This window comes from Oryza brachyantha, chromosome 10 (assembly GCF_000231095.2).
Source record: "Oryza brachyantha chromosome 10, ObraRS2, whole genome shotgun sequence".
Lineage (NCBI taxonomy): Eukaryota > Viridiplantae > Streptophyta > Magnoliopsida > Poales > Poaceae > Oryza > Oryza brachyantha.
In genome coordinates this window covers 9,991,457-10,057,661 of record NC_023172.2, presented here as the reverse complement: position 1 = coordinate 10,057,661, position 66,205 = coordinate 9,991,457, and the positions used below count along the sequence as shown (strand labels likewise).

The 66,205-nt window shown below is 39.4% G+C and overlaps 6 protein-coding genes across 6 annotated transcripts; 4 read left to right on the top strand and 2 right to left on the bottom strand.

Annotated features, from left to right (window-relative positions):
* Window positions 1–6,126: 6,126 nt before the first annotated feature.
* Window positions 6,127–9,337, top strand: LOC102718955 (calcium-transporting ATPase 7, plasma membrane-type). Its single transcript, XM_006661716.1, has one exon. It carries the CDS (start codon window positions 6,127–6,129, stop codon window positions 9,274–9,276), a length of 3,150 nt encoding a protein of 1,049 aa, XP_006661779.1. The 3' UTR covers window positions 9,277–9,337.
* A 3,179-nt stretch (window positions 9,338–12,516) lies between these two features.
* LOC102713123 (probable histone H2A variant 2) lies at window positions 12,517–13,458 on the bottom strand. The gene is made up of 2 exons (XM_006662295.3): window positions 13,325–13,458; window positions 12,517–13,070 (listed from the first exon to the last, which is right to left on the bottom strand). Exons 1-2 carry the CDS (start codon window positions 13,445–13,447, stop codon window positions 12,774–12,776), a joined length of 420 nt encoding a protein of 139 aa, XP_006662358.2. The 5' UTR covers window positions 13,448–13,458; the 3' UTR covers window positions 12,517–12,773.
* A 9,450-nt stretch (window positions 13,459–22,908) lies between these two features.
* Window positions 22,909–24,531, top strand: LOC121055474. The gene is made up of 2 exons (XM_040527946.1): window positions 22,909–23,428; window positions 23,533–24,531. Exons 1-2 carry the CDS (start codon window positions 23,081–23,083, stop codon window positions 24,091–24,093), a joined length of 909 nt encoding a protein of 302 aa, XP_040383880.1. The 5' UTR covers window positions 22,909–23,080; the 3' UTR covers window positions 24,094–24,531.
* A 13,051-nt stretch (window positions 24,532–37,582) lies between these two features.
* On the bottom strand, window positions 37,583–40,972 carry LOC102718679 (GDP-mannose 3,5-epimerase 1). Its single transcript, XM_006661715.3, has 7 exons — window positions 40,820–40,972; window positions 39,175–39,591; window positions 38,980–39,073; window positions 38,776–38,905; window positions 38,564–38,696; window positions 38,260–38,467; window positions 37,583–38,032 (listed from the first exon to the last, which is right to left on the bottom strand). Exons 2-7 carry the CDS (start codon window positions 39,588–39,590, stop codon window positions 37,877–37,879), a joined length of 1,137 nt encoding a protein of 378 aa, XP_006661778.1. The 5' UTR covers window position 39,591; window positions 40,820–40,972; the 3' UTR covers window positions 37,583–37,876.
* A 14,651-nt stretch (window positions 40,973–55,623) lies between these two features.
* Window positions 55,624–56,889, top strand: LOC102712851 (chitinase 1-like). Its single transcript, XM_006662294.1, has 2 exons — window positions 55,624–55,925; window positions 56,547–56,889. Exons 1-2 carry the CDS (start codon window positions 55,624–55,626, stop codon window positions 56,887–56,889), a joined length of 645 nt encoding a protein of 214 aa, XP_006662357.1.
* A 4,297-nt stretch (window positions 56,890–61,186) lies between these two features.
* Window positions 61,187–62,204, top strand: LOC102718393 (chitinase 2-like). The gene has a single exon (XM_015841621.2). The coding sequence runs from the start codon at window positions 61,231–61,233 to the stop codon at window positions 62,101–62,103; it is 873 nt and encodes a 290-aa protein (XP_015697107.2). The 5' UTR covers window positions 61,187–61,230; the 3' UTR covers window positions 62,104–62,204.
* The last annotated feature ends 4,001 nt before the right edge of the window (window positions 62,205–66,205 follow it).

Sequence of the window (66,205 nt, the reverse complement as noted above, 5' to 3'; positions counted from 1 at the left end):
ACCGACGTTAAGACCCCAAAGCGACAAAGCGTCATAATCTTTATTTACGCAGGCGACTTTTCACCACTTCGTATATTCAAAAAAAAATATTTAATATGTCAAAATGTAACACATTTAGGTGCAGTAATGAATTCGATCATGTTAAAATAAATAATAATTACATTAAGTCCTTTTTAAAATCGTTAAGAAACGAATTATAACCATATGGCTAGAAAAATATCAACATTATTATTTATTTATTAAAGCACTGAGATACTACCATTGTTTATATATAGATCTCCACGATGACGGGGGCCTTGCGTACGGCTACGGCCGACGACCGAAAGGTCAAATGCTTAACGGAACGGCTACGCGTCATGGCGGTGACACGTGACAGGTTGCGGGCCGTACGGACGCGGCACGCCGCACGTACAGTACGTTGCAGCAGACGCGGCGAGCAAAAGCTGCTGCTTCTACTCCACGATTTTAATGGTTTCTTTCATACCAATATCAAGAAAACAAGATAATCCATCTGCTATTTTTTTTAAAAAAAAGAATTTTTTTTATTTTAGTTTTATTCCAGTTCCTCTCTTCGGCGGTAGGAACATGAAGAAGAAGAACAGTCGTGTGCTTAGCTAACACGTAGGGCCACGTGTATATATTACTCTCAAAGTCTTTCTAGCCTGGTCTAAATTTATATGGATGCTAATAAATCTATATATATATATATATTATATGCATTGATCAATCAATAAATATAGTCAAGACTAAAAAATATTATAATATGAAATGGAGACAGTACAGTCAGAACAAACCAGCGGCATTTTGGCTTTAGGCTCGTTTGCTGCCCTCTTCTTAACATTAGGTTTCCTCATTTTCCACACGTACGTTTACTGTACTGTTAAACGTTGTATTTTTTATAAAAATTCTATTAGAAAGTTGCTTTAAAAATCATATTAACATATTATATATTTTTATAATTAATAATTAATTAATTATGTATTAATCTATTACTACGTTTTCTGCGTCAGATAACTAACACCACCTCACTCCTCAAACGAATGTGGCCTTAATGTGTTAGTTTTAGAGTAAAAACATCTCCATATTTTCACTTTTATTTATATTTATAAACCTAAATCTAAAGTTTTAATGTTAAATTTGAAATTAGTTTTAAGATTTTTTTCACCGAAGTTTATTTTTCAACTTATGCTTTAGGTCGCTAAGAATACATATATAAACATTTTATTCATAAATTATTTTCTATTTGTAAATAATCTCATTTGGATTTTTCAATCCCAAAAGATCATCCCAAAAGACGTGTTGTTTGAGCTTGATGTATTAATTAATCAAGTTTTTACTTCAGAAGAGAGGAACATTTTTCTAGCCCCCACAACACACACACAAAAAACATGGTTCGTGCAGGAATTTCGGATGAAACGAATCTACTATGGCCGCGTTCATCGCCCGCCCCCCACTAGTTAACTTATCTCCTCTCGTTTTCCACACGCATGCTTCCCAAATTACTAAATGGTGTATTTTTTGCAAAAAAATCTATAGAAAAAGTTGTTTAAAAAAGTATATTAATCTATTTTATATTTTTTTAATAATTAATAATTAATTAATCATGTACTAATCTATTACAATGTTTTCCGTGCCAGGGCATAAGGCATGTACAATGTATGTCTTTAAGCCGTCTGTATGTTATGAAATTTGTAAATAAACCCCTCTCCATCTAACAGACGACCACAGCGTCTCTTCGCGAAGAGACGGCAGAGGTGCGTGTTCCAATGCCAAACCAACACCACTAGCACTGTTGTACGCTGCATCTCGTCTACTCACTTGTACTATTGATTACCATGATTTATATGTCAAAGGATAAATTAAATATTTTACAGACAAATAAATAGACTAGTCATTGTAAAAGTTGTCTATTTAGCTGTCCGTATGTGTCAAATAGACAACAACCATCTACACTGTTGTACTTGCCCTAAGTTAACTTAGGCCCACCAGCCCAACGCAGCCTATATCTGTATCTTGCAGGTTTCCTGCGTGCAAACTCAGGGGAACAAAAAAAAAACCCGAAATTGACCGTGTGACCCTTCTCCAGAATATGTTACAGACAGAAAAAATAATCCATTTTACCCCCCCCCCCCCCACAAACTATTTTATTAGATTATTTAGCCAACAAATTATTTTTTCTCATTTTAGAACTATTAAAATCAGTTCACTTTAATCTCTTAAAGCTACTTCTATTTTCCGTTTCTCTCCGCTTATTTAGTCGTAGCTTACACCATCAATTTTTTTAGAGCTTTTCAAACTACTTTTATTGGTTGGAAATATCTTAGATTTTTTTAACATAAATATTGTAAAGTTCAACACAATAAAAATGAAATTATATTTAAACTTTAATAATGGTATCAGTATGTGTCCAAAAAAATCACCTTCAAATACAACTTATATTAACAATAAAATAAAAGAGGATTTTTTTATTAATTACTCCATTCATCCACTATAAGGCATTTCTACCACTATAGAAACAAATTAGATGCAAAAGAATACTTAAATATCCATTGTTAAATAAGTAGATTATATCGAGTGAGAGGTAGAATGGTAGATATGTGTAAAGGATAGACACTCGAATATGATGTTATTGATGTGATAATTAGTACTCTATAAACACACTCTTTACGAGAAAAAATTGACTTCTAAGAATATAATTATTATATGATAAAGGTCTTGTTCTTTATTCTCTCTTCTCAACCTATATTCTCTCTTTTTCCACATACATTTTTTTCTAAACTTCTAAACATATAGAATAGTTGGTTTACAAAATCATATCAATCTATTTTTCAAGTTTTAACTAATAATTAACTAATTATATCCTAATCTACCCGATGTGTTCTTCACGCTGGTTCCTAATCTATACAAAGAACATGAAGTGTTGGTGATGTATCATTTGCATCCCTCTCGTAACAGGGGAATCGCAGATCAATGATGAAAAAACTTCTTAGGAGTTAAGATGTACGATAAATCTTAGCGAGTCATTGCATAAACGGTAATTTCAGTATAGTCTCGGTGTCGAAGAAGTTCTAGTTAAAATATTTTTTTATTTACCGTAAAAATAGACCTATCTTACAATAGTACGCTCCTTCAGCAGCTCTATCTTTTTCTTATGTTTATGCTTATAAATTAAAATTTAAATTTTGAACTGTAAATTAAGAGAAATAAGATCGGTTTAAGTATTAACCGTGGAGTTTATGGTTATTTTTAATAAGCTTGTAGCTTGATCTATTTGTATAGGAGGTTATTTTCTTGCCGTAAAAAGCCCAATCGTAAATCTTTCGGGGGGGGGGAGGAGGAACAGTACCGTGACTTTAGCACTATAGTCCCTCGGGTATAGTTGATGTACTTCTGAGCGATGACATGTTCTCAAAAGCCTACCTTTAACTACTATTACTATTATAATATATGCACAAAAATAAAAGTATATTAATTCTTATTAAAATTACTTTATAAAATTTAGCTACACAGTCGTCTTTCTTAAATAATTTATGAGATTTTAATAGTAGTTGAAGTTTAAAAAGTTTATAAGGGCTTATTCAGTTGAAAGGATAGGAAAACGTAGAAATAAGAAAAACATAGGAATATCATGGGTTTGCATATGCAAAACATAGGAAAAAACGGAGAAATGTGATGTTATGGAGCATTCGGAATACAGGAATATAAACCACATTAATTAGCATGAATTATATGCTAACCAAAACAAATGATGTAGGAGTGGATGTTTTAAGGCCTCCTTTGATTCAAAGGAAATTCATAGGAATTTTAGAGTATTTCATTTCTATAGAAATTTTTCCTAGGAAGCCCTTTGAATCAAAGGAATAAACCCTATGAAATTTCTATAGAATGTTTCATATACAAGTTTCGGAGGAAATTTAACGAGAGGTTGAACCTCATGGAAAAAATCCTTTGAGGGCATCTTCGGTTTGAAGGATTTTAAGAGAAAAAATGGAGGAATTGAACAGTTTCATGTAAAATTCGTGTGATCCGAAGAAGCCCTGAGTCTATATCTTTCCTTAAATTCCTGTGTTTTTCCTGCGGTCCAATCAAATGGTCATTCGTATGTTTTTCCTATGTTTTTTAATACTCTTTTTTACACTTTTATTCCCATCAGAATCCTATATTTTTTCCTACTCCTCTGTTTTTTTATTCCTTTGATTTAAAGGAGCCCTAATCCTATGAATCACAGGAATGAAAAAACAGAGAAATAGGAAAAACATAAGATTTTGATAGTAATGTAGGTGTAAAACAGAGGATTGCAAAACACATGAAAAAACATAGGAATGACCGATTGATTGGACCACAGGAAAAACACAGGAATTTAAGGAGAGATATAGACTCAAAAGATTTTTTTTCCATGAGGTTCAACCTCTTGCTAAATTTCCTCCAAAACTTGCATAGAAATATGCATTCATAGGAATTTCATAGGATTCATTCCTTTGATTCAAAGGGCTTTATAGAAAAGAATTTCTATAGGAATGAAATCCTCTAAAATTTCTATGAAAATCCTTTGAATCAAAGGGAGCCAAAATTTCTACGTTTTCATAGGATTGGTAGAGTATTCCTATAAAAATCCTACATGTCATTCCTATGAAACGAATGCAAAAATAGTTCTAAATAAATAATCATACAAATATCAAATAAAAATCCTTCCGAACGAACGAGCCCTTAAGCTCAATCCTACCCAGAAAGGCTGGAACCGTGAAACTGGATGGACGGAACGGAGTCCTGGAATAGTACGGCATCGTCCAGCACGCAACAGAACTAAAAGGAAAAAAAGGAAACAGAGCCGTGTGCGCCGTACGCGTCACTGCACACCACACACACGCGCGACGTGACGGCGCGGCAACCCAGCAAAGGCTCGGGCCGCGTTCGGCTGCCACCGTTATTAGGCTAGTTTTTCTCGTTGCTTCCGAACCAGGGAACGGTTTATTTTGTATGAAAATTTTCTATAAGAAAATTATTTTTTAAAGTCATGTTATTTTATTTTTAATTTTTCAATAATTACACTGGCCGTGCCGAACGCGGCCTAAGAGATCGGTATTAGTTAGTATTTTTTTCTCAGTTGCTCAAAATATATTTTTTTCTATAATTTAAACTTGATATCGAAACGTAAGTATTTTCTGACATTAGTCATATTATTATCTACGCCATTAATTATTTTCCGTTTTACGTGCAACCTATACCCTCTCACTCTCGTATATAGGTTTATCGTTCACGAACCAATATCGTGATCTCTTTTTCCGTATAAAACTTAATCCATGCTAACTAAGTCTTGTTTAGTTTGCAAAAAATTTTTGCAAAAACATCACATCAAAACTTTAAACACACATTTGAAATATTAAACGTAGTCTAATTATAAAACAAATTTCAGATTCCGCCTGGAAACCGCGAGACGAATCTTTTGAGTCTAATTAATCTATCATTACCATATCTTGGTTACTGTAGCATTTATGGCTAATTAAGTCTTAATTAGGCTCAAAAAATTCATCTTACTATCACCTCCATAACTATATAATTAGTTTTAATGTTTATATATATTTAATACTTTATTTAGATGTCTAAAAATTTAATACGGTGTTTTTAAGAAAAATTTTTGGGAACTAAACACCCCCTAACTAACTGGAAAACTGTTCGGCAATCCCAACGCTCCTACAATGCTACAACCGCAAACAGCTAGTATCATCTATTCCAAGCTGCCATGCTGTGAACTTTCGTCCCATTTCCTTGCCTGCACGGATGCATTGGTTGCTTGCTGTTGGCGATTTCCATGCAACTTCGTTGAGTTCGTTGAGTTCGTTCCCTCCCAGCCCCTGTCCCAGTGTATATAAACTACACACGCTATTGGGCTTATGCATGTTCATCATCGATTTCATCAGCAAGGTTTGAGAGTACACAAATCGATCGATCAATCTCCCATTTTAATTGTGTTCGTCGGCACAGCAATCTTTTCGCCTCCATCGATCCCCAAATCCATCTCGCTCTCGCAAATTTGTCATCTTTCTTTGGTTTTTGGAAGAAAGTTGATACCTTTGGGGGTTCTTGGTTTCATTCGTGTGCTGAATTTGACTGACCGATCGGATTCGGATGGAGTGCGCCGACTACCTGATCGGCTCCGGGCGGAGGTGCCCGTCGTCGTCGTCGCCGCCGTCGACGTCGAGGGAGGCGGCGTGGTGCCCGGAGAAACAGTGGCGGAAGGCGGCCAACGTCATCACCACGTGCCACAGGCTGGTGCGGCTCAGGTTGGCTCGCCTCGGCTTCCTCTCCGCCGCCATCGTGCGACGAGCCAATTCGTACGTGGAGATTCACGTCGACGACGACGACGACGCGCTGGGCGTCTCCTGCGGCGGCGATGGCGAGGCCGTCGTGGCGTTCACGGTCGCGGCGGACGACGAATCGTTCAAGGGACTCGTCAAGGACAGGCGCGAGGGCCGCTTGCGAAGCCTGGGTGGCGGCGGAGGTGTCGCGGCGGCGCTGGCGTCCGGCGCGGAACGTGGCATCCGCGGCGACGGCGCCGACGTGGCGCGACGCAAGGCGGCGTTCGGTGAGAACACGTACCCGAAGCCCAAGCCCAAGAACTTCTTCCGCCACGTCTGGGACGCGCTCGCCGACGTCTTCCTCATCGTGCTCCTCGTCTGCGCCGTCGTCTCCCTCGCCTTCGGCATCAAGGAGCACGGCCTCAAGGACGGCTGGTACGACGGCGTCAGCATCTTCCTCGCCGTGTTCCTCGTCGCCGCGGTGTCCGCGGTCAGCAACCACAGCCAGGCCAAGAGGTTCGACAAGCTGGCCCGGGAGTCCGAGAACATCACGGTGAGTGTCGTCCGCGCCGGGCGGAGGCAGGAGGTCTCCATATTCGACGTCGTCGTCGGCGACGTGGTGGTGCTCAAGATCGGCGACGTCGTCCCCGCCGACGGCGTGTTCCTGGAGGGCCACGCTCTGCAGGTCGACGAGTCGAGCATGACCGGAGAGCCGCACCCCGTTGAGATTGACGCCAGAAGGAGCCCCTTCCTCGCCTCCGGCGTCAAGGTCGTCGATGGCTACGGCAAGATGGTCGTCACCGCCGTCGGCACGGACACGGCGTGGGGCGAGATGATGACCAGCATCACCAGGGAGAACACCGACCCGACGCCGCTGCAGGAACGCCTCGAGAGGCTCACCTCCAGCATCGGCAAGATCGGCGTCGCCGTCGCGCTGCTCGTCTTCACCGTCCTCACGGCGAGGCACTTCACCGGCAGCACCAAGGACGATCAGGGCAGCCCGCTGTTCGACAAGCGCAACGTCACGTTCAACGCCGTGTTCAGCGGCCTCGTCGGCATCTTCCAGCAGGCGGTCACCATCATCGTCGTCGCCATCCCCGAGGGACTCCCTCTCGCCGTGACACTCACGCTCGCGTTCTCCATGAAGAGGATGGTGAAGGAGAACGCCCTGGTGCGCCGGCTGTCGGCGTGCGAGACGATGGGATCGGTCACCGCCATCTGCACCGACAAGACCGGCACGCTCACCCTCAACCAGATGAAGGTGACGGAGTTCTGGGTCGGCCCCGACCGGGCACACTCCGTCGCGGCGGTTGCCGGCGGCGTGGTCAGCTCGCTCTGCCAGGGCGCCGGGCTCAACACCACCGGGAGCGTGTACAGGCCGGACAATGTGTCGCTGCCAGAGATCACCGGCAGCCCGACCGAGAAGGCGCTGCTGTCATGGGCGGTGGAGGAGCTCGGCATGGACGCCGGCGCGCTCAAGAGGAAATGCAAGGTGGTGCACGTCGAGGCATTCAACTCCGACAAGAAGCGAAGCGGCGTGATGGTCAAGGACGCCGCCACCGGCGAGGTGACCGCACACTGGAAAGGCGCCGCAGAGATGGTGCTCGCGAGCTGCTCGACGTACGTCGGCGCAGACGGCGTGGCGCGTGAGCTTGGCGTGGAGCAGAGGAGGAAGCTTGAGCAGGTGATCAATGACATGGCGGCGGCGAGCCTCCGGTGTATCGCCTTCGCCTATAAGCAAGTCGTCGACGGCGACGGCCACTCAACGATCGATGACGAGGGACTCACATTACTGGGCTTCGTCGGTTTGAAAGACCCCTGCAGACCGGAGGTGAGGTCCGCCATTGAAGCGTGCACCAAAGCCGGCATCGCTGTCAAGATGGTCACCGGCGACAACCTCCTCACGGCGCGTGCCATTGCCAAGGAATGCGGCATCATCTCCGACGAAGACACCACCGGCGTCGTGATCGAGGGGCACGTGTTCCGCGCCATGTCGCCGGACGAGCAGCTCGGGATCGTCGACAAAATCCGCGTGATGGCGCGGTCGCTGCCCCTGGACAAGCTGGTGCTCGTCCAGCGCCTGAAGCAGAAGGGCCACGTGGTGGCCGTCACCGGCGACGGCACCAACGACGCGCCGGCTCTGAAGGAGGCCGACGTCGGGCTGTCCATGGGTGTCCAGGGCACCGAGGTCGCCAAGGAGAGCTCCGACATCGTCATCCTCAACGACAACTTCGACACGGTGGTGACGGCGACGCGCTGGGGACGCTGCGTCTACAACAACATCCAGAAGTTCATCCAGTTCCAGCTCACCGTCAACGTCGCCGCGCTCGTCATCAACTTCGTGTCGGCGGTGACCACCGGCAAGATGCCGCTGACGACGGTGCAGCTCCTGTGGGTGAACCTGATAATGGACACCATGGGCGCGCTGGCGCTCGCCACGGACACGCCGACGGATGGCCTCATGCGGCGGCCACCCATCGGCCGCACGGCGCCGCTGATCAGCAACGCCATGTGGCGCAACCTCGCGGCGCAGGCGGCGTTCCAGGTGGCCGTGCTGCTGGCGCTCCAGCACCGCGGGCGCGACGTGTTCGGCGCCGGCGAGAGGGCGAACGGCACCATGATCTTCAACGCGTTCGTGCTGTGCCAGGTGTTCAACGAGTTCAACGCGCGGGAGATCGAGAGGAGGAACGTGTTCGCCGGCGTGGTCCGCAACCGGATGTTCCTCGGCATCGTCGCCGTGACGGTGGCGCTGCAGGTGGTGATGGTGGAGGTGCTGACGAGGTTCGCCGGCACGGAGAGGCTCGGGTGGGTGCAGTGGGGCGCCTGCGTCGGCATCGCCGCCATGTCGTGGCCGATCGGGTGGGCCGTCAAGTGCATTCCGGTGCCGGAGCGGCCGTTCCACGAGATCATCGCGGCGAGGTGGAGGTCGTCTGTTCGTCATAATAAGCATCAGCGCTCCGTTGTTCATGTCTCCCATTAGCTTAGTTGATTCTTTAATTATGCTACTGTGTATTATTTACAAACTTGTGATAGAATATAATATATGAATTAATATATCTTTTTCATATATATGTCCAGATTTATTAGTAATCATATAAAGAGATAAAAAACAAACTTATAATATAGAATAAAGATAATACATCTAGCCTAGCTTAATTAGTAGGGATTTTTTAACATTATTAAAAAATATCTCAAGTTACCAAGAATTTTAATATAAATTTTTGGTATCTCAAGGTATCACATCTTTTACACTATAAAGTCTGGTATCTTAAGATACTTTTTCAAGAACGGTAAAAAAAACCCAATGGTAAAAAAACTTTAATTAGTAAGTTTTTTACCATCCTTGAAAAGTAATTTAAGATACCAAGAATTTTAGTACTAAAGTTACCATACTTTTTATATTATATAAAAAGAGTGATAACTTGAGTTACTTTTTTTAAAAGATCCTAATTAGTACGTGGTATAGAAAGTAGGTTGGCAGAAGTTTTAGGCCGGACACCTAAATTCAGATGGACAACCAAATCGCATTACATCTGGCCTAGTTAATTACATGGTACTACATTCGCCCCCATCATCTTTGTCCTATAATTTAAACTACATATCTGTATTTATTATGGTACGGGAGCAATATATCAAGTCTGTTACCAGAAGTTTTAGGTCGGACACCTAAATTAAGGACAACAGAATCTCAACCTGAATTTCAGTACGGGATGGCATGCATCATGCATTTGTTCGACGCCTGAAGGCCCCTATCAGAAGCAAGAAACTGTGCTTGCCAAATGCAATTCTTGCCGTCAAACAGAAATAACGTTTCTTGCCAAGATAATTTTATATCCTTGAGAGTGTGATGGGAGTATTGTATTTTGAGAAATTTCGTAGTACTAGAGAAAAAAAAAACTAGGTCTACCAAATATTTAGTGCTAAACTCGTATGAAAGTTTCTTCTTCTGAATGTTCGGCACGAGAATTAGAATCGGATCCTTAGGTATTGTAATAAGTTACTAAGGTGTGACTCACAAAACAGTTCTTTCGGTCACTCCATATGCTCAGCAGCTCAGTTAGTCAGCTCAGAGCTGGGATCAGGTTATTTTTAGACCTGAACACCGAAAGAACTTCAGTGTGCTTCCAGGATGTTTCTTTCAAAGAACTCGATCTCCTTTTCCTGTCGGAATGGGTTTCGCCTTTGCTTAGGCCTAGTTTCCAAATTTTTTTTGCAAAAATATCACATCAAATCTTTAGACACCTAAATAAAACATTAAACATAGATAAACCAAAATACTAATTACACAGTTACGAAAGAAATCTTAAGACAAATCTTTTGAGCCTAATTAGAAAGTGAATAGCCTACTCTACAATGCAGAGACAAATGGTCTTTGAGTGTACTTAGGCCTTGTTTAGTTAGCAAAATATTTTGGCAAAAGAGTCACGTCGAACATTTGACCGAATGTCAGAAGAGGTTATAAAAAACAAATTTCAGATTCCGCCTGAAAATCGTGAAACGAATCTTTTGAGTCTAATTAATCCATTATTAACACGTGTTGGTTATTGTAGCACTTATGGCTAATCATATCCTCATTAAGCTCAAAAGATCCGTCTCACGATTTTCTTCATAACTGTGTAATTAGTGTTAATGTTCATATATATTTAATGCTTTATTTAGATGTTTAAATATTTGATGTGATGTTTTTGGAAAAAAAAATGAGAACTAGACACGGCCTTACAGGTTAATATGGAATAAAGTATTTGCAGCGTGGCAGATGCTCCTTTGCAAGTTTCCAGTGCCAGTTCTTTCTCTGTTGCTAGTCGCTACGCGGTAAAAAGATCAGTTGAATAATTTAGTTTACACGTCTTCAGATTTAACCACTCCTGACACCGTAAAAAAAATCACTTGTGATTTATTTTAAACGTCGTCTCATATTTACCAAGCAGGTTCTTGATGAAGAGATCTCAACTGCTACCTCATGTTTCATAATACTAAGTTTTATCTAAATTCATTTATTAATAAAAGTATATAATTTATATATGTATCTACGAAACGGAAGGAGTAATAAACATGCAGTCGAAGCAAATCACATAGGTTGTGCACTGAGTAGTGAACACAAAAGAGATGTGAAATACTCTATGTTGAATTTTACTCTAAACAGAAGCATCTAAATCTTACAGCCAGGTTACAGATTATGCCCCTATTTGGGGAGCCTCTGAAAACGACAGCTAGAATGTAGAAAATAAACTAAAACCAGAAGCTGAGAAACACAGTTTTTCTATATTATCACCACTGTTTCTTTGAATCTTTATCTGCCCCCAAACAGGTCCTGTGAGAAGTTTCAAAGAGCCTAACTTCAGAACTTTTTGTTGAACCAATTCAACCAAGTCCATTTTTACTAACGACCTATAGGAATGTAAATTCGTCGGAAATAACAAAATCCACATCCACATACATCAACTTTTTAAACATGAAGGGTTGTACTGAGGACAAAAGAAGTGTGTATTTCCAGCCCATGTTGATCAACTGAAGAAACATCTAAATCTTTCATGTAGATGAGTAGTTTCAGAGATACTTTGCAACTTCAGAAAAATTCCGACAGCAACCTATACGAATGTAAAATTACATGCAACAGAGACGGTTATCAACCATACATCACGTTTCACATTGACCATTGCTGATCACACCTGCTAATCAGTTGTAAATGCAAGTTCAAAGATTCACAGGTATTAGATGGACAATTTACTTGGCATTGACAGGTGTAACAACTGTCTGCAAATAACATCAATTCATCAATCAGAGTGAAACAAATGAAAAGTTGAGGCAATGACATTCACTATCACCGATATGAAAATTTGAAGATGGCCAAGTCACTTTGGAATAAAAAAAGAACATTTCACATTTGCACAAAACTATGCTTCACAAGACGTTGCAAACATTCTATAAAAAATACTGTGTTCCAAACAGGGCGTAAACACACTAGTAAATCCATAAAACCACAAGCTCTGATTTCTGATGCATTCTGGATTGAGCGCCTGAGCCCTTGAATGAATCATATTACTACCCCCATCAACAAAAGACAGCATTAGCAAGCCTAAGACCACTGTAAACATGAACATATCCAGCTTCCCAGAATGAGCCTAAACAACAGAGGCAGCCTCAGCCTCAGCCTCAGTCAGATTGCAAACCATCACAAATTCACAAGCAAGCATGGTCATCAACAGGAATAACCAAAGCATTAGCTAGCCACCAACAGAGAGAGAATATAAGCAGTTTCACATCACAAACTACACCTGCTGCTGCTGCTGCAAGTCAAAGTCTTCTTCCCTACCAATTACCAAAGGTTTACCAAGGCATTACACAGATACAGGAGCACCTAAATTCAAGGTAATCACCACAACAAGCAGTCCTAAGTGATTTAAGCACAACTAGTAAAAAAGATAACTGGGGATTTTTTTTCTTTCAGTAATCCCCTTGCAGAGAGGAGCCATTGCTTCACTCCTTGGCGGTCTTGTTGATGAGGGACTTGTGGATGTGCGGGATGACGCCGCCGCCGGCGATGGTGCCCTTGATGAGGGTGTCGAGCTCCTCGTCCCCGCGAATGGCGAGCTGCAGGTGGCGCGGGGTGATGCGCTTCACCTTGAGGTCCTTGCTGGCGTTGCCGGCGAGCTCCAGCACCTCGGCCGTCAGGTACTCGAGGATCGCCGCGGTGTACACCGCCGCCGTGGCCCCGACGCGGCCGTTCGCCGACACCCTCCCCTTCAGCTGCCTGTGGATACGCCCCACCGGGAACTGCCGCGACATTGCCAACCAACAAGAGGCATATCATCAGACGACGACATGAACAGTAAATCTGGCCAGAAACTAAAAGGCGTGCTGCTAACGAAGCTAAGAACGGAATCGCCCGCCGAGCTACCCAGATCCAAGAAATTTGCAGCCAAGAAACCGCCCAAGAATCCTCTACATTCCTGCGCTCCTAGCCGAGAGCAACCCGAGACATGGAGGATTGGAGGGGGCGGGAGGGAGAAGGGGCCGGTAAGAAGAACCTGGATCCCGGCGCGGGAGGAGCGGGACACGGGCGCCTTCTTGCGGTCCTTGTCCTTGTCGGCGGCGGCCTTCGCCGCCGTCGTCTTCGCCGCGAGCAGCCCCTTCCCTCCCTTCCCCGCCATCTCCCTCCTCCTCCTTCCTCCGCGAGCAAGCAGCACCGAAACTCTCTCTCTCTCTCTCTCTCTCTCTCTCTCTCTCTCTCTCTCTCTCTCTCTTCCTCTCCTTGTGGTCTCGCCGAAGAATTTATGCCGGTTTGGGGAGGAGCGGGGGGGGGGGGGGCGGAGGTTTTGGAGGGAAACGTGGGGAATTTTTTGGCGGGCGACGCGAGTTTTTCGCGAACTTTCGAATTTTCCGCGCGGCTCGAAAATTTTGGGCGGCGGCGTCGGGAGAGGAAGAAGGCGTAAAGGAGACAGTACTAGAAGAGTTTGGGCCGCGTTTGGGCCGCAGAAATGGCGGGCCGGGCTTCCCCTTCCCAACTTTGCAGGGTCGGTCCATGGGCCGGCTACTGTTTCCGGCCCATTAGGATGGGACTCGTGTTGATGGCCCACCACAGTAGGACGGGTTACGTGAAGCCCATGTTCCGGACAAGTTTAATGGGCCTGTAGGTTAGTGGGCTGCCTCGGCCCATTCTCCATTTACGTCCAGGAGTTGTGGGCTTGCCAGACAAGGCCTATGGATCACAATTGGTTTAATTTGTTGGGCCATGCTGGTGGATTTGGTAGGTCAGCTAGGATGTCTATTTGCTATCCTTCCAAACGGCAGTAATCCTCTGTTAGTACGAGGAGTTTGGAAAACTTTCCCCGGCGCATAAAACGCAGGGGAAATTAGTGCAGGATAAATTAAGTATTATTTAAAAAATTAAAAATATATTAATATGATTTTAAAGTAATTTTATAAAATGCATCGAGTAGTCGTTCGAAAAATTGTACGCATAAGAAACAAATAGAAGTTAGGAAAAGGAGTCAAACAAACCCTGAGTCAAAATGCCACTCTCCCATATTTTCGAAGGGCTAACATTTCCTCTCTTTTCTTTTTTCATTCATCGTATCTCAATTCTATTTCTCTTATAGATTTTCTTTTCCTTGTACTAGAGATGTGATAGCATTTTCTATTGCGATAGCTTCCATCCTAATGTTATTATCAAATTACTCCATCCGTCCCAAAATAATTTTATTTTTCATACATCCCACATATATGAATACAAAATGAAAAAAGTTTATCAAATCATAATGCAATTATCTCTCACTTTATCTAGTTTCAATGGATTTGTTCTCTAATTTCACTTACTCTAATGTAACGATTGCTCCTGTTTTTGGACAACCAAGATGATTTTATTTTGAATATATTAAGTGTACATAGAATTTGTGATGTTAGTAGGAAAAGGCCTAATGTAATGAAAGGTGTCATAGGAAAAATTAATATGTTAAGTACATATGGATTCCCTATATGGTGGTTTACATCTTTGTGTCATGGTCGGCCCTTCTTCATCATCTCGGATGCCCTCTCCAACCACATCCCTTGCACCACTTACATGACTTTAAGACAGCATCATAATCCTTGATTAGTTCCAACTTTCAGCTACAAGCCACAGCTTTCAACAGCATACATCCACAGCTTCCAACAAAGACGGTTTCACCTTTTAGGTAGGAAGAAACTACAAGCAACTCCAAATTTTGGGTATCGATGAAATGGACGCTACAATAATTTTAGGTTACTAGTAAAATACCTATGCTTTGCTATGGAAATATATTACAAAATATTGTAACATTTTTTTAGCTATACTAATATCACTTGTTTGAACCAAAATGAAATATTCCATAATATCAGAAAATACCATGGGCTAATTTGCAAAAGACCTGTAGAAAGCAATGGGGTGGCAGATTCACTACCACCACCATTAAAAACATTTAAAGTAATATAGATGATACAAACTTCACGGTTTCATTGAAATCCGACTTCCAAGTCAGGTTCTCGGATGCATCCAATTGAAACGCATGAATTTTTCAAGTGGACTTTGAGGAACCTTTCAACCAAAACTAACACAAAATTGATCTGCGTCTAGCGCTCCAGCCATGTACACCTAGCAAGCACCGTCGAATTGAGGGTTGTTTGGATTGTTGCCAACATAAACCTACCAAAATACTGACAAGTTAAATTTTGGGTTGAAAATGTTGACATAAGTAGGATCATGTGGTCGTTTTGCCAAATTTTCAATATCATGGCCTTTTTAGCAATCTAAAAACCAATGCTGGAAAATAAATTTTATTAAAAAAACTTAAAATTAATTCCTTAAGATTAAAATTTTAAATTTTGTCTTACAAGCATAAGTGAAAAGATGGGATGCAAAACTAATCACCTCGCCAAGGACATGGATAGATCTGCCTCTATCTAGATCCACACATTTGCAATAATCACCTCACCAGTGCTTATGCTTATAAGCCCTAAACCCTAAACCCTGTGTGGGCCGAGAAAGTAGGAGGGAGGAGAGAAAAGTGTTGAGGACATGCCATGTGGCCATCATGGTTCGAGCTCCACCCAAATCCGTCGAGCTCCGCTACTATATCCACCCACCACCTAGTTCCGTGCAAATACACCCACCTCCGAGCTATGCCTAGATCCACACAACCCCTAAGGAGAGGTCGGATCAACGCAAGGAGAGAAGGGGCAACGAGCTCGTCGGTCCAGAACGCCTTGAATCACTCATCTATGTCATTGAGCTAGGGAGAGGAGGAGCGTCTCTATCACCGTTGAGTTGGGGAGAGAAAGTGCACCTCCATCGTCCATCGTCCACACTATCGGGTCGGAGAGAGGACAACAGAGAAAGAGGATTGATGGGTGGCGACAGAGAGAGAAGAGTGGGGAGAGGGGATTAGTGGGCAGCGACAAAGAGGAACCGATGAGGGCCCTGGTAAATGGGTGCCAACTGGATAGATGCAGCATATAGTGGGAGATAAATATATAGGTGTATTAGTAACAAATATGTTAGTTCTAGGGTCTTTAATATGATGTTTTTAGTTTCTAGCATGATTAGGGACTAAAATAGAAAACATCATTGGTCTCGCTCAAAACCATGTGTGCATTATAGGTATCATTTTCTTTGAGCAGCTTCGTCCTAGTTAGAAGACGATAATACTTATCGAGGCTATATATATCATTTATGCCCTCATCCAAAATTGCAGGAAGAAGAGTAAAAAAAAAAATCTGCTCTCCTTGATTCGCCTCCTGCCTCTAAATTTCTGAAACCATCTCTGTGGTCGTCGTGGGTCCCACCCGTCAGAGTTGAGTGGGCCCGGCTGTGACGCCGACCTGACACCTACCGGTCACGTCCCATCAGGCCTTGCATGATCGTCTTCAGTCTTGAGGTCGTCAAATATGTCTCTCAAATGGTGATTTGTTGTTGGATTAGCCACAGATGTTGCCATCTCCTACCTCCGTACATAATAATTTTATTTTTCGTTTTTCTGTGTCTAATGTTTTACCATTCGTCTTATTTAACTTTACCGCGGTTCAGTTTTATGAAGAAACACTGTTTTCGTAAACAGTTTTAGTAGTCCGCTTCCGAGTAACAGTAATATAGATATGTTTATATAATTAATAATTGACTACATAACTCAAAAGAGAAGAGAAATGTTTTTTTTAATCAGTTTTTTTCTAATTTTTATGAATACGGTGATTTTTAATGTGATGGGAGGTGAAAAAAAACATACGACGCCGTTTTTAAGTAGTACGCATAATAACATCTCACGATTAATATTTTCTCATAATATAGCAAATTATCTAACTACTCCTTTATCTCAACCAATTATAATCATTCCTTATTAACTTTCTTCGTATATTTTCTCATCTCATCTCTCTTTAATTAAAAAAATCTAGAAATACGTATATATTATGAGAGATGAAGTATTATCACTATTATTGAATATTAGTAAATCATTTTCCTCTGAGCATTAGTGGATGACTAGGATGGCACTAAAAGTATACGGAAGAGGTCACTGCCAGTACCACCACTGTAAAAGATAAGATTGGTTAGATGATGTGGCACATCTAACCAAACAAATTCCAACTGATTAATTACATGAATAGCAATTCAACTACACAATTTTTTTAAAAAAAAGTTGCATATCAGTACATGATCTGCTCCCCTTTCTCTAATAAAACGATAAGGTGGTGATGTCTCTGTCATGCCATATCAGTATTGCTCCTCTCCTATGCTCACTGCAACAGCAGCATCTTTTTATTTTTCTCTTCAGCATCACCAGGCAGCATATCTCCCTATCCTATTCCCCTTTTAATAAATTGGTTTTGTTTACCAATCACATCCGTTTCTGTGACCACTCCCTTCTCTGTCAACACCATAACAGATAGGTACTCAAGCCCGTTCGTTCCCCCTCTTGCTAAACTCACTTGGATTCTCTTATTTTCACGCGCACGCTTTCTGTTAAACCGTGTATTTTTTATAAAATTTTTATAGAAAAGTTGTTTAAAATCATTTTAATCTATTTTTAAATTTTTATAACTATTAATTAATTAATTATATACTAATATATTATTACATCTTCCACGCCAGTTAACTAACAACTGAATGCGGCCTCACTCCTTTCTAGAATAATTTTATTTTTCATGCAGAAAATATTGATAACAAGCAAAAAAAAATATAAGACCCACTTTATTAACCCTCAATAGAATTGTCCTCCAGTTTATCTAGATCCAATACAATAATTGTTATATTCTTTTGCAAACTTCAATGCAATGGTTACTTAAAAAGAAGGGTAAAATAATCTTATTTTAAAACGGAGGAATTTGTCGAGAATATTAAGAGAGAAGTACTCAATAATTTTGTGGATTATTGGATAGGTTCTATTCTGCTATTGGTACTAGTACTGTCCTACAGCTTTGTTGATAGGGTTAACCTGATCAGGGCATGGCAGAAATGATTGGCTTGGGGAAAGAAGAACAAGAAGAAAAAGAAAAGGCAAAGGTTAGGTTTGATGGTCACATGAACTATGTTGCCCCTGGACCATGGCCATAAAGTTGTTACACTGTGTACAGCTACTGTTCACAAGTTTTTTGCTTTGACTTTTATGACTCCAACATCTTTTGACAGGTATTGTTGGAAAGACTAATCACCAGGGCTGACTGTATAAATCAGAGTGGAAAATGGTTAATCCTGAAAAGAGTAGGCACTTACCACTTCGCAGGCACCAGTAGGATAAATAGATGAATTATCTTTTCCCATTACATGAAAGATATAATTACACCATCTTAACAGACGTCTAGTAAATGGATGGCATGAGCGAAATTACATCATCTTAACAGACGTCTAGTAAATGGATGGCATGAGCGAATCCATGACCTTCCAAAATTTATACTAAAAATTACTCAGGTTTGTAGACGTAAAAGTTAACCAAAGAAACTTCTCGACCGATTATTCCATATGATCAAAACATATATCACAATCTAATAAATTACAATATACTTAATATAAGAAGAGAGAATTGCCACTTGCAAGCTTACAAACCAAACCAATGAAATGTGGTCCAAGCTACCAAGGGTTTTGATTAGCTGGGTTTGTGAAGCATCAAGCAACCCCATCGTAGTAGACAATTGTTGGACAAGCCAGCAAGGTACTAGAAGCAATGTGCTGCAACAAGTTTTATGTGTTTTGGTCAGGGATAAGGTGACAGAGCAAGGCAGGCACTCACCAGGTGTGCCTTGGTCCTGACTCCTGAGGTGACTTGCAGAAAGAGGTGTTCAGCTCTGCCTAGCTACACTCCTATCTGGTCTCATCGTCCATGTTTTGTGGCAAGCAATCGCTTGAGTGAAAGCTTTCATCACTGATTGGGCTTGCATTAGAAGTGGAGTATTTTTCTGTGGCTAGTTGGGTATTTCACATTTCTGTAGACTGAGGTTAGTGTTTAGGTTTTCATTAAAAAAATATCAAACGGCATATTTACAAATAAAAAATAATATATAGATAAAATTTTTACATATGTATTCTTAATGATCTGAAAGTCAAAATTGAAAAATAAACTTTGGTAAAAAACCCCAAAATTCAACTCTAAATTTAAGGTTAAAAATTTAATTTTAGCTTATATATAATTATGTTCTTTGTAATGCATGGTTTTATATGAGGCCATTTTTAGTTCCCAAAAATCTTCGCGTTTACCCGTCACATGTATATAGCAAATATAGTTACAAAACAACTAATTGTATAATTCTAAAAGGACTTTGCTAAACGAACCTTTTGAGTCTAATTAGTCCATACAAAAAAATTTGAAAGAGATAGTCCACTGCAACAAAGGTAAACATAGGATTGTAAGTGACAAAGGAGTAACCACATGAGCTACCTCTTGGTTATTTCATCCAATAACCTACCAAGATTATCCATTTCATAGGAATTTCAACGAAAATGATAGGATTTACACCTTTGTTTCAAAGGTTTAGGACTTTTTCTTATATGATTAGAATCATCCAAATTTCTAAGTTTTTCCTACAAATCAAAGGGTTCTTAGTTTAATTTTCGTAAAAGTCTGATAAAGTCCACTATTTTAATATAGTACTATTGTCGTCCTAAAATAAAAATGATTTTGGCTACATGTTTATATTATGGGATAGAGGTGTAGCGGTGAATTGTAAAAACCTCTAAAGCAGTCTCCAAACTAATATAAATGGCAAGTACACGAAGCCCATAAAATTATGCTAGTTATATGGTTGTAGATATATTTATGATTGGTGCAATCTTCAGTTATTGGACTATCGAAAAAGGACATAAGCAGGGGAGATGTTGTCAATTATTTCAATTCTTGCCATTTTTTGTTGTAACCTTAATTTGTTAATTTTTATGACCAACTAAAACCGAATCGTCGCCTCTTTTTGGGTCCTCATTTTGTGATAACCGAATCTCCCATGCAACCGACTTAACCGAACCGAATAAACGAAGTAATGTCCACCTAGATTAGGTGGGGTTTCCCCCCTTATTATTCTCTATTTTCTATGGTATTACACGTACCTATTCGGAACTCCTAAATTAGGTTGGGTTTTTTAAAAAAATATAACATATCATATTTTTAAAATAAACTTCTAACTTCATACTAATCAACTCTATCATTTACGTTATTAAATAGCTATATCAAAAAACAATACTACATCCGTTTCATATTAAGTTAATTTTTCAGTTTCTAGATACAATATTTTAACTCTTCGTCTTATTTAAAATTTTTCTTGATTAATATTTTTATTATTACTGGATGATAAAACATAAATAATATTTTATGCGTGACTAATTTTTTTAAGTTTTTATATAATTTTTTAAATAAGAGGAATGATTAAACGATTAGACACAGAAATAAAAAAATAAAATTATTATAACTTCCATCTTATTTTAAGAATAGTACGGCCATAGGGTGGAGTACATCGGCAGGTGTCCACAAGATCTTACTGACCACGGTTTTCGCTGGGGATGAGTAGTACGTAGTAGCAGAGCAAGTTCAATAGTATAGCCAACCGTAACTAATTTAATAGTCAATGCATACAATAGTTAGCTACAAAACATCTCACATGTCATATACATATTTTATTTTAGAACCCGTGTACAGCTTGCTATAAATTAATAACCCACATTTCTTCTCTCTCCCCTTTTATCTTATTAAAATATACTTATATCTGGCTTATAGCCTACTCCCTGCTGCTCGTAGTACACCTCCAGTACAAAAGTTTATGTCGATTTCCGGTGCGTCAGCGGCCTCATAATTCCGGTACTTGCCGCACTGAAGTTTTTCTCGAAGTCACGTCAAATCTTTCGGGGGTACCACAGCGCTGACCATAAAATCTTCACCGCACAGCACACGAGGCTCTTCACTGAACGCATTTGTGTTTCGCCAGGGTGGGGGTTTCGAATTCGGATCAGGTTTCAGTTCGTCCTACAGGATTGAATTGGAACATGATGAATCGCATTGCAGCCCCTGCAAACGCATGAATTTTGTAGTTTTGTTTACGAAAACGATTCATTCCTTCTTGAATTGCTCCTAACCGAAAAGTCCCTCGACCAGCAAAAGATTCATGCAGAAGTGTAAATGGCTTGCAATTCAATTTTTCCTTTCGGTTAACAGACGAATGTGCCCTCATTTGGCTTTTTTTTGGGTGGTGAGGGGGGGGGGGGGTATATTTACAAATAGAAAATATTTGAGAATAAAATTTTCATATCTGTACTCTTGTCGATCTAAAACAAATGACGTAAAATAAAATATAATGAAAAACTCCAAATTTAATGTTGAAAATTTAAATTTTGGATAATGAGTATAAACAACAGCGAAAAGATGATGCCAAAAAATTATAGGAATGGAAATTAGAGTAAAGTTTGTTTAATTTATAGTTGATTTTGGGGTTTGAGATTGAGAAAATTTTAGGTTTGCTACTGTTTTATTCTGTTACTTTCATGTATACAAGCAATGTGTAATAAAGGTTAAGGGCTTCTTGGAACAAAACACGGGAATAAGAAAAAGGATTGGAGCGTTCTATCAACCTAAATCTTATAGATTGGAGAAACATATGAAAAGTAATGGAATAACCGTTAGGATCGAGCGTATAAAAATACAAGAATTAGAGAAGAGATAGATAAAGATTTCTTTTATAAAAAAAGTTGGACCTCAGGTTGAAAATGGTCCAATATTCCTATGTTGTGAGGCATTTTTAAGGAATTTAAAAGAAATTTGGAAAATGCATTCTTTTTTTTCTAATGAGTCATATATGATTTTCTTCGTACAAATCTAACTCTTGAAACTCGCACCAAAATTCATTTGATCCAAATGAGCCCTAAACTCGTCTTAAGATGTTGAAATCACTTCACAAATTATGCTATCCACCATCATCTTGTACATGTAAGATCATAACTAATACGTGTCTGAAATTCATCGCTAAAACTGAATTTTTGGAAGTATGTTAGGAAACATATCTTTACCAGGTTCCCAACTCTATTATCAATATTTATGCATGCATAAAATTAGCTCTTATATCCTAGATTAGATTTGAGGCATATATATGTATTTTCATTATAAATTATTTAGTTTTGGACTTCTTTTAGAGAAGGATGTAATTTTTATACCCAATACTTTTTTGGATAAAACCAATAAAACAATTTTGAGTAATAAAATATTAGCATTCTCTTTGACATGCCTAACAAGCTGCTGGAATACCAAATCTAATAACCCCGTCTTTTTGCTTTTACTTTTGATTATAAACTAAAATTTAAATTTTTAACCTTAAATTCGAAATAGATTTTGAGGTTTTATCATAGTTTATTTTTCAGAAAATAAGAACGTTAAAGACATGTATACAAACGTTTTATTTATAAATTATTTGTTATTTATAAATATATCATTGGCTTCTTTCTTAAAAAAGCAAAACAATCACCCCAAAATACAACTCATTCCCCTGGGAAAAAATTACACGCCACCTGTCAGGTGCCATGTCAGACCACATGCGGATAAGAACGGACACGTCGGATGCCACGCCACGAATGGTGCCACGTCAGCTCCCCTCCCACTCCTTTAAAACCCGGTCCCCTCTCCTCGTCTTCTTCCCCAAAAAATTCACAACAAAAAAAACGTCCCCAAAAAAGATCAAAAAACCCTAACCTCTCCGATCGAATCATCGAGCAGTCGCCGCCGCCGCCGCACCACGGCCATGTCTCCGGCCATCGCCGCGGCCTCTCAGGATCGGTGATCCCCTACTCTGTTGTTCCATTTCTTTGGCGTAATATGAGGGTTGCCGCCTCCGATCCGTCCCCGGCGCCGGCGAGGTCGATGCTGAAGCGGCTGTTCGATCGCCAGCTGCTGAGGGTGTCCCCCGCCGAGCGGATTCCAGCGGCGGCGGCTGGTGTTGGGGGTGAGAAGGATGAGGTGGAGCCGAGCTCGGTGTGCCTGGACGGCATGGTGCGCAGCTTCTTGGAGGACGGGAGCGGCGGCTTCGCGGGCGCGGGCGTGGGCGCCGAGAAGGCGGGGCATGGCGCGCGGCGCTGCAACTGCTTCCACGGCGGCGGTAGCTCAGACGACGATGACGATGAGGACGACACCGCCGCGAACTCCGACGTCGCGGAGACGATCAAGGTAGGCGGCGACCTGGTCTTGGTTTACTTTTCGCTTCTCTCTGGGCGGTGGCCGCGCCGCCCATGGCGTGCAAGGACTGACCTTTCGTCGCGCCGCGGTCGCAGGGGCTCGTGCACTGCGCCACGCTCCGGGAGCGCAACCTCCTCGCCGACGTCTGCGCCCACGCGGAGCGCCACCGCGCGGCGGGGGCGAGGAGGCGGGAGCTGCTTGGCCTGGTCGCCGCATCGCTCCGCGCCGCCGGGCACGACGCCGCCGTCTGCGTTTCGCGCTGGGACAAAGCCCCCTCCCACCCCGCCGGCGAGCACGCGTACGTCGACGTGCTCCTCCCCGCCGCCTCCGACCGCGGCGCCCGCGAGCGCGTCCTGGTCGACGTCGACTTCCGGTCCGCCTTCGAGGTCGCCCGCCCTACCAAGGCCTACCGCGCGCTGCTGCAGCGGCTGCCGCCGGTGTTCGTCGGCAAGGACGACCGCCTCCGCCTCCTCGTCGCCGCCGCCGCCGACGCCGCGCGCGCCAGCCTCAAGAAACGTGGCCTCCACCTCCCGCCCTGGCGCAAGCTCGAGTACATGCGCGCCAAGTGGCTGTCCCCTTACGACCGCGAGCCGCCGCCGCCGCCCGACGAGCCCGCCGCCGACGAGGTCGCCGGAGAGGAAACCGCCGCCGCGTAACAAAGAGGTGCCGCTTGGAATTTTCCACCTCCAGGAGGACCTAAACGCAAACTTAATTTTCTTCGATTTTACCAAATTTTCTTTTGGGAATCTCAAGTATTTTGGGGAGTGAGAAGAGTATGTATTACGCGAAATGGTGTAGTGTAGTGTTAGTATTAGGCAAAAAAAAAAAGAAGTGAAAAAAAATATTTTGGTTAGGATCGGATTAGCACCCTCTTTTGATCCAAATTATAAAAGCATATATTTTTGATTAGGTAGTAGCTTGATCTTGAATCTTGATACTACTACATGTTGAGAATTTGGCCACTAGGCTCCTGTTTGTTTTGAAATTTTGTAATAGTAACCAACAGGTTGCCCAGCAGAGACAAAGTTGAGGCAAGAGATGAACATCACACACGAAGCTGTTGATTTCTATGTTTGAGTTTTGATCCCTACAAATTTGAATCGTGCAATCACTTGTACCTGTCAATTATACATGTCTTATGAACGGTTTGGAATGTAGGTGTTGCATATAAAAAAATGGGATTTTTATTGTACAAAAATTTGTACTCTGTATAATCCAAATTGGAGTGTATGCTTCCAGGACCTTATGCAGAGAAATTTAGGGCCTTCTTTGAAAAAAAAACTGATAAGCTGTTTTTAGTCTTTTTCCGAGTTTCTAGAACAGTCTTTAGCCATGGTTTTAAATTAAATTAAAATAGTTAAAAGAACGGTTTTAGATAACGACGAAAGAAATACTCTTCCGCAAGATAAACTCAATAATATTATTTTTCATTGGGTCAATTCAATGCTAGGAGGGATGGTTTCAAACTGTTGACCGTTTATTTCCATCTTATTCAGAAAACGATAGAGTAGAAGTCCGTGAAGTGAAAATAAACAAAACCTTCAACTCTCTTATGAAAAAAAAGGCAAAATAGTCCAGTATTTTGACCCATTTTTCATCCAGTAATTTCAAGGTAAGGTGGCTATCTTGTCACCTAAAAGGAATATGCTCTCAATGGTGATAAAAAAAAAAGGATATTCTCCATCTTCTCGTATAAAAAACTAACTAAATTATTTTAAAAAAAAATCGGAGGTCGTTGTACTGTTGAAGCAACCAGGTGCCGGTTTTTACGAGGGAGACAAGGGTAAGTGGGAAATATATATTTTTTCCTTTAGTTCTTCCTGTTTCGATTTGAGTGCCTAAAAACCAAAATCTGGATCAAATGATTATCTTGGTGGTCTGCACAGGTTGGTGGGGCTGGATTAGGGATGGACGTGTAGATTTATTTAATTCTCATTTACTTACCCTGTAGGAGGACAATCTTGTTCTACCGGATTCTCTGTGGAGTTTGGATTTATTTTTTATTTGATATGTGGACTTTTATAGCTATGTTATTATTTGTGATATTTGAAATTTTTATGCAAATATATAAAATGATAAGTCATGTTTAAAATGTTTTTAGTAATAAATTAAATCATAATAGAATAATTAATAATTACATGTAAATCAAACATAACATATTTTTTAAATAAAATAAATGATTAAACATAACCACGTCAAATAAAAAGAGAATATTATAAGAGTAACAAGACAGATGGGTAACTAAAGCGAGAGTGGATCTCCGAGTAGGCCATTTTTTTGTGTTTGGTCCGTGGGCTTAAACCATGCACACTGAACATATGAATTGATGGCGTGTTTAGTTGGAAAAAAATTAGTTTGGTTGTCACATCGAAGATACAAATATTAAACGCAGTCTAATAAACAATTTATAGATTCCATCCAAAACCACGAGATAAATTTATTAAGCATAATTAATCTATTATTAGCAAATGTTTACTGTAGCATTATATTATCAAATCATGACACAATTAGGCTTAAAAGATTTATCTCGTAATTTACTCATAATCTGTGTAATACACTTAATATTTAATACATGTGTCCAAACATTCCATGCAATAACGTGAAAATTTTTGTTTGGTCAACTAAACATGACCCGAATTCAGCGAGATCATGAGCAGAGGGTGGATAGGTTGTTTTCGAGAGATTTGGGCTGCTACGGAGCATCATGCTCTACTCCTATGTTCTAATTATTTTTGGCTATGGTGGTAACCATTGGCCATGCAAAATAAATACTACATCTGTCTCTAAACATTTGACGTCGTTAACTTTAATATAAACATTTGACTATTCGTCTTATTCAATTTTTTTTATCAAATATATAAAGCTATTATATGCATAAAAGTATATTTAACAATAAATGAAATAATTATAAAAATAATTAATAATTATGTAAATTTTTTAAGTAAGATGAATAGTCAAACGTGTATAAAAAATTAATGATGTTAAATATTTAAGGAAGAAGTGAGTACTATGTTTCAAAAGGCTATATAATATAAAAAGAGGGCCACGTGGGCTCTGCTAAACAGTGTTAGGTTGCATTATGTTTTTAGCTAAAAGTGGTAATAACCCCTTATATTTGTGGATAGCGGGTAAGTTAGCAAGGGAGGTGTAATGATCATGTATGTGTACAGCAATCGTTCCATCTTAAAATATAACAATTTATTACGTGATTAGACATGGTGTAGTACTATAATTCATGTTTAGATCGTAATAATAGATAAAATATTACAATTTTACTCTCTCTTTCACGGGACTTTTAACTTTTTGCCACTATTTGACACATCCTCTTAATCCTCCTCACAGCTACGATAAAAGAGGCTTGGCAAATCTATTGCCACTCGCCATGTAAAAGTGGCAAATAGTTAAATTTCCCCTCTTCCACAAGTAATGTACGTATTTGTTTTTTTATACAAATGCTACGTATACAATGTGTCTCTTCGGTTTTGTTGGTGTATTAAATTAATATTTCACGCTCCTAGCATACAAACTTAATACATAATGCCTTGGTTTTTTAATGTAAGATGTTTGACTTTTTTAGTTACAACATTTGACCATTCGTCTTATTTAAAAAATTAGTATAAATATAAAAAATAATAAGTCGTGCTGAAAGTTGTTTTGATAATAAAGTAACTCACAAGCAAAAAATAATAATATTTTTATAATTTTTTAAATAAGATAAATGGTTAAACATTGCAAGTAAAAAAGTCAAACATTACGTTGTGAAAGGGAGAGAGTATTTGTTTGTATGCATATGACTTACCTTAAAATTAAAGACGCGAGGGACAATAATTCAATGCGAGACTATGCACGCAAATTCAAGCTCTCATCGTTTCGTTTTTTTGGAGGAATAAGCGAAAACATATTTTTGCAAACGAAAAATATTTTGCAGACAAAACTTTTATATACGTGTCCATAGCGACTCAAAAGCGAAATGTGTAAAACAAACTATAATAAAAAAAGCCATAAAATCAAGTTCAAAATTAAATTCTAAAAATTCAAATTTTGACTTATAAGCAGTTGAAACTGGCGAACGATGGAGATCTAAGTGTTTGTCTCTGCAAATTCAAACATGCAGGAGCACATCATCTATGATAGGAGGAGGGAGTATTATACAATTTTGGAAAATAGATACCACTGGAGATGGAGTGTATCTGTTTTGTTCAAGGGGTCAAAAAAAAAACGAAAGAAAGAAAATAAAACAGTGGTGGTAGAAATTAAAAAAAAAAGGAAATCAGACGATCATCTTGCCCCTTCCAGAAACCCCGGGTGTGTTGTAAATCAGGGCCGTACGGGGCTGATCGCGGGGCAGCCGTGCGGCGGCGGGCGGGCGGGCGGGCCGGTGACCGCTCGAGCTGTTTTTACTCCCCACGGGATGTTTAGTCGGGGAAACAAAGTTTTAAATGTCATATCAGACGTTTCGTTCGAAGAGGTTTTGAATGGGGATGAAAAACGAATTTCACAATTTGTATAGAAACCGTGAGACGAATCTTTTGAGCCTAATTAATCTGTTATTAGCACACGTAGATTATTATAGCACTTATGTGTAAGCATAGATTAATTAGAATTAAAAAATTTGTCTCGCGACCGGCCTTTTTCACTGCACCCCGTGTACGTACTGCTGCTGCCAATTTCTGTTGCGTTGCTCCGTGTTTATTGCAACTCCAGGGCTCGCGTTTCGAATAAGTGAAATAAATAAAAACGTATTTTTTAAACGAAAAATAATTTACAGATAAATATTTTATATACATATCTTAGCGACTCAAAAGCGAAATGTGTAAAAAAACCATAATGAAAAAATCACAAAATCAAGTTCTAAATTTAAATTTTGGCTTATAAGCAGTTGCAACTACGAAACCATAGAGCCACGGCTGCTCCATCCATGCAGTACCATTTCTCTGCTTTGAAATTAAGATATACTCCTCCGTCTTGTAAAAATCTAGTACTGAATTTGATATATTTTAGTAATATAATATAAACATTACCTTTGTCCAGATTTACTGTAGAATATGTCGTATCTAATACTAGATTTATGCATTATCAGTGACGCTAATTGCACATGCGGTGCACCAGGGGATCTCACTCTCTTTGTTTTCGGTTTATGAGCGGTTAGCTTTGTAGCATGGATTTTCATCGTTCATTTCAGCTTCAAAAATACTCCTTAGGTTTTAAATAAGATTGTTCTTGTCTTCTCTCGCTTATCCATATATAAGTTAATCTTAAGCGATCATTGAATTGAAGTTTATGAAAATAGAAAACAAATGCATCGGAAATAGACAAAACGGCGGCAGCCGCATTATGATTTTATAAACGAAAATGTATTCTACTTTCTTATGTACCGGTATGTGCGGGGTGAGTAAAAAATAGAGTTTCTTTTTGCGACGGATGAAGTATCTAACTATAATTTATTTTATTCTGATTTACGTTATTACTAAAGAACTTTAAACATAACTTATTCCATATTATTCAACGATTTTAAATTAAATAAATAATTAAATATTATGGAAAAATCAGCGGTGTCATATTAACTGTATCTAAAAGCGAGGTCGCTTTCCTGCGCACCTTGTGCAAAGAACGCGACAAATGCCAAAAGAATCAAAAGAATAAAAAACTAGCCGTTAAAAAACCAATTAGGTACAATTAATCTTCATCTTATACTTCCTCCGTCGCAAAATAAATCAATCTTTCATTTTTTATCTATAATGTTTGACTCTTCATCTTATTAAAAAATTTATGATTAACATTTGTTTTTATTAGATGATAAATCATGAATAGTAATTTACGTGTAACTATTTTTTTTAATTTCTCAAAAAAATTTCAAATAAAATGGATGGTGATGATCAAAAGTTTTTCTTATTATGGGACGGAGGGAGTATATTCCATCGGCACAGATAATTCCTTCGCCCTATTAACCTAGGCCGTTACAATATACAAAATGCTATTATCTATTATTATAAAAATAGAGTGAGTAGTCTTCAGTTAATTACTCCATTCAGAGTGAGTAGGCATGAATTTTGAGAGTACTCAGTAATATATCAACCAACTGCAACATATTTATAGAGAAAAGAAACAGTTCATTTTCACTAACCATTTTTTTTGTTTTTATTGAAGTGATGATTTTTTTTCATGGTGTGAGATGAGGAGAAGGACATAGGATTATGCTTTTAAGGCCAGTGTCAATGCATATTTTTATGGCATAGTTACCAAGACCGTAAACTAGGTAACCGAGTCAAATAAGTTTCATGAGGATGAAACTCCTCTCTCATCTTATAAAATTCCCTCATTTAATGACCTTGCAAAAGTCAATAATTTTACTGATGTGGTTTTCTATTTAATGTGTATGACACTTCATAAAACATGTATTAAGATTGAACTTTGTCCATCCATCCCATGGGCATGGGTCCTTTTCTAACTACGCATTAATCACTGGATTGATCAAGGACAACACGGCAGTTAAGAGTGCGACATCTGATGATGGATAACATCAATAATTCCCTTTGGAGTTTTTGCTCCAATGGAAACGGGGTCCTCCCAACTCTCACATATACACAGTTTAATCGCGAGAAAATTTCTTATTTGCCATTAAAAGGTTGCTTTTTTTCTATGTTTATTTCTCTCTTGTGATGAAATAATTGTGCAATATTTGGATTTTCAAAGACAGCCGTTCAAAAAGGTATATTCAAAACAATTTGCCGGCATATATTAATTGGACGCTATCCAGAGACTCCATTTTCACGAAAGATATATATATATATATATATATATATATATATATATATATATATATATATATATATATATATATATATATATATATATATATATGAAAATTAGATTCTACTACTAGTGTAGCTACTCCCTGCACGTCCATGATAAAAAATATTTTCATAACTGTTTCTGCTCCCACCCCACAGAAAGTATGGACACTATTAAATCTCATGTGAATAATATAACTATATGTATAGAGTTTGTACTTTCTGTTGGAAGAGAGAAGAAATATGTATAGAGGTGTTTCTGCATCTTAGACGTGAAGGGAGTAGCTACACCTGATAGTAGGATAGAGGCTTCCTTCCTCATAAGGCCCAAACCCACCTCCCACCACCTTCTAAGGGTCCAAAACCTCTCTCCTAGTCTGGTCAAAACTCTCCCACGTCGATCAAACATATCTTTTGACCTTCTTCCACACCTCACATTTGTCCAGTCCCGTTTGTCTAAAAAGTGCAGTAACACGAAGACAAAAATACAGTAACTATAGAATTCCTGGGAGACGAGGGGTGGGCTTAGATAGACAAGAGGGGAAGCCCATAAGGGTTGACCCACGTGGAAAACTCTTTGACTAACCTTTAAATGTGTTGGGGATGATTTTTTGGCCTAGGAAAGAGGGGTAGGAGGTGGGATGGGCCTTGAGAGGCCTTGGAAAGGAAGTGGTGTAGAATATCTTATACTAAGGGGTGCGCGTATTAGTTTTGCAAATTTCTACTGGAAGTCTATATAAATCCTATAAATTCCTATGTTCCAATTAAGTGCTTACAACAAAATAATAAGTAGAGATAAGCAAATTAAGGGCGTTTCCCCTTAGTGGTTGGATTGTAGATCGATCACTGAGAGATTGAGTTATCGTCTAATCGCTACAGTTAATTTGGGGGAAAGGAATTTTTCACCCAAGCTATACCAGATGGATTACTCTAGTAAAGCCACACTTCAAATCAAGAACTAATATACAATACCTCGATTTTTTGGCTTTTGCTTATATTTATAAACCAAAATTTAAATTTTTAACCTTAAATTTAGAGTTGATTTTGATGTTTTTTCATCCTAGTTTGTTTTCCAGTTTTGGCTTTTAGATCTCTATACATGTACATAAAAGATTTATTTACAAATTATTTTCTATTTGTAAATATGTCTTTGGCTTTTTATTTTTAAGTAGCCGAATTAAGGCAGAAATTAAAGAGTGTGTATGATCTCATGATATTTTTTTTATTATAGTTTATTTTTATGTCTTGACTTTTAGATCTGTATGAACATATATATAAAAAATTTATTTGTAAATTATTTTCATTGGCAAATATACTGTTTGTTTTTTACTTCAAAAGCAAAAAAAAAGAAGATAATTTTACTTCAAATATGTCATTTGTTTTTTTACTTCGAAGTGGCCGAATTAAGGCAGGATTTAAAGGACGAGTTGTAAGGCCAAAGAAGGGTATTTTGCAGAATTTTCAGCAACCTTGAGGAGGATCACAAAAATCATCCAAACAAGATGGGGGGGGGGGGGGGGGCATCCACAGAACCGGAGGCAGAGAGATCAGGATAATGACATCCTCTTAATTGGATCCATCCTCCAGTTCATGCACATGGACAGAATTTTCCTAGAGATCACTAAACAAACAAACCTGCCATGATTACAACTAATTAAACAAGTCATTGGGGGATGGTTAGCCAGAGGCATCATCAGTTCAGAGTAAACAACAGTCCACTGGCGTTTCATCAGTTTGGTTGCAGTGGATGAGCTATCACATGATTTTGCTGATGAGCCTACAAAAATCTATGGCCTATGGGTTCAGGTATGATTAATCAGCAATTAGGAGTAGCACCCTAGGAGGAATCATCACATAGTTTAGTCTTAATTATGTTGCTTTGGTTGAGACCTCCAATCAAACCAACTTGCTCAGTGAGCAGAGGAGTTAGGGGACACACAACACAACACACAAGGAAATATCTTAGGTTTGTCCAAACCAATAACGAGACAGGTATGACAACCCATTGATAAACACACACTTACAAATTACAATTAATTTGAACAGAACTATTGTGTTGATTAATTTATAGATTTTTATGAGAAGTTGGTTTGATCCAATCTTACCCACTTTCTCAAAATTATATACTAGGAGTATTGGACTTTGTGAATTTCAGTATCTTGCCAATTATTCAAAAAATTATTTGTTAAACTGTCATTTTTTTTCTCGCCCCACTATGAGTTCGAGCATGATTTGTTAATTACCATGCAAAGCAAGGCAACCATGTGCATCTAACAATTAAAACTTATCACATCCTTGTCGATCTGAAGGTCCAATTCTTATATAGGCATATTACCTGCTAAGTCCAAATGCTCAATCATTTGGCACAAAGAAGAGATCAAATTGTTGGGGGTTGCAAATTGCAATCAAGCAGAAATAGTAGATAGATATCCAGTTAAGTCCCTTCAGATTAGTTAAACTGAAAGTTACACTTGATAGGAGAGAATCTTAGGGGTGGTCCTTCATTTGATGTTGCACTAGCACCAAAAGTTGCCAAAGCTTCTTTCTTTTTCCAACCTTTTCTTTTTGTTGTTGCTGTTCTTTTTTCTCTCCTTTTGCCATGCTCAATTTCTTGAGACTAGTCAGACTACCATACATTTTTAGGGGTATAGGACTTCAGTTGTTGTTGCTGTTGCCGCCTTTTTTCGCGCTTGACGATTTATCAATGCGATCCGATTACGACTGCAAAAATAATGAAGGAAAAGTATAAGGGGAAAAGGATATGTCGAAAAAAAAGAACACTTGTCATTCGATGTTGGGAACTGACAATTCAGTTCATGGCTCCTTCTGTTCAGTAATGGAAGGATGGATTCCTCACAGATGAAAATCTGCAGCACTACAGAGCAGTCTACAAGTTCTGTCCTGGATGATAATGGATTGGGGAAACTTTCATTAGTACCAGAATTAATTAGCATTTATTTAACTGTTTGATGGAAAATAACACTCCACCCGTTTTACTAGGTAAGACATTTTAGTCTTACCCAAATTCATATGGATGCTAATAAATCTAGATACATATACGAACCATATACATGGATTAGTTGATCCTAGACAAAGCTATAAAGTCTAAATAGAGAGATTGTAAAATGGAGAGACTACGTGTCTAATTAGAGTGAACCTCAGATGAAAGGGCTTGAAATCCAAATTTGGAATCGGAGACTGATTTCAAACGCTGTTGTGGCAGCACATGAGACCAAAATATACTATGGGCCTTTTTCTGTGCCCAGGTTTTTGTGAGAGTCAAGTGAGGCCAGCCCATATGTGATTGTTTTGGAAAAGTTCTGGGCCGTTTGATATGTCACACGATTTATTTTTGTTTGGAAAAAAATGTATTTTGACTATCTCAACTATGTGTCAAGTTTGGTTTGCATCCCTTAATCATAATTAAAATATGTAGTTTGTGTTTAAAAAGAAATAAAAATTTCTGAGGCATACATTTCATTAAATGAAAAAAATATAAAGAATATTATTTTTTCATGTATTTTTTATTGGGGGGCATTGTATTTTATTTTTCATGTGCCTGTTATATGGGGCCCATAATCTTTTATTTACTTAAGTCAAAAAAATAAATCAAAATTTATGGGACCCACATATTAGTCACACTAAAAATATAGCATTTTCATGTGTGTTTTCTAGGGCCCACTATTTTATTTTTCATGTGACGGCTCCATTTTTTTTTTTTTGAGATTCAAATGCCATGTATGTCAAATTGCCACGTAGACATCATGTATGAGAGAACTACCATTAAAACCGTTCAATGGGTCAATTTGCACCCTTATTAGTTGTTGCGGAACACCCTAATTCCGATTTCCGGTTTTGTGGTCGAGGGATACCAATCAAACTCTTATATATTATCTCCGTCTCTAAATATTTAACGCCGTTGAGTTTTTTACGTATGTTTGACCGTTTATTTTATTCAATTTTTTTAAAATATGTAAAACTATATATATGCATAAAAGTATATTTAGCAATAAATAAAATAATATTAAAATAGTTAATAATTATGTAAATTTTTTTGAATAAGACGAGTAGTCAAACGTGTATAAAAAAGTCAATGACGCCAAAGGACGGAGTGAGTATATAACTGAGGAAGTCAAAATGCACATTTTTCCTTTTCCTTTTCTTTTTTCCTCCCTTTTATGTTGGGCCCTTAACGGGCAACGTACTGCAGTGCTCCCTCGTCATGGGCCCTAATCACATTGCCCTACGGATCTTACCCATCAGGCCAATCACCCATTCATGTGGTCTTTTCATTTTAGCTTCTTTTAAATATTTGCCCCGTTCCTTGCAATTGTCCCAATTGATCAGTAATATAAGTGCAATTGTGATCACTAATAATTTTTAAATAATTAGATTGCTATGGATGAAAGCTTCACACTTAGTTATGTTTAAGGATGTAGCACACATTGATAATATGACATCTATTTCTATTCAAGTATTTAGAGTTTTTCTCTTAAAAGAAGAATGGTCATGTTCAAAGCTTAAATATGAATAGTGCATGGTGACAATTATGAGAAGCAGAGAGTGTATTTCTTGGCTAGAACTACGAGGAGAGTGGGGGAATTAGTTTCATGGCCATAAAACCTTTGGGCATCGTTACTAAGTTATAAAACTTGCACTGAGGGGTTTGAGGCGTTTCATACAATTAAACACTCTCTGCATGCAATTAAATTTTCAGCAGTAATTAAATGTTTTATTTAGCTTTGAAAATGGTACAATAAAACGTTATACTATGAGTATAACTGTTTTATTTATCGTTTTATCGAGTTAGCTGTTTTAAAAACTGTGTAGTGAAACTGAGCATTGAGAAGCCTTAGTCATGGAGTAGGTGATGGAGATATGGGATCATTATGATTTCAGTCACCTGAAAACTAGCATTTCCCTTCATTTATTAGTGGACCATTACCATGGTGCTCGATCGACTAAAGAAGAACCTAATTTGTTACTACTAGATAAATACATGTCCTTTTTGAGTTGGACAAAGAAAATATGGATTAATACCTCGCTAGCATTGTTTGTTCCTATATATGTCTTTGCATGATACGCTTCTATTTATAGATTAAATAAAACTGAATGAACATGCTTGATTATTTGTAATATTAAAGCATATGAAGAGTAGTCGGTAATAGCATATAAACATATAAAGTAGATGGGGGTGACACCATTGCCTTTATTTTAAATAGTATAAAAAATACAGTGTTATTATCAAATTCTTTATCATCATTCAAATTTAAATTACAGAAGAATTATAGATCAGTACCCAGAATAATGCAATTATCCGCCATTGCTTTTCAATGCTTCATTCCATATAGGGAGTCATCGTTTTGTGGTTATTTTATTTAAAAAATAAAACAATATAAGCAAAGTGCAAGGTTACCATATTGGGGATCATCCTATTTGCAAACAATAAACAATTTACCAATATAATTTTTACATATATGTTCTTGCCAATCTAAAAGTAAAGACAGAAAAATAAACTATCATGAAAACACTTTAAAATCATCTTTAAATTTAAAATTTAAATTTATAAGTATAAAAAGAAGTAAAACTACGAGGATGCTACTAAGTTTTACGTGCACAATAAATTTCACGGTGACAACAGCCATCATCAGTTCCTTGAGAGCAAGGCTAATAATATAACCAGCAATCCAACTGTAAGACTATTTATAGCATTCCCTTAACCCATATATATATATATATATATATATATATATATATATATATATATATATATATATATTAGTCAACTCTTTATTATTAATACATGACTCACTTGTCTCTCTCATAGAGTTTCTTAGGGCACGTACAAATATGCCTATTAATTGACTATCTCAATCGTCACATAAGCAAATTTGGTGACGTGGAGGAAAGAGAGGGAATGAGAGAGAAAAGCTGTTCTCATGCATGGCAACGGCTTAGAGTCGACTCTTAGTATTTATTACAGAAAACTTTTTTGCATGGGAATGTATAAAAAGAAAACTAGCTTAATAAAAATACTTTATTGCATTAATGAAGAGACCATACCTGATTCTACCTTTGTACGTATTATTTTAAAATAGACTCTTGTTACTGACGTGGCTTGAGATAGAGCCCACAATGGGCTCTACTGTTGAACATGTCCTTAGGGGCTGTTTGTTTAGAGGAGCTAATCCATAAGTCCCTCCGCTTTAGTCCCTTTTAGCTCCTAAAATACCAAACAGGAGGGACTAATAGAGGCTAAAACTATGTACCTAGGTCCACAAGTTTCTGGGGGTGTTAAAAGGGACTAAAGCCCTATAGTACACCTACTCTACCACTTTAAGCCTATAGCTATGTGTATGGTTGTGTGCTATTGAATAAGTCATTTAACGAGGTTTTAGTCCCTTTTAGACCCTCCAAATAAACAGAATATAAGACTTATGTTTTAGCCCTAGAACTTATGAAAATAAACACCTTAGTTCTTATACCCAAGCTACATGTAAACTTATAACCCGCTTCTACTCTCTCCTCCCATATCTCGTTCATCTCAGTATTTAGCCGGTTTACAGTCTACTATTATACTTGTTCTGAGTGGCTGTTTGGATTTATAGACTTTTTTTTAGTCCCTTATCACATCGGATGTTTGGACGTTAATTAAGAGTATTAAATATAGACCGATAACAAAACTAATCACATAAATAAAGGCTATTTTATTAGACAAATTTTTTAAGCCTAATTAATCCACGATTAGCAAATGTCTTAGCATCACATTCGCTAATCATGGACTAATTAGGTTGAATAGATTCATCTTACGAAATAGTCCAGTGTATGAGGTGAGTTTTATTAATGGTCTATATTTAATACCTCTAATTAGTGTATGTGACAGGAACTTAAAAAATTGATGGGAAACCAACACCCCGTGAGACCGTTCCAGCTGGATTTTTACACGCGCCAGTCCTATCCACGTCACCATCCCTACCAATCGTTTTTCTCGAGCTCTCAGAACGCGATCTTTATGACGTGTAAGTGCGTAACCCCCATGCCGTGTATATCCACAACCGGTGGCCGGCGTTCACCGGAGCCGGAGGCCGCACAACAGCGACGCTCGATGGCCGGAGCAGCCGCTCGTCTTTTCTTTGGACGAGACGAAGACACGCCGGCCGCACGCGGCACGCACCGCGGGGAGGAGGAGAATATCCGTTGCACGCACCGACGGTGGGGCCCACCGGGTGGTCCCCGCACTGTCAGCCACCCCACCCTGCACTATCTTGATGTGTGTATGTAGGACAAGCACAGCACACCCTCCGAATCTCTGATATCTTGGATGATGCAGAGCAGCATTTCATAAGAGAGTATGAAGAAAGAAACACAGCATCTATTCATAAGAGAAATGCGCAGCATTCCCATTGTATCATCATTGTTCATCTCATCAAATGTAATTCGTATGAAGAATTTCCAGCAAGACGGCGCGGCACAAGGGGAAAAAAATGAAAAGAAGAAAAACCTCGAGTAACACTTTTGAAAGATATCCCATGTACTACATATAAGTTATTGGTTCCAAGATTCCCCAAGAATTCTGTGAGCTATCTGAGAATTCTGAAGCGAAGTGAAGCTCTCTGTCACTCACTCTCCTTTTGTGTAGAAGCTCTGCTTACTCCTTGCCATCGGCAGCACGGAGGGAGCCCAGCTGAACTGGGGCCTGGGTGGACACAACCTTGGATGAGCCGTAACCCGCGATGTCGACGCCCTGGGTCTTCTCCTTCTCAATTTGCTCCTTGATCCAGAAGTAGGTGATCCTCAGGCCGTCCTGCGCGTCATCATTTGTCGATATTACGCATTGACAATTGTCGCTATGAAAGTTAAAGCATGACAAAGCTGGGACAAGTTGCTAGTCTTTTGTCTAATATGAAGAACTGAGGGTGTACTGTCTCAATGTGAAGATAAAGAGTAGTGGTGCTTCATTAATCCCAATATGAACATATGTGCATTGCGCGATTGATGTATGTGAGAAGATTTAGCAAGACAGTGAGATACCTTGAGCTTCATTGTGGGTGCCCAGCCAAGCTTCTCCTTGATGAGGGTGTTGTCGGAGTTACGACCACGGACACCCTCAGGGCCAGGGATGTGGTGGATGGGCAGCTTCTTGTCCTCAAAGCTGAGAACAATTTCAGCCATCTCGTTCATGCTCACCATTTCATCGCTTCCAATGTTCACCGGTTCACGGAAGTCCGACTTCGTCAGCCTTGAGAGATTTTGTAACATATTAGACCAATTCCTCGTTTGTAATCAGGAAGTGATTTAATGTTCTATCTTGAAAATGTCATAAGTAGCTGCATACCTCAGAACACCCTCAACACACTCATCTATGAATGTGAAGGATCGGGTCTGGAGACCATCACCCCACATCTCAAACCTGTCGACAGAAGTCTGAGTCTTCCTGCAGAATGCAGCTGGTGCCTTCTCACGGCCACCTATGCGTTGCAAATTGAGTTAAGGATTGCCTTGGTACAAATATAGAACAATAACCTCGACAGTTGGTTAAGTTTCTACCTTTCCATGTTCCAAAAGGGCCATATATGTTGTGGAAACGACCGACGCGGCACTCAATGCCAAAGTCCTTGGTGTAGTGCTTGCACAGCTCCTCAGTTGCAAGCTTCTCCAAGCCATAGGCATCTTGAGGCTGGATGGTAGTAAAAACAACAGTGAATCAATTTGTTGTTTTACAAACAAATAAGTCTAAAGAGAGCTACAAACCTCAGCAGGCCAGGCATCAGATTCCTTCAAGCTCACATTAGTTTCAAGCTGCTTGAATTCAGGGTAAATACATGCACTTGAGGCATAGAAGAACCTGTAGGACCATTAGTTGCAACAGATGAATTGATATTGATAAAACATGCGCAAGCAAAGCTGAGATATAACAGTAAGAAGTATGGTAAAAAAATAACGGACCTCTTCACACCATTGATGCGTGCTGCCTCAAGCATGTTGAAACTGATCATGGTGTTGTTGTACATGATCACAGAGTGGTTGGACTGAATGAAACCCATACCACCCATATCAGCAGCAAGATTGAACACATGGTCGACACCGCTGGTGACCTTCAGGCAGTTGTCCATGACCCTAAGGTCAACAAGGTGGAACTCATGGCAGAACATGTCCTCAGTCATGTGCTCGTTCTTCTTCCAATCGGAGGCGATGATGTAATGCCCCTCGCTCTTCAAGCGGCGAGCAATGTGGGATCCAATGAAGCCACCAGCTCCGGTTATCGATATTCTCAACTTCTCAGATGGCCAGTACTGCTCCCTCTCAAGCTCCGCATAGGTGTACTCGCCATAAGCAGTTCCGTTCTTCTCCGAGCTCCCCATTCTGTTATAGAAGGCATTTCAATCAACAATGGCTACATCTAAAGGTGGATAGATTGCACAAAATATACTGAGTTTGCCAAAAAAAATTGATAGCTGAATTTAACACCACAATAAAATTTCCTGGACCACATGATAAAAAAAATGTACTGACAAAGATACATCAATTGAAAGAGAAAGGGTGCATTTTTTTTTTGGAAGGGTGCATGACAAGCCGCAATATTGATTTTGCAGATCCATCAAATTTATCAAAGGGTGGATCACTGATTCTTCTCACATGTCACATATAATTGATGGCAAGAGAGAACAAAAGAATAACCAACAACTACTTGGGGGAAAGGAATCTTTGAACCTAATGATGAACAAAAAAAGAACTACTATCCAGCACGTCAGCGAGCAATAATGGTCACATGCACTCAGTTCTAACTTCTAAACTTCATAATTAACTTAATGTTGCAGATCCAGTTCATTCAAACAGTAAGTACATAGAAAAGATCATGAAGCCTCACTACTGAAAAATAAGACAGCAGGATGCTGCTAACTGAACAGTAAGACACTCTTCTCTATGTAATAAAACCCAAAGCACATTCATGGGAGAAATTTTAACCCCATTTCTAATCTTTCCCTACATCAGAGTACCCGTTCTGATTGAACTATTTGACTATTTGATAAACCCCCCAAAACAGAGCGAAAGAACTATAACAGCACGTTCAAGTTCAGAGCAATAATCTTGCCCAAACCATCTCTGATGAAAAAAAAAACAAGAAACACAGTGGAACAACCAACTAGATATTGGCGAGTTAGGCCACAACAGCAAGCATTCAAGGCTCATCCGAAAGCACCATCCCAAGTTCCCAACTAACATCACACAAAGGCCAAAAAGCAGAAAAAAAAAAGAAGAAAAAGGCCATATCTTTCCTATATTCAGAGTTTCAGACAACACCAGAACCAAGCAGGCATGCATGCATGCGTCTCAGCACTTGAGCTCGAACCCTCCCAGAGAAAATTTCCCCGGAAACGAACCTCCACTCGCACCGGATGAACCAAAAGTAAAAAAGGCGCGATTTTTGGATTGGATTTCCGGTTCCCCAAACAACAGCAGCAGCAGCGGCAGCAAACAGAGGGGCAAACAACATAACCCAATCCTCCTAAAATAGAACAATCTAAAGAACATCACCCAGACCTCCTAAAACTATACTCCAATCCAAGCAAGAAGGAGAAGGAGAGGATACCTTGGAGGGCGGGCGCCGCGAGAGACAGAGGGAGGAAGGTGGAGGAGGGATGGAGGGGAGGATGCTGATGAAGAAGAAGAAGATGATGGGATCTTCTTGTGCTTGTGGCGGTGTTTATTTATACTCGGTGTTTGAGGGTTTCCTTTGGGACTTGGCCCCCCCAAAATCTGAGGATTTTGAGCTACCCTCGTTGCTTAAAAAGGCAAAAGGCTGGCACTGCTTTTACTACTACCATCTTTTTTCATGGGCTGCGTGTGATTTTTTGGAAGGGATTTAAGTGCTCCCATCTTCGTTTAGGCGTTTCAGTTTCATAGACTTACATTTTTAGATTATATTTGTTTCATATCTAATTTTGATATTAGTCGCATGTTATGTTTACGAAGTGGCCGGTTGACATAGATTTTTATAAGGTACGGAATTTTGGACATGTTATATGTAGTAATATTGGAGTTATGTTTTACTACGTAGTTATTCTATCTGGGGTATAACTCTACGTGGAGAGAATAATTATTGTCTAATTTATTTTGACGGGAATATTATTGATAAGTGAATTTAAAAGCGACATACGAAGCTCTTTAAAAATCGCTAACATGAGTCCTGAATAATAGAAAATCACTCCAGGTATACTCGTATTGCCCACAAGGCTCAAAACACTTTTGCATAGCATCGGGTGCACGTTCCAATGACATATCAATAAAATAGATACATATATAATTGATAAAAAATATAAAAAAATATCTTACTTTCATAAATTTCAAATGAAAAATACTAAAATAAATCAACAAGTGGAGTTTGAACTTTCCCGTACACTAAACGAATTCCTATGTTTCTATCTACACTGGTTAAAAAATGGAGAAATTTTATCTCCTCAATGCCCTTGACCTACTTCCCTCCAATTAACATTTTCATTAATAGATAGCAATTTGATCTTTCATTCTTGTCCTTAATTGTTTATTGTTTTTTATGGGACAGAAAGGAGTAGCCAGCTAGGCTCCTCCAATGAGTCGTGGAAATATGTTATCCGTTCAATATTCGTTCATCGAGCAAAAAACAATAAAAAAAAGGGAAAATCATCCGTCACGCTACCAAACCATCGATCCAATTCAGTGGAAGTAAAGTGCAACAGTACACTCGTTTTATAACGAAAGATATTTTTTTCATGCAATGTTTAACCATTTGTCTTATTTAAAAAATTATAAAAATATCATTTATTTTGCTCGTGACTTACTTTATTAACAAAGGAATTTTAAGCGTGACTTATCATTTTTTATATTTATATTAAAATTTTAAATAAAATGAATGGTCAAATGTTTATAACATAAAAATCAACCAAACAATTATGAAACTGAGGTAGTAACCAACAATCCGTGAGTCTAAAAAAACAAAAGGAAACAGAGGAAAATAGACACGTTTGATGAGCAACTTTTCCCCAAAACTAAAGGTTTAAGTTCCAAAATCTTTTCCCAAACGGCGGTGTTTAGTTCCTAAAAACTTTTTCCAAAAACATCACATCGAATTTTTGGACATCTAAATAAAGCATTAAATATATATAAACATTAAAACTAATTACACAGTTATGCAGGAAATAGTGAGACGAATCTTTTGCGCCTAATTAGGACGTGATTAGCCATAAGTGCTACAGTAACCAACATATGCTAATGATAGATTAATTAGACTCAAAATATTCGTCTCGCGGTTTTCAGGCGGAATCTGAAATTTATTTTATAATTAGACTACGTTTAAAATTTCAAATGTGTGTTTAAAGTTTTGATGTGATGGTTTTGTAAAAAAAATTTACAAACTTGGCCTAACTATGGTGGTTGACTTTTCCCGGAGTGGTGGAGACGTACTGGAGGAGAAAACGTGGCACGAGGTGGGGCTCACGTCGGCGGCGGTCCAACGGCGGCAGTGGGTAGATGAGGTGAGTGCTCGCGCTGATTGGAGGAGGATCCAGCCGACCCAATGCCCCGTAGGCACCCTCCCTTAGTCCTGTTCAAAACCCGGGTCGGGCTTTGGACCGGGCCTGAAAAAAGACCAAGCCCGGGCCTGACAATCTTAAGAAAATTAGAGCCTAGGCCCAGCCCAGATCCGTGCTTTCTCGGATTGGGTCAGACTTTTTTCTAGTTTTGGGACTTTAACATTTAGGCTCGGTCTATCCCGGTGCATGAGGTCGGGGTCGGATTTTTTCAGGCTAGGCTAAAGTTAAATAGGCCTACCTTTCTCTCTCTCACTCTCTCTCAGAGTAAATAATCTATGTTACTCTCTCAGTTTTATAATATAAGCATCGTTTCGCTTTTAGATAATAAAGTTTATTCATTTGATCAATCTTTGATTTGTAAAATCTGCATTCAACTATTACAGAGGCTACAAAACAAATGGCCACGAAATAAAAATTAAATGGCTTAAGTAAAAACAAGAAAACCACATAAATAAATAGGTTTATTAAAGACAAAAAACTACATAAAAAGATACCATCTTAAAGGCATATTTATCTCACCTGGTGGTTTATAAGTTGTGATAGTCATTATATTTCTAATTTCTCAACTGAAAATATACCATCTTAAAGGCATATTTATCTCTCCCGATGGCTTATAAGTTGTGGATAGTCATTATATTTCTCAACTAGTGGAATAGAACTCCAAAATCAACGGTCGATTCTAAGTTGATCGAATTCTGGTCTCTTTACCACTATCAACTAGTGTTGAACTAAAACAGAAGATAGTAGTCGAGAATAGTTGAGCTATAGATTAGTCGTGTATCAAGATTTTGTCACTGATATTACCACTGAATCTAATCTATGGGAAAAACGACAGAAAATACCTCCAACACGATGTCTCCAAGAAGCTTGTAACATTTATAATGTCACCATCCCTAGGTATTCCCCTAGAGATAGGAAGTTTCGCGATTCGTTTTTAATAAGATGTGTGGTATACATAGATAGATTTGTTTTCTATTTAATACCTACAAGTTATCTATTGGGTCAAAACCACTCCCCAATAGATAACGGGCACGGGCATGGGTAGACACTACCCATACCTGCATCACTCGTATACCCATTAATAGACTAATAGGTACGACCAACTAACAACATATAAAATACATATTTTGGGTTTTCTCCATCCACCCAGATCAATCTTACCTCCACACCCATTGTCGCTGCCTCCATCCTCTCCCCCACCCAATGGCGGCATGCTGCCGCGCCCCTCCCCCACCCTCGGAGCCGGCGTAGCCACCATCCAACCCCACCTGACGCTACGCAACCTCCATCCACCACCCTCTTCTGCGCCCTTCCCTGTCCACCGCCCTCCAACACCAGTGCCACTATCAAAGGCAAAGCTAGAGCGAAATAGAGGGGTGCCATGGGTATCTAAATTTAGATTAGAGGAATTAATATATGGTGAAAATTCATAAACTTTAGTTAAATTTTTTTCTGAATAGGGGTTCTTGGGAATCCCCCTTTGTACATGCAGCTTCGCCAGTGGCCACTATCCATAGCAGCTCAACATCGGTGTCCCTATCCCCGTGCCCGACCACAGTGTCCCTAGCTGTCGCCGCCCGACGCCGTCACTGATACCGACCCCCATCCGCCACCCCCGACGCCAACGCCCTTGTCCTCGTCCCCGACGCCGACCGTGCCCGACCTTTCTCCTCTTCGGTTAGCCCTAGTCCCCATCATCTCCTCTATGTGTTTATTGTTGGCTAGTAAACGGGTATACTTGTGGGTATACGATGCCCAAGGATAGTGGCCGGGTTTGGCATTTTTTTGCCCATCACGAAGTAACTGGTTTACCCGCAGACATAAATTTCTCTAACGGATTCGGGTATGGGTAGGTAGTACTCATGCCCGCCGTGCCCTGTTGCCATCCATAGACGTTACCAATGTTCATCCTAAAATAGTGACGTTGTCTCCAAAACCATCTTCATAGGCACTAGCGGTGATCAAGAACAGAAATAGACTCTTAACACCACCGCACCGGGAGCAACACGCTAGCAGATTGTAGAGGGTACACAAGGTTATCGGTGCTAAGGCAAGAGGAAAGATGGTGGTGTTAAAGAGTGAAGGGGAGCAAAGAAACCAGGAAGTATATAAGGCTGAAGGTGTATAGTTCATACTACCTCTATCCCTAAATGTTTGACGCCAATGATTTTTTTTATACATGTTTGACTATTCGTCTTATTTAATTTTTTTGTCAAATATGTAAAGCTACATATGTGCATAAAAGTATATTTAACAATAAATATAATGATATAAAAATAATTAATAATTATGTAAATTTTTTGAATAAAACGAAGAGTCAAACATGTATAAAAAAGTCAACGGTGTCAAATATCTAGGGATGGGGGAGTATTATTTTCCGTATAAACCACAACAAATCGAAATCATTATATATCCAACTCAAGGGCATATTTTTTTTTTGTCTCAAGAGTTTGGGAGTGTAAAATGTTATGATTTAGGGTTAGTGGAGTAAGGATAAATAGGAAGGACAATAGTTTACGGATAAATTGGACTGACAGAATGGTTTAGACGCTAGATAAAAATAAACGGGCCCATCTCTCTTTTGGGTTTCTAGTGAAAAAAAGAACGAAACACGAAAAATAATTTGTTAATAAAAGTTTTATATGTGTCCTTAAGGATCTAAAATTCAAGGCTGAAAAATAAACTTCGATGAAAAAAACTCAAAAATAACTCCAAAATAAAGTAAAAAAAAATCAAATTTTGGTTTATAAACATAAACATGAGTGAAAAGATGATGATTTTAGTCTTTTCGTATGTAATAATGCATAGCATAAACAACCCCTAAAATGTTGTCAGTCATTCTTTGCCAGAATATGTTTTTTCCAAAACGTCAAACGACTCAAACCTCAGGTAGATTTATAATCATTTATGAATTCGTAAGTTATAATTCGTAAGAATGTGCTTGCAGTTGAGACATCCTAAGCGCTAGCTGGTTAACCATTTTGGTTATTTTTATGCCCATCTAATTTTCAGTTACTTCACTAGATTGTTGCAGCGGATTATTTGTTCAACTCCTTTAAACATAGTGCTATTTTTTTAAAAAAAAACTTCTGTTGCATACTTGCATTGGTTTGATAATTTGCTTGAAGCTATTTGCCATGCTTATTTCTAAAAAATATTGAATTTTATGTTTATAATCAAGTCGATAATCTGTAATAATAATTTGGTGAATAATTTATTTCAACCGTGACCAGCTACAAGTACGAACCTAGAATCTCAAACCTGTCATAAAAGCACTCGTTCTTTTTGTTCATCCTAAGTCTCAACCATGGATAGTCTTTCAAAAGCGGGTCCTACTAAACATAGTTATTTAACTAATCAGGTACAGCTGTGTTCTTCTAGCCAAATTTTTTCTTAGTTTTTAAACATGTGCTTCCCGAACTACTAAAAGATATGTTTTTTAAAAATTATATATATAAGTTTATCGCTCACCCTTATATAATAGATTTTAAATTTTATATCAGTTACTTTTATCATTTATACTATTAAATAACTATAAGAAAATCGGATAATTTTTATCAGAAAAAGAAACGCAACCTAGATCTACGTTCCTTGGAACGTTGACGTTGAGTTTTTTATGGGCGAAGCTTTCTACTGATTCCTTTCGGCATCCCATAGCTTCGATAGTACGAACTGTCCACAGCTCACAAGCAGCAATCCATGGTAAATATATATATAACTATCTGATTCCCGATCCAGATCACCGATCAGTGTAGTGATCTGTCAAAAATAATCAAACCTCTCCACATGCATTCTACTTCTATACACAAACAAATCATGTCGAAACTACCGAACGTGCACTGGTAGGTGTACGTATACTGTATATATACTACCTTGGAAACCTGCAGTTTATTGGTTTGAACAACAAAAATACAGCAAAAAAGTAGCAGCAAATTGGGATCAGTGTTCATGCGAATCTTGATTGAATTGATTAACAATGTGGAATTAATTAGAGAGGGTTGCATGGAGAGAAATGCATGATCATTTGTCTTGGGAGTTTGGTTGTTGGGGCCATTGACTGTGTGCACATGTATTCAGACTTTCATCAGAGTTGCAGGCACACAAATTTGATTGTGGCACCGATGGATTCCAGCTGCAGTTAAGCCGTTGAATGATTGCAAAAGCAGCCTGTTGACGAAGTACTGTAGAAGCAGTATCTCTCGTAGCATGCACGATTGAACAAACCAAAAGTTTGTAGGAGTATATAACACAAGGCGATTACTGAATTAGTGGAGCTCTTCTGAATTCTTGTAGAACAGAGGGATGGTTCATCTCCTTGAAAAACAGGGGTGATTGTTTGGTTTTTTAAAAAAAAAGTCAAATGACATATTTGTGAGTAAAAAATAATTTATGAATAAAAATTTTATATATGGATTCGTAGTGATCTAAAAACCAAGGCTGGAAAATAAACTTCGGTGAAAAAACTCTCAAAATCAATTCTCAATTAAGATTGAAAATTTAAATTTTGGGTTATAAGCATAAATAGAAACAGAATAACAATGAAACGATGTTTGGAAGGATGAATAACCGCCAAGAAATGAACATGTTGATTCTCTCACGATTGGTTGGCTCGCTGTAACGATGAACTGAGTATTGTTTTTAAGATGTCAATTGAAGTAGAGTCACCACAAATTATCTGTGGTTGACCCACACCAATCCTAGGTGTAACATGCAAGCAATGGTTGGCTAATGGGTTGAGATAAAGAGTTTCCTATGGTATATATATTTTTTCAAAATATTATTGGGAAGATCGCAGATGACTAGGTTGTCGTATTAGGGAAAATGTTTGATTTTTCTCCATCAACTATTGATCGAGTTCCAATCACACCCTTCAATGGCAAAACTGTGTGTAAGTCATCGTTCGACTTATGAAACCAATACAAATAAAGTCACTCGTTAGTACTTAGATGGTTTTCACTGAAGTAGTGCTTATGACACATTGGCCCGGCCTTTAGCGGATGTGGCATCTATATGGGGCTTAAATGATATTTTGTAAAAAAAAATAAAATACAAATTAAAAAATAACAAACTTGTAAACCAATAGAACAAAAAATAAAAAAACTAATAGAGCCAATGTGTAAATCTCTAAATAAAAAGTCTAAAAGGTACCAACACATCATCACTCCTACTTTCTCCTCTCTATCTTCCCTTATTCTTTTGACCAGAAAACCTGCATCGTCGGTTGGTGACTCCTCAATATGGGTAGCTATATAGCCTACACCAGGGTACTCCTCTCCCTCCTCACCAACTACCTAATCGTCGGCTGCTCACCGTCTTTTGTTGGACGGGGTGGTGAGCTTGAGGTCGCTAGCTCCCTTATCTCCTCCTCCACTGTTATGGCCCCCTTCTTGCTAGTCGGCCCACCATTGTTTCTTCATTCTTTTTTGCTAAGCTTCAGCCCCTAACTCGGTATCACCTAGGGCCCTGGGTTGTGGTCCTTTCCATCAAGTTGTTGTTGCCATAGCCGGATCTAGATCACCTTAGGCCATCTCCACCTTCACACCTCTGCTTCATCCGTCGAGACGTTGTCATTCTTTTGCTAAGGCAAAGACTTACGGTGGTGTATTCGTCAAGGAGGTGGCGGTGAGGAGAGAGAAAGAGAGCGAGGAAGCTAATGACATGTGAGACCTGTAAGGGCACCTCCAATGCAGGGTGCTTAGTGAGGTGCTTAACATAAGCACCCTGCATTGGAGGTTGCGGCATGCCCTACATCTGGTTCTGCGGTTGAGCAACATGAATCAAACTCAACCGATACCTAATTAAGCGACCTAAAATGGCCCTTTTGTTTTCCTTGCGTCAGCCATCAGAAACAATGGACAGCCCAACTGCGCTCTTGCCAATACGCGGCCCGCACAGTGGGCCCACACAGCTCAACCTAGCCGAGCTTTCTCCAGGCCGGGCTCGATCCGAATTCAACTGCCTCCAAATTGCTCACCGGTTCGAGGCCACAGTCCGAGATGAAATTAATCTGGCTAATTATGCCTGCCACGATACCTTATTTTCGCCACAAATTATATATTTCGCACTGCATAGAACTAACATATTGCACGTACGTTACAACAGAATTTTATTAAAAATATAATTAGCATTCTATTAAAATATAATTTATAAAAATAGTTTGATATATAGGTCTCAATTATTTTTCATTTCAAAAAAATAGGAGAGTATGGGTGGTGGAGTAGGTGGCAAATTCATCACCACCACCACTTTTTTTATAGGAGTACAGAAAACAACGTTTGCTAACAGATGCTACAAGTACAGAAAACAACGTTTGCTAACAGATGCTACAAGTAGATATGCCACAATCAACGCAATTGCACCATATTCAACATGTCAACAATTATCATAGTACCCACCACTAGTTCGGACTTAATAAACAAATATTTTTTATTACAAAATTTAAACTCTTAGGGTTTTAATGGACTTCATATTCTACATTACATATAAATAATAAAGAAAATATCATCCTTACCTACCATTTAAGAACGTCTTTATACATGATATTTTTTGTGCTCTTTCCAGTGAACTCTTTTTTATTTGGTTTGACCAAAATCCAAGTTGTTTCCCTTGACATGCCCCTAAAAAGTGCAACGTAAAGCTTTCCATATGAAAAGATGGACTCTGGAAGATATATCTCGACATCTGAGATGATTTGTCTTATAATTTATTTATGGTCATTGAAAAATTGGAATTGTTTTCTCTTGAACTTGAAAGAAGAAAAATATCGTCTGAGAGACATAACGAGATCATAGGAATAAGCACTCTCTTGCATTTATGTGGGCATGCATCGAGGTGACGACAACGTTAGGATGGAAAACAACGTCACAGGATGGTCAACCTCGGATAGGTGAGGACACTTAATTTGGGCCGTGGTCTTAGAGAGACGACAGAGGGACATAATTTGGATGATATACCCAAGTTCTTATAATGTTGTTCATCTGAAACAATACATAGAAACACATATTTTCTTTCTTAAAATATTGTTCCTGTAAATTTTATTTTGATTTTTTGGTGAAGGAAATGTATGATTGTCTAGTTGGTTGCTGATTAATTTGGTGGAGCTAAATGGATGCCTAGATTAAGCAGATTGTGATAGGCAGATGAAAACTGTGCGTGATTTGGGGAGTGGTAAAGGAAAGGAGTGTAGATGGTACCTGAACCATCCGATTTGATATAGATGATTTGAGTTGTTAGATTTGTGTAATGAGTAAAATAAGTTTGTGTATTATATGGTAGAAAAAATATATAATAGTTTTTTAACAAAGTGAAATTACTAATGATATTTTTTATTAGTTGTGTTTCCAGTTTATTATTATCATCAGTAGTTGCACATATATTTGAATGATTTTTTTAAAATTATTATACAATGATGCGTTATTTGACATATCAATAAATTTACTTATTTCACATAAAAACATGGTTCTGACAAAATATTTCTAAACTATCAGATACTCATTCGTACTTTATCCAAGATTTATATCTGATATTATTATTATAAGTAATTTGACTATCTGGACGTCCAAAAATAGTGGTATAAAGTCTTGATCGGTCTGATGTTTAGTGCAATGTGGTATGACATTGATCATGAACTTAATTGTATTGGTATTCTAAGTGTATGATTTAAATGAAATTTGATTCTAAAGATATACATTGCATATTTGCAGATATTTATGATTAAAAAATCATATATTTATCATCTAATATATAAAAATTATTTCTAATTAGAAATATATTTTCTAACATATAGAAACTCTATAATTAATAAGATAATTTATAATTTAGAACTCCGATATATGGATAGATCTAACGAAGATGATTTTCACTGTCGGATTTAAAGAAATATGATAAATATATAGGGTAAGTAAAAGTAGTTGGTACACTGTGGGCAAAACATTGAGAGCGCCCGAAATTTTTTTATTTTTTAAACCTTTATTTTTACTGTAGAAACCTTCTGGCCACGTCAATGTTGGTAGCGTCGTATGACAACGCTAGCACGTTACCTAGTTAGCGTGGCAGGCTTGCCACGCCAGTATCAGTGGTGTGGCAAGACAGTGCTGTCATGCCACCGACAACAGCTTGACAGCGTTTTTGCTACGCCAACGTTGGTGGCGTGGTCAAAAGTTTATATGGTGGAAATACTTTTTCACGAGGTTTAGTAATAAAATTATTGATTAAAAAATTTAAAACATAAAAGAAATTCGAGCGCCCGCTAGCCTTGGCGGCGCCGGCGCCGGCGAGCAGCAGCCACTGGCATCTCGGTGCTCCGGTTCGACTCACACCGTCGTCAGGTCGAGTGGTTGCCACGTGTTCGAGATCCGTGACTGCTCCCTCCTCCACGCGATCACCCCCAACGGTGGTCTCGCATCAGGTCTGGCTGACTGGCTCGTTCCCGACGGGAGGCCAAACCGATTTCTTGCTCACAAAAGAGATACAATTGCAAAAGCTAAGTGAAAATGTGCGCTTGAGTGCTTATGCTTGATGTTGTAGATCGAAGTTTCCGATGGAGCTTGATGATGCTGTATGAAAATCTTATTGGACAACAATATCTTGTCGACACTACTTAGAAGAAGAAAAAAAAAACGATCCATTACTAAATATTGGCCAAAAATATAATCTAATATATAGATGATTTAGGGTCGCTAAAAAGAAATTGATCTATACTAATCTATGGATAATTTATTGTAACTAATTGATGTGACACACCAGGGAGATTTACGGAGAAATCATCACCCCGAAGCGACACGAACATGAGCTATAGGGACCAAGTATACAATGAAGATGGTATATGGTTTTAATACCATGTGAAAAATATTGAATACGAGAGAAATCATATATTATGTTGTGTATTATATATAAGAGATAAATACTTGAAATATATGTTAAATATTGTATCTTATCTCTGTCTCTTATCTCTATAAACTTTATTGGACATGTAAATATTTTATCTCTAACAACGCTATTGTCGCCTCTGCCCGCGAGACTAACGACTACCATTGGTGGGTGGGGGAAAGACGAGAGGCCATAAGAACAAGAGAGAAAAGAACTATCGTGCAACACCATCGCTGTTTTTTTGATATGGCATTGGTGCGTTTGAGTGTGTCGGTGGTCTACGGCGGGTTGTACTATAAAATCAACACCGTGAATAAAATCTAGTTTCACAGGTGGGCCTCTTATAGATATTTTTCATAAACGCCTCTCTAGACCCTAAGGTTGTGTTTGATTTTAGGATTAGATTGGGTTAGGAAAGATCCAACTCATTTTTAAAGTTGTTTGGTTTGGAGAACCCAGAAAAGAAATATTCTTGCAAGATCTAGATCCAACTCGATCATTACATACGCTACCCAATAGGTCTACGTGCACCCGTCGGCGTCGCAGGCCGTCGCAGGATAGGGAGAGAAGGCTCCGTGTGTGCCAGATCTAGAGGACGCTGACGCCAACCAAGCTCCTCCGTTCCTCTGCGTGTGTGTCGCCTATGAGGAGGGAGATGAGACTGAGCTCCTCCGTTCCTCCATAGTGGGACAGCGGAGACCGGAGAGGAGGAGAGGACGAGGCGGCTGCCGCTCCTCCACCTGCGCGTGCATGACGTCAACCGAGCTCACACCAGAGCAACCTCCCGTGTCATAGCGACGGAACCGCTCGCTCCATCTCTTAGTTGGGTATTTGATCAAACGTGGACTAATAGGTGTGTTAAATTAAAAGAGATAATTGGAGCCATCCCACTATCTCGTGAGGATAGTCATGTTTTCGCAAGCGGGTCTCCGAGCACAACCGATTGTGTAAATGTATTTTGACTTGACCCTGGAGGTCATACATATTTTCATACACACAAGGATTTTCTTTAGGCCCTGTTTGTATAAATAGAGGGGAGATGTCTAAAAAAATATTTTTTCTAATTTTACAGTGCATTAACTGGAAAATAAATGTGCAGATGGGGTTTTACTGTTCCTAGACTATTATAATTAATGGAACCAAAAACTGTCCACTGTTTATTTATACTACCTCCGTCTCTAAATGTTTGACGTCGTTAATATTTTTATATACGTTTTACTATTCGTTTTATCCATTTTTTTGTCAAATATGTAGAGATATATATACGTAAAAGTATATTTAAAAATAAATGAAATGATATAAAAATAATTAATAATTATATAATTTTTTTAAATAAGACAAACAGTCAAATATATATAAAAAGTTAACGACGTTAAACATTTAGGTACAGAGAGGGAGTATATTACGGTGAGTCAATTAACGGCGATCGAGATCTGTTCTAGTTAGAACAGTTTACTTCTGATCCGTTCATTGTGGATGCACGTAGTTTTCTTTACTTTAAAAGTACCAACTTTATGGCGTAATGGCAATAGATATATAATGCCTGAGCTCTGTCAAGTCGTTGATCGGTTCACCAATCACTGCATCAGCCATGAAAATTTAGGTGTCTGGGCCAAAATTTAGTGAGCCGTGAGTGAAGGCTATTGGGTTATTTACTGTGAGACAGGTACTCTCTCTGTCTATTCTTATCTAAGAGAGAAGATTTCACTAGACATTTTGTCAACGACTTTGTCATTCTTATCGATCTAAAATTGAAATTTCACCATAAATTTATATTACGATATACTACTAGTATTGTTACGAATGAATCCATGTACAGAAGAACATTGAAATTGTACAATGTCTTTCAGAAAGCTAAACCGACGCTTGCCCTCCCTCGATCCGTACTGCCGTAGTCCTCTATGTTTTCATGTTACAAAATATTTTAATTTTATCTACATTTATTAAGGATTAATATATATATATATATGTGCTAGAATTCATATAAATAGATGATTAAACAAAATATCTTATTATTATGTGAAAGAGAGATCGATGATACCGTAGCGAGAGTATATATAGAAAGACAATCCAATAATGCAGCTAGCTCAGTTGACGACATGGCGCGGCCTAGCTACTAAACAATATTGGCGCATGCAAGCATAAGTGTTTATTACAGACCTACTCGATCGATCGAGGATTGTGAGAATCAATAAAGCATTCCTCCATCGCAAAAAAAGAAAACATCGACATACTCCTTTTGCGTCACTAATCTGTTGATGTATGTTCAGACACCTTAAATTTTTGTCTGAGCATAAAGACTATATATATATATATATATATATATATATATATATATATATATATATATATATATATATATATATATATATATATATATATATATCCAAAGATAACCTTCGTCGTACTTCTTCCCCGTTTTATCGATCCCGGTTAATTACTTCTTCCCCCTCGCAGCACCAGTAACTTGACGGGCGCCCAACTAGCTTTAGCTTCATTAGTCTGACTGATTAATTGGTGATTATAATTGGTGGCGATGGGGTGATGACCGTGATCATGAGTATATATTGAGTTTATATATTCATTCCTAGTTGATCGACACGTTAATCCCCACTTGTAAAGGCGGCCACACTGGAGTACTGCTGCTCCGGTCCTGCTCGATCGAGTTTCCTAGAACGATGAATTTTACGCTAATATTTAAAAAGTTTTTAGAGGTGCTAAATTTTTAATTAGAAATTTTGGTACCTCTAATTACTTGCAATCCTTGTACAAATGTTGAGTTTGATTAGTCAAGCAATTTTATTCTAGAAAAGGTTCTAGGGAGTACTATAATTCATAGGTTAAACTTTTATACCTCAAGCTAGTACTAGCATGTTGCACATGTGCTGTAACAGGGTTTTTTATTAAAAAAGTATCATTAGCATGTTATTAATATTATTTTTGCATGTACCATTTCTTAATTACTACATATATTTTTTACTAATATGCCCAGTACCTATTCATTGCACAGGTTTTTTCTTTCCATGAAAAAATAGAGAGTCAGTGGAGATGGTTAACATGTAAGTCTATAATTATTTTTCTTCTAAAAATCAAGGAGTTGGTGAGCTCGAGTGTTAGATTCACTGCAAACAGCCATCACCACTAGGAATATTTATATGAGTGAAGATGTAGGTCGAGATACCAAAATTACCTTAAATTTTGGGAGCAATTTTACCATACTTAAGAAAGTACCTCTAAATACCAAAAATTATACTCAAATTTTGGTACCTTGGGTATAAAATACCAAGAGATATCAAATTTTACACTATAAAAGGTGGTATATTGCAGTACTTCTTTCAAGGATAATAAAGTTATTCAAATTCTGGTATATAGAGATAATGATTTTTTTATTATAGAAATTTTACGATTCTTGAAAATGTATCTAAAAGTAGTGTAAAGCCTCGATATTTCAGTAGACATGATATATAAATATGGTAAAAGTAGTTATGTTCTCTAGTGTAAGATCTTGTTACCTCTATGTATGAGTTATCTCGACTTATGAAAATTTTAGACTAAACATTTTGTAACTCTTAATACTTTTGTAAAAACCATGTATACCAATTTATCTACTTCAAAATATTGCACCTCCAGGTGATCCCGTCCATTAGTTCCATCATAAATACACCATGCAAGCAATGATGCTCGCTCACACAGCAACAACCAAAAGCTCGAACAGCAACACGTACCTAGGGTCGAGCTAGCTAGCTTTGGTAAGTGTACGTACGTCGAGCCATGTCAACCATGGGGGTGTTCCGGGAGTACGTCGGCGCGCAGTGGGCGGCCGTCCAGCTGAGCGACGTGCCCGTCATCTCCGGCGTCGCGCTGTTCCACCTCATCCTCGCCTTCGCCGTCGACTACACCAGGGACTCGCCGCCGCAGCCGTTCTGGGACGAGGGCCACCACACGCCGGCGGAGGTGCATGGCCGACGTCAAGCTCCAGCACCCCAACGCCCAGGTCGTGCTCGGCGTCGGCGGGGCCACCGTGGGCGGCGTCGACACCTACTTCTCGCCGGCGGACGAGGACAGCTGGGTGAGCAACGCCGTCGACTCGCTCTCGGGCATCATCGACACGTACCAGCTCGACGGCATCGACATCGACTACGAGCAGTTCAACGGTGATGAGGCCCTGTTCGCCAGATGCATCGGGAGGCTCCTGACAGAGCTCAAAGCAAGATACCCGGCATTAGTCACGTCCATTGCACCGTACAAAGACACTGAGGGGTACATATACTATTTTCCTACACTAATAGTCCCCCTGTTTTATATCGAAAGATTCTTTTACATATGTCCCGACTATTGATTAATATATATTGTTTAGTATTTATATAAATATAGGCAGTGACAGAAAATCTTACCTAGCTAATAAAAACAAAGATATACTATATTTTATCTTAGAATGGATAGATCCCAAATAAATTACTAGATTTCTCTTGCAAGCACTTTAGATTGGTTATGGCATGATTAAAGGATGAAGTATTTAATTGTGCCCTTTTATTGACTTCTGCTAGGTGATTAATTGCTCCGTTTGGTTTTAAAATATAAGTATTTTTAGGTTGTATAAAAATATTAAGGTTGTATAAAAATTAAGAATGTCTTTTATTCTCTTCGTAGGTTAAAATTTAAATTTTGAATCGATTAATTAATTTGCAATTACTTGATTGGCCTGGCATGACTGAAATATTAATAATTATAAAGACAAACACAGAAATACTTATATTACAATATAAAATTTGAATGCTAAAAATATTTAGAGGAACAGGGGCGGTAACTAATTATATATTGAGCCTACTGGCCAATTATTTTCCCTGAGCGGTTAATCGATCTCTGCATGAATTAATGTAGCTATTACCAGGCACTGTGGAGCAGCTACCAGGAGGTGATCGACTACGTCAACTACCAGTTCTACGCAAACCCGGCGAGCACCCGCGTGGAGCAGTACATGGAGGAGTACGGCCGCGTGGCCGGCTCGGTGTTCGCCGGCGGCAGCGTGCTGGCGTCCATCAACACCAGCAACCCGGCGGACGTGGTGACCGTCGACGCGTACACGGCGCTCCAGGCCTGCGCCCAGCTCGCCGGCAACCTCACCGGCATCTTCGTCTGGTCCGCCGACAGCTCCTACTACAACAACCTCGACTTCTGGTACGAGGGCCAGGCGCAGCAGATACTGGCCGTCGGCACCAACTGATCGATCGATCGTACGTACGACGCCCCGCCGGCCACCGCGCCATGTCATGTCTGCTCTTCTCGTCGTCCCCGTCATGTCATGTCTGCTCCCACTAATTAGCTCTGACGACGATGTGGTCTGCTGTGTGATTGAGGTGGTGTTTAGATTGAGAAAATTTTTGGGACAAGTGTCATGTCAAATGTTTGACCGGATGTCCGAAAGGATTTTCGGACATAAATGAAAAAACGAATTTCACGGCTAGTCTGAAAACCGTGAGACGAATCTTTTGAGACTAATTAATCCATCATTAGCACATGTTGGTTACCGTAGCACTTATGGCTAATCATGGATTAATTAGGCTCAAAAGATTCATCTTGAAGATTTCTTTCATAACTGTGCAATTAGCTTTTTGGTTCATCTATGTTTAATGCTTTATTTAAGTGTCCAAAAATTTGATGTGATGTTTTTGGAGAAAAATTTTGGGAACTAAACGAGGCCTGAATGAATAATCTACTACTAGTAGCTTGTACAGTATGGTGCAATCATGTTACGTTTAGCTATATATTGAGCTGGTTTTAAGTACTTGGTGATATGAAGTATGAAGCTTAATTACTAATCATAATACTGAATTTTCTTGGCAGTCAATTTTTTTTTGGGGGAGGGAGGGGGGGGTGAATAATTGCCTGCCAGGCATATATGCACATTTTCTTCGTGGATTCTCAAACCTACCAGGGAAAAAATTAAAACGCCGGGGCAACTATTGTTTGGCCGGCGTACGTGATCAACACCAGAAAACAACGGAAAGGATATTTTTCTACTTTGTTAATTATTTGATTAGCAGTATTTTTTATTTTTGTTTTGTTTTGCTATAAAGATCATAATAAAAAGGACAATATTATCCCTTCAAATTTCTACTACACCTAATATCCCAGTCGTCCGATAAAAATAGATCAACGGTATGATTAAATCGGTCTTTTGGGACAAACCATAGCTAATAAGTACTACAACGAAAAAAAAGGCAAAACATATGAGCTGGGTCTCTTTGTTTACCGTAAGAGTTTTTTTTACCATTTTTGAAAAAATATCTCAAGGATGATAAAAAAGTACCTTGAGATACCAAAAATTTGTATTAAAATTATTGGTACCTTGAGATACTTTTGAAGGATGATAAAAAAGACCTTAGAGTAAAGGCACACTACCTAATGTCTCATCACAACAAAACATCAAATTCATCATGGTCTATACAAGTTAATTTATGGATATACGGCATGCCCAAACCATATGATTAATCAAGTATTAATTATTTCAATCTTTAAAAATAGATTAATATGATTTTTAAACTAACATTTTTATAAAAGATGTTTACTTAGCTAGCGGTGGGTGTTTTTTCATTTAGGGTCACATGGATGGTCACGACATAAATTTTGGAAATCCTCTCTAGACTGATCAAGAAATTTCAAGATGCAACGGATCTCGTTTTGTGCGATCCACCTGCTTACTTTACAGAAGTGATGTAAATCTCTATATATGTTTTGAAGCCTTTAGACATATGCCATTATAGAAGTTGGGCATATCCAGCATGTATTAAATCAAATTTTGAGTCCTAACAATCCTAAGTGGACAACGAAATGTTTTAGTTCACCCCCAACTTTCACATCATCTAGAATTTCAAAAGGAGATTTCATATCCATTCTCACCGGTGATCTGGTCCTACAGGAGAGTGGCACAAAGTACTGGAAGAAAGTATAGAAAGTAATCGATAAGATTAATACGTGTCACGGGACAGTGGAATATAATCTATGAATTGTTGATATATATATATATGTATGTATATATCAATAAATGGTTATAATAAGAATAATGCTACCCTCCGCCATTACTACGGTGTGAATCTACGGCCTGACATCAACAGTACTGCTAGGTTGCTCGCCATTTAGAGGCGGAATCAGAAAAATTCAAAGAGTAAGACTAAATAATATCGTTGAAAATATTTTTAAAATTTATATGGTGATACCACATAATTTTAAGGGCATCCACAGTGTTGTGATAAGGGTAGTAAGCATTAAATGCTCCACTACTACCCCGTAGTAACCGCTGTGAGAGTGGTAAAATGTTAATACCAGGTCCCATGGTTGATACCAGTAAAAAGACACTATTTACACAGTATTACTGACACACACTAATAAAATTTGGAGTGGCCGTCGCGGGAGGGACACAGGAGGTTGGGAATACAGACTTTTTAGTGGTGGGTCCCACCTTATTTACGATGTTCGGTGATAAGCATTGTAAAGTCTAAACCAATCTATGTACAGCCTGATGTAGGGACCACCTTATCACCTTTTTAGCCATTTAGCATTGCTGATGCCCTAATAGGACTATGAGTATGGGATTTTATGATGCAACGGATTTCATTTTGTGCGATCCACTTGCTTACTTTACATTGCAGAAGTGATGTGAATCCCTGTATATGTTTGAAGCCTTTAGACATATGTCATTATAGAAGTTGGACATCCAGCTTGTATTCATTCAAATTTTGAGTCCTAATACTCCCAAGTGGACAACGAAATGTTTTAGTTCACCCTAACTTTCATATCATCTAGAACTTCAAAAGGAGATTTAATATCCATTCTCACCGACGATCTGGTCCCAGTGGAGAGTGGCATAGTACTTGAAGAAAGAATAGAAAGTACTACCTCTGTTTTATATTATATTGTGAGACTTTCTAGTTTTGCTTAATTTCATTTATTGATGAATGTATATAATTTATATATGTGTCTAGATTCATTTGTGTATCATGGGACAGTGGAATTGCTACCCTCCGTCATTACTACCTACTGTTAGACGATATGAATCCACAGCCAATAATGACATCAACACTGCTAGCTAAGTTGCTCGCCATTTAGGGGCGGAACCAGAAAAAATTCTAAGAGTAGGACTAAGATAATATAGTTAAAAATATTTTTAAAATTTATACTATAATTCCAGGTAATTTTAAGAGGATTATGAGCATGGGCTTAGGGCTCTAGCCCTATGTGCCCAGGGCCTGCTTCCACCTCTGCCACCGTTGGATCCCCACTCCCAGTAAGGCAACAAACAGAAAAGCTCACCATTTTCCTAAAAGCCCAACCCAATACAATCTGTTCTCTTGCGATGGCCCGTAAAAGGCACTAATAGTTAGCCCATTAGGTTATCAGCCTGTTTAACCCATGGATTGACCTGCCAATTACGAGGATGGAACGGATCAAGTGATGATCGTGACATGACCATTCAGGTAAATCTGAATTTTTCTTCTCGATACAGGCGTTGAAAACGAATTGAAAGCACTGTCAGCATATATATATATATATATATCTATATCTTGAGATTAATCACAATAGATCCATTGGTGCCCCTCGAGTCGTCGCATCCAAACGACACGTGACTTAACTTGCATCAGCTAATTAACGTGAACGTTTTCTCCTAATATGGTATTTAGTCAATTGATTTTTCAATATCTCGTAGTCGCGTGCATGCATATGTATGGATGGTCTAACTAAAAGTCTTGCATGTATCATGTATGCATTAAATGTTTGCCTCTAGATATATCTGTATGTCACCCTTATATATAAATATAATATCCAATCTAAGACAATCTTGGGTCGTGCTGATTTGCTTGGCTTCATTAATGGAAGCCCCAATACACAAATGGTTGGCGTGGACTAGCTTGTAAGCATAGCTAGCTTCTCCGGTTTCGTGGCGTGCACATGGAGCTCTTTTTCGTGTTTGGTGACTTGTCGCTTATCTACCACAGGATTTACTTGTTTATACTCTCACCGTCTCGTATTATATATTCCCTTCGTCGCATATTATAATTTTATCTAAATTTATTTATGTACTAATAAAATTAGACACATATAAAACATATACATTGATATATCAATAAATCTAAGTCAAATTTAAAAAATTTTATAATATAGAGCAGAGTGAATATCACTTTGGGATTACTTTTTAAGTCAAGTATACTAATCGTCTATAATATCAAATTAGTTCGATTAAATCCATAATTATTTATTTTTAGAAATATTACTATATTTTCTATAAATTTATATCGAGCATAAAGATACCAAGTGACTTATAACATGAAAATGGATGGAGTAGCACCATTTAATAAGCAACAGCTGATGTGATGCATCAAACAGTAACTAGATCAGAACCTGATTATTTGCTTCCTCATCTTTCCAACATTGGTGTACTTGAAAAGATAATTAATCAATTTATTAACCACTAATAGCTCTCTTGTTTCCTAATGTATGCGTGTATATATAGATATCTAGATAGATCGATCGATAGCAGCTAGCAGAGGCAGCAAGTAGCTAGCTAGCCATGACGAACGGGTACCTTTTCCGGGAGTACATCGGCGCGCAGTTCACCGGAGTTCGCTTCTCCGACGTGCCCATCAACCCCAACCTCAGCTTCAACTTCATCCTCTCCTTCGCCATCGACTACACGTCGCCGGCTGGCGGCGCCACGCCGGCGCCGACCAACGGCGTGTTCGCGCCGTACTGGGACACGGACAACCTGTCCCCGGCCGACGTCGCCGCCGTCAAGGCGGCCCACCCGAACGTCAGCGTCATGGTCGGGCTCGGCGGCGACAGCGTGCAGGAGGCCGCCAAGGTGTTCTTCTCGCCGGCCTCCGTCGACTCCTGGGTGGCCAACGCCGTCGCGTCCGTCTCCGGCATCATCAGCGCCTACGGCCTCGACGGCGTCGACGTCGACTACGAGCACTTCAACGACGACGGCACCTCGGGCCCCGGCGTGGCCGCGTTCGTGGAGTGCGTCGGCCGCCTTCTCACCGAGCTCAAGGCGAGGCACCCCAACATCACCACCTCCATCGCGCCGTTCGAGGACCCCGTGGTGCAGCGCTACTACCAGCCGCTGTGGCGGCGCTACTCCGGCGTGATCGACCACGTGAACTTCCAGTTCTACGGCTACGGCGACAACACCGACGTGCCGACGTACGTGCAGTTCTACGACCAGCAGGCGGCCAACTACCCCGGCGGCAGGGTGCTCGCCAGCTTCAAGACCGGCGACGTGGCCGGGCTGCTCTCGCCGGAGCAGGGGATCGCCGGCGCGAAGGAGCTGCAGCGGCAGGGGAAGCTGCCGGGGCTGTTCATCTGGTCGGCGGACAGCTCCAAGGCCAGCAGCTACGGCTTCGAGTACGAGACCAGGGCGCAGGAGATCATCGCCAACCATTGATCTCTCATCGGACGGTCAGGGTATTGAGGTGGTTGGATTTGCTACGAATAAGCGGATATATATGTGCACGGTGCAGTTTCCGAAGAGCACGCATGGTGTTCCTATATCATACACTATATAATGTATGTGTGGTGAATTGTGACGGATATTTTTATAGAATAAGTTTCGCCAACAATGATATATAATTGATTTTCGTTATTTATCATATAAATATGCCTGCTAATGGACTGGCTTCTAATTTAGACTGTTTTTGGCCGGATGCAAATGAGGAGTTGGATTAGATTAGGTTACATGGAAAAATGGATTGATATTGACTCAATTTACTTAGGTGGTTTTAAGTTCTAAACAGATTTTGCCCGTGAGGGCAAATGATCCCACATGCAGAAATTGATCAAAATTTGCAGAAGTTTCTCCTATACATAAATCATTCTACTAAATTTTAGTTAAATTTGATAAATTTTTATAGTATAAGCGCGGGTTTAAAAATTTTAGATCTGCTAGAGTGGATTGGACTTATTTTAGCTAAATGGTTTGGTGCAGATTAAAATAAAGTCAAATTAGATTGGTCTGAGTTAGGTCCTAATTACGAATGATTGGTGTGCGTTGATTTGTTATACTACTTCATAAAAGGATGGTTTATGAATGGTTTGAAGTGGATTTGGGTTCGATCGAAGCTCTTACGTAGGAAAGTCTGCTCGACTTTTGAGTCACCTAATTTCTTCAATTGTTTAATTTTCATCTCCTTAATTTAAAACAAACTCAGCCACTCAATTCTTAAAACTAGACATCGAATAAGATGGCGAGAAGACCCGCTTGTTATTAAAACCCATGCAGTATTGTGATCCCCGTTTTGTCAGGATTCAGGAACAGAGTTTGAGTTTTGACCGTGGTGTCATAAAGAAAATATATGTCCACTTTCATACGCTAAATATTCTCACCCCTATTTTTTTCTGCTTATATTTATAGATCAAAATTTAAATTTTTAGTCTTAAATTCAAAATTAATTTTAGGATTTTTTCATCACAGTTTATTTTTTAATTTTAGCTTTTAGATCGTTAAAAACATAAGTTTCATTCACAAACTTATTTTTTTTCACAAATATGTCATTTGGCTTCCAAATCATCACCCTTATGTTTGTAAAAACTATACAGATCGGATTCAACTATAAGTTACACTGTGTCTTTATTGCTGGCATGTGGTCTAGATCATCATATATTCATATGAGCTTTTTATTATCCTTGAAAAAGTACATCAAGCTATCATACTTTTTAGTGTAAAAAATGTGGTACCTTGAGGTACCAAAAATTTACACGAAAATTCTTAGTATCTTAAGATACTTTTTAATAATGGTAAAAAGACCCTATTCATATACACTTTACACCCTCAAATGGAACTGTTATTGGTCTTGTTTTGAACCGAAACTATGGCCAATTTCTAAGAGCGGTGGGAAAAGTTTCCTGTTCCAGAGTTGTGGCCTAGAATTAAACGAGCCTGAGCTGAGGAATTGAGAATAAAGCTTTCTTTTTCTGCATTACTCCAATCAATGCATTAAAATTTTTCATTGGATAGTGCTGCATCATAAGTCAACATCGATCATATATGAAATTTATAAATACCGTGAATCGCAAAAACAAATATAGTTTTAGTTAATATATAATATAAACATAAAAATAATATAGATAGGGATAGTCACATGGCCTGATGGCCACCTGCACTGCCACCGGCTACTCCCGACTCTACTGCGAAAAGCTATTTTCACACGCAATGTTATAGAGCACAAGCATATCCAAGCCCAGCCCAAACCCAATGTGACTGGTGGCCTTGCTGGGCTAAGCCTGTTAGCCGGCCATTTTCGGGCATGGCCATTCGTCTGCTAGATGGCGTATAACAATACTAGCAGATCCCTGTGATGGCCAAACCACATATTTACGAATAAATATAATTTATAAATAAAATTTTTTATATGTATTACTAGTGCTTTAAAGTCAAGACTAGAAAACAAATTTTTGTGAAAATACTATAAAATAAACTGCAAATTTAAGATTTAAAATTTAAAATTTAGCTTATAAGCATACTTAGACCGCCTGTGTTAGATAACTTAGCTCCATCTTTTTTCGCGTGCATGCTTTCCGAATTACTAAACGGTGTATTTTTTGTAAAAAAATCTATAGAAAATTTATTTTAAAAAATCATATTAATCTATTTTATATTTTTTAATAATTAATTAATTATGTACTAATCTATTATTTCGTTTTCTGTCTGAGTAAGTTAACTTACCCTCCTCCTTACTGAACACGGCCTTGGAAACGAAAAGATAGTTGTATTCAGGCACGTACGTAACCTAAGTTAGACATGCTGGCTGGCTGGCCAGCACATGCGACGACTCAGGCCATGCAAAGTGCTCCTACGTGGTGAGGAGGTTAGCTCGCCATGCAGGAGCTAGTTCACCACGTCGGCCTGGACCGTGCCCCACGTGTCCTCTCGCCAAGAGCCCGTGGCTCTGTTAGAGAGAGGAGGGAGAAACCGGAGAAAAGTAAGAGAGAGGAGAGAGAAACTAGAGTGAGAGACGCCGACGCCGACGCTGCCACTGTCCGTCGACGCCGACCCCGACCCGTCGCCGGCGAGCTCCGCCTGTATCCTCGACGCGCCGCCACCCGGATCGGCGTCCCCGACACGGATAAGCAATGTCGTCGGTCGTTAATGTCGTTGTTTATCCGAGGTCGCCTCGGTCGTCGCCGTTGCCCGGCGAGTTCGCCGCGGCCGTCGCCGTCGCCTGCCGAGGTCCGCGGCCGTCGCCGTCACCCGACCGGGAGAGAGAGGGGAGTCAGAGTGACAGACGATAACCAGATCCTCGCATGCATCCGGCCGGTCCGGTCCCCCTACACACGTAACACTAATCGCCGATCGATCGAGATTGATCGAATCGATGCCGCCGTCGTCTTCGTACTGCACTACTCGTCGTCGCCGTGGCGGTGGCGGTGGCGCAGGGAAAGGACAGAAGGCGCAGATGGAGGCAGGCGCCGCCCTGCGCACCGGCACATGCGCGGCCCGGTCGACGGCACATGGCCGGCCCGGCCGCGCCTTCAATTGCGCGGTGCTCGATCTCCTCGGTATCTCGGCGGTAGGGACATGGCCTTCAATGCCGGCGATGCTCCTGTCGGCCCGCGCGCCGCCGGCGACTGTGTACACACGGCCGTGCATGCGCGCGCGTGCTTGCGCTCGGATACTGTTAGTCAACGTACGCGGTCAAGGGCAACACGACGTACGTAGTGCCCAATTAATGAGAAGTACTATGTACTACTTGTTACTGGTAAATTAATTAAGGCCACTGTGGAGGTTTTGTAAAGGTTTTAGGCGTTGTTTAGTTGGTAAAAATTTTTGCTAAAGAGGTCACATCGAACGTTTAACCGGATGTCGGAAGGGGTTTTTGGACACGGATGAAAAAACAAATTTCACGGCTAGCCTCGAAACCGCGAGACGAATTTTTTGAGCCTAATTAATCGGTCATTAGCACATGTTGGTTAATGTAGCACTTATGGCTAATCTTGGACTAATTAGGCTCAAAAGATTCGTCTCAAGATTTCTTTCGTAACTGTGCAATTAGTTTTTTGGTTTATCTATGTTAAATGCTTTATTTAGGTATCCAAAGATTCGATGTGATGTTTTTGGAAAATAAATTTAGGAACTAAACAAGGCCTTAATTTCCTTGGGTGATATGTCACTGAGTAAAAAACATTGAAGATTTGAAGTGACATAAAATTTATGACGAGAAAGAGGAGATCCGGTAGTGAGCTCGGTGCCACCCATTACAACCACCGATGAAGGTCACTAGATCTAGTAGGGCGAGCGACAGCAACAACGGTCGTTCAGGACATTTAGGCAACAAACCATGATCGCGTGGTGAGCTGATCGAAGAAAATGACGACGAGATAGGAGGGGTTACGTACTCCAAGCAAATGGGGACGAGAGAGGTAAGGGGATGCACACACCCCCCTCTCATGTCTTTTATCTGCGTATCCCTGCGTGGCGAGGTGATTTTGAGCGTGGATTCTAAGCTTTTTGAGGGGACATCCCTCGTTGACTTCTCGTCTATTGCATGTTA

Excerpts from the sequence above, each read along its gene's own strand:
- LOC102718393 (XM_015841621.2), top strand. The coding sequence starts at position 61,231 with ATGACGAACGGGTACCTTTTCCGGGAGTACATCGGCGCGCAGTTCACC.
- LOC102712851 (XM_006662294.1), top strand. The coding sequence starts at position 55,624 with ATGGCCGACGTCAAGCTCCAGCACCCCAACGCCCAGGTCGTGCTCGGC. Across the intron at positions 55,926-56,546 it reads CCGTACAAAGACACTGAGGG|CTATTACCAGGCACTGTGGA; the intron begins GTACATATACTA and ends GAATTAATGTAG.
- LOC102718955 (XM_006661716.1), top strand. The coding sequence starts at position 6,127 with ATGGAGTGCGCCGACTACCTGATCGGCTCCGGGCGGAGGTGCCCGTCG.
- LOC121055474 (XM_040527946.1), top strand. The coding sequence starts at position 23,081 with ATGAGGGTTGCCGCCTCCGATCCGTCCCCGGCGCCGGCGAGGTCGATG. Across the intron at positions 23,429-23,532 it reads ACGTCGCGGAGACGATCAAG|GGGCTCGTGCACTGCGCCAC; the intron begins GTAGGCGGCGAC and ends CCGCGGTCGCAG.
- LOC102713123 (XM_006662295.3), bottom strand. The coding sequence starts at position 13,447 with ATGGCGGGGAAGGGAGGGAAGGGGCTGCTCGCGGCGAAGACGACGGCG. Across the intron at positions 13,071-13,324 it reads CCTCCCGCGCCGGGATCCAG|TTCCCGGTGGGGCGTATCCA; the intron begins GTTCTTCTTACC and ends ATGTCGCGGCAG.
- LOC102718679 (XM_006661715.3), bottom strand. The coding sequence starts at position 39,590 with ATGGGGAGCTCGGAGAAGAACGGAACTGCTTATGGCGAGTACACCTAT. Across the intron at positions 39,074-39,174 it reads CGCATCAATGGTGTGAAGAG|GTTCTTCTATGCCTCAAGTG; the intron begins GTCCGTTATTTT and ends ATGGTCCTACAG. Across the intron at positions 38,033-38,259 it reads CACCCACAATGAAGCTCAAG|GACGGCCTGAGGATCACCTA; the intron begins GTATCTCACTGT and ends GATGACGCGCAG.